Here is a 72,089-nt window from a genome sequence, read left to right as displayed (position 1 = left end):
ACTGCTGATGTCTGTTTGGAAGCTCCCAGTGTTCCAGACCCTATGCATATGGGTTAAGAGTCTTAGCAATGACAATTTACAGCTAAGTCTATACTGTAGCAATTCTTCATGGATTATGTGTCTTCAACCAGTTTTAATATTTTTAACTCAATTTTATTAGATAAATTATACTATATCATAAAGTTTTAGCTAAGAACATACTATTATTTATGTATACTATTATTTAAATATTATTAATGCATGCCAATAATTATCTCATCTGCATCACTTATGTCATTTCCATGTTCTAAAGCATTGTATTCTCAGTTATTTGGAAATGAAAGATGATTGATGCTTACTTTTTTAATCAATTAATCAATCATTTCAATACAAAAGTACAAAAAAGCCTTGTTAGATAACTTTTAAGCCCTTAGCCATGGGAAAATCAACCAAATCCGGTCAGTGCATGTTTATGCAGTGAAGTAACTATACATTTATAGCAGCTGGTAATGATATTGATAAATGAACTTGATTTGATCTTGAGAATGTGTATGTGGATTCTCTCAAAGCATACAGCATTAATTGCCAGATAGCAATTGAAGCCAGAGCCATTGAATAGAATCAAGTTGAACTGTACGTAGATATCCCTGATACATCAAAAATGTAAAATGTTCTCACCTCTACTGATCTCCCTTCACTGGGTAATAGCCAGTACCAGTACACAGGTGCTGGCCTGCTGGGCTGTGAAGAAAATGCCCCCCCCCCCACTTTAAGTCTTTCTGTATGGCACTTCAGGGGTGTAGTGCCAATTTAAACATGGACACTGATGTTTGACTTATGAAACACTTTATTTTTTCTATATGTCATTACTTATTACACTGTGCTAAGCATTCAGATTTCTATTTCTGTGTATTTAAAGGGATTTGGCTGGACTGAAAAGCTGGACATTGTAAACCTCCACGAGCAAGGTTCGGGAGGATGGCGGTACATAACAGGTGAATAAAATGCCAGTTACAGATATCTTAGTGATTCATAAACAAGCAATCCCAGAGAGATTGCTTTGTCCATCACGTTTTGACCATAAAACTGAGGAAAGTGACTGCTCTGTTAATGGTTAACTTGTAACATCCTGTAAGTCTTAAAAAGCCATGTTGTTCTGTTGATAAACCCAAAAAAGTGTGATGGAAAAATGTTGAAGTGGTTGTGGTAGGTCATGTGCTTTTCCACTCTTCCCAAACAGACATTTTACTGTTTTTTTATAAGAGCCTATTTGCATGCACCCAGCATTAAACAGAACTCAGTTATTTCTTTATTGAACATCTCATACTCTTTCTAAAACTCTTAATTAGTATCCCCTCAAGACTCATTCTGCCAAAAAAAAGTACTGGACCTCCGTGGGGTTTTTTTATGTACTTTGGTTTATCGTATGCTCTAGTCTCTCTTTAGATGTGTTGATTGATGAGAATCGTCTGGTGTATTCTGTCAGACCGGCCAATTACAGGAATGTGGCCGGTGCTTTCATTAGTGTTGTGTTTACTTTAGGTTATCCTGCCCTGATCCACACCACATGAATATCCTCACTTGCTTCGCTGTTGCCTGGATTATGTAAAGCAATGGACTGTCTTCCTGTGGGAAAATTCATACAAGCCAAGCTGAACTTTACTGAAAGGAAACACATTAATCGCTGTGGTTGATGAAAGCCACCTCTTGTGCTGTCTGATCAGTTGTTGATTGTAGAAAGCATTTTCACTACATGGAGACTTGGTATTCCATCAGTGTAATTTACATTTCACAGTTTAACCCTTTAAAATATTCTTAAGTGGGTTGCTGATAATGGCAGCTGAGCTATGCACCAAGCGACTGTTGCTTGTGTGTCCCTTTTCATTACTGAGGTGTTTGATGTTTAATGCCGTAAACTAAAACTGTGTGGCTGTGCTTTGTTTGTTCTTGATTTATACTTGATGAGAACACTGTTATAAATTCCAAAGGCTATCTTTGAAATTAAGTGTGTGGCTGTCATGTGTTTTGATAATAGCAGATTGAGCCTGGGATTGCATGGCAGTGAGGCTGAGCGGAATCAAAGGGCCAATTCACACACTGGGGCCCAAAGGGTCATTTATTTATGAGTGTGGAGTCTCACACTCCTCTGGAATTTTTGTCATAGTGAATGATAACATCACATGTGCTGCATATTGAGTGGGATACGTCTAAAGTATTCGTGCTTGCAGATGCCCCATTCTACATACTTAAATTTTGCTCGCTGTCCACTTGCATGCATTATGTAACACCATACTCTGAATGCATCTACATACATGACAAACAGAGAATGCCACACATTACTGAGCAACATGTCATGAAAGAAAAGTTCCACACCTCAAATCTAGAGCCATGTGTACCACAAAAGTGCAGCACTACAAAGAGGGCTAGACAACAGAAGCACTTGCTCTGGTGTAAATACATAACTGTTGGTGGCACTGTCCTGCTAAGAGGTTATATTCACTTTCCACGGGTGGGCTTGTGACCATGTTTTGGATATGTTGCGTGACCACATGATCTTTTGTACAGTACATTCATGGGGAAGTGCAACCATGTGAGCGTTATCGGACTCCGCGTACATCCCTTTTTTGTCGTCAATCAAAATGTACAGCAATCAGATGAATTCATAGGAGGGCAGGCTCTAGGCTGCAGTGATTTCCAGGAAGTGCACTGAGTACGGGGTTTGTCTCTAACTGCCTCTCAGTAAGATACCGCTGTGCTTATGCTTCGGTGTTGAAGCTGAGCACTTATGCTGTTATCGTGAAGGGCAACACACTCACTCCATTTAGGAGTGTCAGTTCAGGCAATAAAAGGAAAAAAATAAGGTGTGATAGGTTGATTCATGTCATGCTGCTTATGGAGAAATAAGAATTCCCCCCCCAGAATTTCCCCAAAACGTTTGCTCTCAGTTTCACTTTTAGTTAGTTTTGCTGATCAAGGGCAACTTTTTTATGGCACAAATCCCTAAAGGTTTAAAATGGGAGTGCCAAACCTCTTTGAATGTTTCCATGTCACACATGTTGCAACCTATTGTTTGCCTTTTGAAAAACAGGACAGGTGCTATTAATCAAAGGTCAAGATTGTGCAATTGTCATTAGTACCGTGATCATTGCGCAAGCCTGCTCTGTTTGGCTGCCTTCTCACCTAATTACACTGTGTGTGTATTACCATGGAATTAACGTTATAGTACATGGTTGCATCCACATTTTGCATTTGACGTTTCTTACTGGAGTTATTCCCTCATAACTCAGTTGAACAAGAATGTGCATAACCATCAGAAAACACATTTTAGTACCTCTAGCTCCTTCTGGTTGCTCTGCAATGGAGCCAACACTTCAGAAGCCTTTCAACTTAAAATCAACTACACAGAGATGATAATGAAGAATTGAAGAAAGTCTCTGAGGAGATTGCAATTCAAGGCTTTTATTGTCAGGAGGGATTACACAAAATTTGGCTAATTTTCACCTTTTTTTTGCTCACAGAAGGAGTGACTGAATGGATAGTTTGTAGTCATCCTGATATGCACTCAGTGCAACTAGAATGCTGTTCAAAACATAACAATTTAAAATCACATCCCAAACGAAAGATGAACACGACAGCAGCCACACTGGACAAGCTAAACTGAAACAGTAACCCCCATAAGCCACTGGGGAAAACAGGGCTTCATTTGCCCATGTGATAATGAATGATGCACCATGGCAGGTCTCGTGGGAAACATATGAGAATGGATGTAAGCTTATGATGCAGAATGAATATCTCTTTCATCAAAGGAATGTTTACCACTATGTCAGTGCCCAGAAGGAAGGTTTTGATGGTACTGGTGGTGTTTATGTCTGCCTATTATTCCTTTCATCTCTCTAGATAATGTTCAGGTTCTTTTAAAAAGACCATATTACCACCTTGAGGGGCATCATTTGGCAAGGTGTCCCCAGTCATGACAAATCATGCAAATGTACAATTTGGCCTTTTCTGACTAATGGAATGATGCTGTATGTTGAGTCCCTGGATGCTGGGTAGTGTAACAGTTGTCAGTGTGCTTGCTCATGCTGGATTGTGTACCTGATCACATAACAGGTCACAGAGGTGTTTTGATTGAGCAGGTGTCACAGTGCAGAAAGACACAGTCATTGTTTTGGAAACATCATCTGCACGTTTGGTATGCTCTTTAAAACGACAAGGCATTCAAATCTTCTAAGGGTGTGTAATGTTTTAAGGATAACTCATGAAAGGAAAATATGTTTTCTCAGGCACTTGGCTAAGGTCTTAAGAACCCACAATAATGGGTATAAACCTGGGTTGCTTTGTGCTGTCAGATGGGGAGTCATTCAGTCTGTTAGTTCATGGGTTAATTTTGAAATGGGAAGCTTCAGGGATGCTGGTGCGTATAAGGACACACTGCCTGTCCTCAGACAACCTTAAAAATAATGATAGACACTATAATGCAGCGTGAAGATTGTGTGTGTGTGTGTGCATGTGAAGACAACAGAACTTTCTATGGCAAAACAAAAACTCTATCTTGATAGTACACAGACTTGCGTTGAAGAACACAAATCCAGACTCAGTGAGTTGTGACGTTTCCTTCGTAAAATAAAGTTGCGCAATGTCCTAACTGAATAATCTGTGTCAGGGCAGTGCCTAGAACAACAAAATATGCATACATGTCCAAAAACAAAGACAGAAATGTGTGAAGTGTGCAGGTTTTCATGTGTTTTCGTTAACAGCCATAAACTTGGATTGAGCGTGTTTACCTTACATAACATGCCCGATCAAGGAAGATACAGGGCTATGACGCTATAAAGGATATTATCTGGAATCAAATCAACATTTTTGCAGGGATCGCTGCTGTTTCATAAAGCAGTTGAAACAGCGCTGTCGATCTCTCTGCCCATCTGTTCTTGGCAATTCACACGTCTGCACGTACTGCTTGCATGGGAGCTGGGCAAAGTTGGCCCGTTGCATACTGTGAATTTAAGTTCAACTCATAATGACCTTACCGCTTTGCTACCTGTGTTGAAAATGAATAAAATATTAGTACAGTACAAAAGTAGCAATTAGGGGTCAATGAAATTAGTTAGTGTTGCTTGTACTTGTGTAATTTTGAAAGAGCAGAGGCCACTATTTTGGGAGTTGCTATATAATTGTCACGTTAAAGAGAGTGTTGTAATATGAAATGACATGCACATTGCAAAAAGTTATTGTGAATGTTTCCACAGGGTCAGGATTACTTTGAATAACTGTGCCATTGCAATATATATTGCATTTTAAGAGAAAAAAAATGTTGCAGATATATTGGAGCTCAGTGAGAGAAGGATGAGAAAGTGAAGATATCATATTAGTGTCATTGCACCATATTCATTTTACTGTTGGTATTATGATTGAGGGCTTCAAACTCTTCTCATGTTTTATCTCAGGCCCACTTCAAATCACTCTCAGTAGTCTCTCAGTATTTACCTCCATCAAAGCAGGTTAATTGCCCTGGGTGTGCATAACATTTGCATATCCAGGCCCTACTATGGGGGCAATATGTGCTTCACTGAAAATTAATTCAGAGCCATCTTTTTCACATTGCGTTCTGATACAAAGTACTGCCATGCTGCATGTACTGAAAGCCTGGTAGTGAAGTCAGAAGATGATTTTAAGAATGATATTGAAAAACTGAAAAACACTGCATTTAAAAACATACTACATTTGATCATGTGAACCAAGGATGGGCATTGTTTCAGTTCTGTACAAATTGTGTGTACGCACACACACACACACACACACACACACACACACACACACACATGCATATGCATATGCATACAAACAGACATGCATAGAAATAATATTTCCCCACTGCAACAGCATATCTATAGGGGAAACTGCTTTATAATATGAATACACACTCTACTGTGTGATGCCCCTACTTCAAAGGATCACATGACTCTTCTACCCACACTAAATAAAAACACTTTTTGCTACAGTGTGTGCTGCTAAACCTCTGATATGGACTGATTTTCCATATAGATAGGCCCTCAAGTCGAGAGGATTGGACTGGGTTTTTCCACCTTTACAGATGTTGCAATTTGAACCATGTATGTCCATATTGGAATTTAAAACCCTTTGTAAAAAGATAAGGCGGTCATATATTACATAATCAATTTCAAGGCTGCAAGAATTTGGCCCTGATATTACAAGTCACCTGATCAGCAGGAATAACACAGATAATCATTGCTACTTTATCAGTCAGCTTTTTTGCTGTTTTTTTTTTTTTTTTGCTGTCAGAGTGCTGTTCGAGCTAGTCACAACCACACTGCTCTGTGTGGCGTTGCTTGTGTCTTTTAGACATGCCAGTTCTGCCGACTGATGTCATCACTGCGGTTTGTTTTGCCGCCGTTTTTTTCCCTCCTCAGAGCAAGAAGAACATTTTGTTTTTGTTCTTTTTTCTTAAACTGCTGCCAGCCTCTGATGTGGTCTAATAGAAAAGCACACCTCAGAAGCCATGTTCTCTCTAGCCTCATGCAGATCTTCATGATACTGTAAAGGGGAGGAGAGCTGCAGCCTGCCCCTCTGTCCGCGGCCAGCGCTTCGCCTCTGGCACCAGGTCAAACAGGTCTCTACACCCCCTCCTCCGAAATCCCTGCCACACCCTGCCCCGTGCCAGCTGAGAGGGAAAATGCCTCATCATCATGCACACGGCTGTCTGCCAGTGTCTGGGTCCTGATGGCACAGATGCAAATCACCGCAGTGGCACGCAAGCCGGTTTGGCCACACGCCAGGCTTCAGGTTTCAGAACACAGAGCTGCAGGGAGGAGGGGAGGTCTGACAAGTTCTCTCTCTCTCCCTTTCCCTGTCTCTCTCTGTGACTCAGAGAGCCTTGACTTCAAAATGCTGTCAGTTTTTCTTCCCTAGTCTTTCATTTGTAATTAGAAATGTAAACATGTGCTTCATGGGAGATTCTTCTGTCACTTGGCCAAAAAATATTTTGGAAACACATTCAAGGAAACATTTTTAAAAAAGCATTACATAAAGACGCATTCATAGACTCTTATGTCAGTTAAAATTAACTGTCATAAGAAGTGTAATGCCATCATCCATTTCCTAAATGACCTTAACATAATATTCTGGCTTGGTATGGCATAGCAAGGTCACTTTTAATATTCATAATCATACTGGTAAGGCTTTAAAACCACAGGTCCAGACTGAACGGGAGGTGACTTATGGTGCAAGACCTGATCTTTTCTTTTTTTTTTGTCCTGCTCGCTCTTCCCCTGCATCTCCGTTTCAGAGTAGGTGGGGTGAGGGTGAGAGTGGATTTGAATGCAGCCCCTTTTTTCTTGAATGTTTGATACCCTCACACCCAGACTACTGCATGTGACTCAATGTGGTATGATTCTACAGCATGTCTGTCCGTCTGTCTGTACGCATGTAGCAAATGTCACGTTCATGGTGTTCTACCACAAGAGGTCGAGGTAGAGTCAAAAGGACAAGGGACCGCGATCCATGACTGCACTTGTGACAACGGTATAGCAAATTATAATTTGAATGCATTGTGTTATGGTGGCATCGACAATGGACACAGCTCTGGGAAAATCTTATGTACTGTCAGTGTCTCTAAATGTAATTTGCATATGATTTGGTTTAAAGCATCTGGCAAGTTTTTATGAGTTAGTTGTATCTGTTTTATGTTGCATTCATTATAGAAACTGCTATTAGTGTTTGCTGTTATGTGTATCATACATGACATCATACGTGTATGATGTGTATGATGTCATTATAAGTGCACATTCAAAATGCAAATTGTTTGAAATAGCTTGACTAATTCTTTGAGTTTCAGAGCATCAAGCAAAAGATGCCCTCACAAGTTCCTTCATTCGAGAGAGAATGTATTCAATTTCACAGCAAATTGTATGAAAACAAGGACTGTGTTTAATGTGTTCACAAAAGACTGAAATTTAGGCAACATTGCTTGAATATGTACTTTCACATTGATCTGCAGATACTGTACACCTGAGCACAGCCTGTAGTATTCCATGACGGAAGGAAGCCATATGTATTCAATTAGTCACTACTGCAGTGTTAGTGGGGGACCTGGATAAAGGCCCAGCTACACACCATAACCTTGGCTAGCCATGATTCACACTGAAGTCTCACCCAGGAAAAACAACGGAAGTCAGAATTAATGAACTGCAAGCTTATCTGTGCCCCTAACCAAAATAAGCACATGGAACTCTGGCTTCCACATCAATGACATCTATAACTTGTTAAACTTTAAACCTTTCTCAACCCACCCACCCCCCACCCCAACCCCAACTCCATTCTCAGTTGGACTGCAATGGCAAAGCTGCAGCTCCTTCTGCCATTTTAGAGCCTAAGGGCCATTACCATCTGTCTTTCTATTAGGCAACTTTCATATATCATATTCAAATTCAAGCCTATTGCCTTTTGATGTAACTGTCACCAAGATGTGAAAAAGAGGAGCTCGTTTTCCAGTCTTGCTGGGATTCCAGTGTCTCTAAGATGCGTGGGTTTCACATTAGACCCATTTTCCACTTTCTATGCACAAATGGAGGCGCATTCTTATTCTCTTGGTACGGTACATGTATGTAGGTACTTACAGTGTGCCAACCCATGAAGTGAGTTCTGACAATATGAAAGGCCTCCTCAGCAAAACCATTGTAGGTTGGGTGGGTACGGATAACAGCACACCCTGGAGGACTGTGGGGGATGTTGAAGGCGTTAGTATTGTAGGTTTGCAGACCTGCTAATGACAGCACTCTTCAAACTACAGATGGCACTACAGAATAACCAGCAGGTCATCATACCACTGATCAACAGTCATCCCCCCCCCACCATCCTTTAAGTTATTTAGGAGTTTACAAGAAGTCTTCCCACCCTGCAGGTGCATGTTCTCTTCTGTTTCTTGAGGATGCATTATTATTGTAGGATAATGTAAGGCTAAAAAGCAAAGGACATGCGGTTAAAATGTGATAATGCTGATTTTCTTGAGGGCTTGCTTGGTAATTTCTCACTTTTTAATTAAGATAATGATGGTGATTTGAAGCCTGCCAGAAAGACCTGAGGCCATTACACTGTGAAAGGCCACATAGACTGGCTTTATGAAGGATCTTAAACCATCTACCTGGGGTCATCGAGACATTTACAATGGATTTAGACCATTGTTCAAAATGATTTTTGTCTTTTACAGAGAAACCATTAACACCTGCCAAAGAGGGGCATTGGGATTTGATTGTCTTTCTCTGGCCACCCCTGGTGAGGAATTAAACAGCCTCTTTCCAGTTCACAGAAAAAGTAAAAAGGCCAGAGATAGTTCTTGTTAAGTGCATATCTCTTTCTCCTTTCCATTCATTACATAAGTTGGTGAGGTGGGTGCCAAAAGAGATGGAAAAAAAACATCCACTGGGCTGTCTATGGCTTTACTTTGTTGGGGGACAGGTGTGGTTAAGTGAAGGAGGTTACACTTGTTCTTAACAGAATCTGACAACTGTAAAAAGGTAATGTAACCACTTTCATCATCAAATACTGTAAAAAAGTGCCTCTTCTCTTTTGGCGATTGGAGTTATACAAGGCCATATAGACTCAACCATTTAAACGTAGCATCCTGATTTCAGTATATGTAAGATTAACACGATGTCCTTTGCATAAGTGTACGTCATTCATCAATGCAGTCACATAGTGAAAACATGATTGTTTGTGCCTGCTGTGTTTTTTTGGCAAGTAAAAATGAGAAAAACATATTACACAGGAACTGAGCTTCACCCTTGTGTTGGGGTGAGACTCTTTCAACAGTTTACTTGGTTGCTATCAGAGATAGGGGAAGTTGTGGTTAGAAAAGGTTACCTCAAAGAACCAAAGTTGTTCAGCCTTGTGCTGGGCGGGGTGGGAAAGCCAAATTACAGAAACGGTCATGTGACGCAGTTCTTCATTTGCAGAGGTATAAAGACTGCTGAGCTAAAATTAAACAGAGCACTTGTCTTGCGACCTGACGAGCACCCCGCTCAGCTAAACTCAGCAAACAACATGCAACGCGGAAAAACATCAGAAGAACATTACTTCTTAACCTAACTAATATCTCCACAATTCTGTTTTCCAACGTGATTTTTATAGCCTTTCTAGGGTCTGTATTGTATATTTTTCTGACATTACATACTTTTGGCTTTCATTTATACTTTTTTTTTTTTTCGTTTTGCATTTCCTGTGGTGACGCATGTAAAAGTATCAGCTGATGGCTCAAAAGGGCTGCTGCCATTCTTGAAGCCTGTATCATATTTAATCTCAAATATTGATTTTTTTTTCAAAATGTTTAATCAGTCTCTGAACACTCATAATATTTCAGAGATAATTACTAGATTTGTAATTACATTAATTGCTATAAATACCAACAGCGCTGTATATCTGGATTATTCATTGTCTGGTTTTTGTTTTTTGTGTTGTTTGTCTGTTGGTTGGTTGGTTTCTATTTTGTATTTGGCAGTATGGCACACAAAAATTAAGGTATCATTCCTGCTCTTCTGATGTTTTGGATAGAAGCAGCATCCATGTGGTGTGACTAACTTAAGCAATTACATGTAAAACCTGATGAAGGTACATAAATATGCATAAATGAGCTTCATCAGCTGCCTTTTCCGCTTTTGCTCCAAAAGAACATATTCAGATAGAAATGCTGTAATTCTTTTCCCATGCATTAAACCGAGGAAACATAATTTACAATAGGAAATTGAATGTATAGTAATGACTACGGATCAGCACAAGATCTGATCAATATAGTTCTGGTGTTCAGAAGTCTTGTACCCTTTAAGCTGCTAATGTTCAAGTGCTGGATAGGGTACTACTCCTGTACTGTGAGCAAAATGCTTGACTTAAATTACACCAGTAAATATTTTTCTATATGTATGGGTAATTGTTTGGCTCTTTAAGTCACCCTGGTTAAGGGCTGGGAGCTGGACTTGTTCATCAAGGGTCGACACCCTGAGAGACACCCTGAGAAACACTGCTTCTGTAATGTTGAGCAACTGCTTCAGTAAAGCTCCAGCAATACTTTGCTTATTAAATCTATCGCAGAAGATATACAGTCATAGATGAACACTACTGGTAGGTGCACAGTAATGCTGAGCAATAAAATCATAGTTGTTTCCTGGAAGTCAATTTAAAGGTCGCCTCGTCCCTCTGCTTCTGGGAACCAGGTGTTATTCCCTGGGTTCAGCTAGGGACGGATGTTGATGTTGGCAGCTGGCGAGTTAAAGGAAACACACATGAATAAGCCCAATCAAAGGGGGTGTGAGCAGTACCCACTGAGAGAGAACCAGTGAGCCTCCACCCTAAAGTCCATGAGCAGCACTGCAGCACTGTGGCTTAAAACCTGGGCTTGTAAGATGATGGTCATAAGTTCAGTTTCTGGGAGGTGTCATTGCACCCTCCTGTGAAATACTTAGCCTGAATCTCTTTAGTAAATATTCAGATGTACAAACTGATATAAAGTATAAATACATGTATGTAAATAGCCATGGAAAATGACGCTAAATCAACATTGTACATTTGGCCGTATGAAGGCATTGGTGTTTTCTCACATTATTGCAAAACTTTGTACGGTGATGATCTGGACCTGATCTGAAAGATTAGGCCCTAGTTAAGAAAAAAGGTTCAATCTTTCATTTCCCAAAAAAAAATCCATTCACCATATTCCAACTTTTGGTTAGATGAGGCAAATTATGGAAAATTATTTACAACCTGAAGCTTGGAAAGACCAGTGATTTGTTTCTTGTTCCAGCTGTGTACTTTTCGGTAAATACATCTTGCAATACACTTGCAACATCAGCCAGCTTAGGAAATGAAAGCTTAGTCAAAACACGCCCCTTCCCTAAATTAAAATTAAGTACCTTGAGCAAAAGGTGAAGATTGTGTCATTTGTACTGCTTGGATTCAGGGCTGAGAACAAATGAGATTACAGGAAAAGAGAAGGCATGTAGTCGACAAACTAGGCATTTTCTGTCCTGGTCAGTTATTTTACGAGAAGGGAAGTGGGTGCCAAGAACAGCTGTCAGAGTGGTAATACACAGGTACAGCGCAGGGAGTTTTTTCACTTAGCCTAGACTTCAGTGCTGCTGGCAGACTGAGCCAATGAAAAGGGCAATGAATCACACTGCACAGAGTAACAGGAATAGGATGTCCCACTCGCACTCCCCTGCTGTGATAGTATAACAAGGAGCACGACTAGTTGTCATTTGTGTGTGTGTGTGTGTGTCTTGCTGAGATGGCCGTGTTTTTATTTAGTTAGCTAGTTAGTCATTTTAGGGCAACAAGGCTTTATTTGACTTGTACACATCAGCAAAATATTATCACTCGTTTACTTCTTGCACAATATTGCACTTCAAAGGAAATGCTTAAATTCAGATTGTCTATGATTCATTTGGGGCTGTTCTGTGTTATATTTAGTCTTGCTTAAATAAGGTATAAATAAGTTTTACCCTGAATGTTTTAGTTGATCTGTGTTTCTTTTATTTGGAGAGAAAACAAACATCCCTTGAGAGATGACCTCCAGCAATTCTACAGGGCACAAACAGGAAATGAAAATGATATGTCTTACATTATTTACATGTGAAGCTGGAACAGAATGTTCTTTTAGCTCATGTATCCAAGCAATCTTTATCTTTGAACTCAGCCTTGTGATCAAGTGTCAAAAGTGATAAAGCCATTAAAACTGCCTTATATAGGTAAAATACTTAGATGTGGAGAAGTTTCAAAAGCTCACTATTACCCAGGGTGACTTCAGACACAGGCACTTATTTTTTCTTTCATTTCATTGTTACGTACTATATATGTTTCCTTGTTTTACTTCAGACTCATATGAAACCCACTTTTTACCCAAAAGTAATTTTTAAACTTCATAAGCACTGGTTCAAAGGAGAAGAGGGATGCAATGTGGTCCATGGACAAGGTTTCCATTGAGAGAATATTTCTGTCTACACTGGGTGTCTGCTATGATGTGGAATTTCTACATTCTACAATGCGCAAACTAGAAAGCAGACAATGCACCAATACTGTACCAGTAAGGGAGACGTGTGTTTATGGAAATCACACTTCCTGGAATTCCATGACAAAAATCAATTTGCTTAAGCACTGTCATACTCTTGAAGGCATGATCAGTTTTTCAGTCAGTGACATAAAAGACTGTCTAGCAAAATAACCATGAGAAAACACTTCAATAGCTTAATGTGACTAACTGACTACTCACGCATAGGGTAAAGCGCCAGGTACTAATTTGATGCAAATTTAAGATCAGGAAGTAAAACCTAACATCTCATCTTAGTCTTCTTCAAGCAAAACAGCACAACACATTTGTTGAAAAAGAAAAAGTTTGGTGCTCGGTAATATTCTCAAGCACACACATGCTAACAGTTGAGGCCTGTATGTAAATGAAGTCACCACAACCAACTACTCGAGGAAACGTGGTTAACACCAACCTTTTCTCTGCCTCAAATACTAATGATGATTTATCAATTATGATTCATTTCAGAAAAAAAACTTCAAAAGGTAAGCTTGCCCCTAATTTTATTCATAAAGCCACATGCACTTAATTAAAGTACTATTTTTCCAGTTTCTGCTGTATACTGTACCTGGGTATGGAGAGAAAGGGAATGTAAAAAAAAAAAAGGTACATAACGTGGGGGGGTGCGGCATTCTCAGGTTTACAAAACACACATTTAAGTGGCCTGCACCCTCATTAAATTGTACTTGGCATTGATCTCTGAGTGAGTTCAGAGTGGAAGACTTTTGTAATTACAGTTTTCAAAGTAAAGGAAAGAAATTAGCTAAAGGATATGGTGTGTTTTTGCCCCCAAGTGTCGCTTCGCAAAGCAAGGGAATGGATGATTAATGGTGGGTTCCTGGGTTCGACTGCAGGTGTTCGATGTGTATTCCATGGTGCCAATGGCACTGAGGTAGCAGACATGTCGAGACAAACAGGTCGTTGCTGCGGTTTTACCTCTGCTTGACATGGGCGTCAACCTTCGGCTGGGTTTCCATATTATTCTGGCATGTGTGAAGCACTTTTGTTATTGTGGAAGGCATTTATTGCTCTTTTGTTTTTCACTAGTCTGTGGGATTGTGCAACACACTGCCAAACACATGCTATGATTAGTGTCAGACAAACACATTGACATATAAATTGGTCTTGTCGCTGACCTGGGTTCACCTCTCTGTTGACAGGTGTAGGTGAAATGTGAAGACACTTTTGTGACACATCTTGTTGTTGCTTTGGTATAGTCATTAAAAAGCGATTAAAAGTGTTGAGTATCCTCAACCGAGAAGAACGTGTTGTTAAAATTAATTAAAAGTTACTCCCATTGATTTGTTCAATAAATTGTATATACACCTGCATATGATAAAGCAATATGAGATTGTGTGGGGATGTTGCATGTTCTTTGTGTTCCAGTGGAAAATTATGCTCAAGTGTTCTGTGTGAAGATTTCCTCATCATTGCAAGCTTTACAAGACACATCAAAACACGTTGATTTTCATAGCACCACCACCGACATCTTATGTAACTACCCTAATTGCACAGTCAGGTTGTCTGTGCTGTGCACAATCTCACAGAGAGGTTTCCCTGCCGTGACCCATGTTCTGTATATGTGCACATCAAAATCTGACCTGTCTTGTCCTATTAACCATTTCTCCCTCAAGCTAATCACTTGTTTTGTAAACGCCGGCGCCAGGCAGGAATGCGGTCTCTGGACTGGACGCGGTCAGGAGTCATTGTGAACGGATGACCAGTTTGTTCCAGACACACAGGTAAAGCTGTTGGGCCGACAGGCTTAATCCTGTGGCCAGAGTCAATGTTAAAAGAGGCCAGGGCAGTCCTGCGTTTCAGGGTGGAACGCGCTAATACAGCAGGACAGCGTGCAACGTGGGACCCACACGTCAGCGAATGCGCACTGTACATTGCAGCGGGGCTGAGCGTCACGTAGGCGATCAACCCCTCCCAGTTGCACCTGCAGGGCCTCTGACGACATGCCTTTTCCCGTCGTGTGGCCCAGGTGTCGCTGACGACGAGGGCAGTAGGGGGGTCCCGCTCTCCTCACAGGGTGGCTGTCGTCAGCGGATACAGGCTTGGAGCGGTTCCTTCCTTTCCCCACTGTCCGCTCTGCTGAAGAGGTGCTATTAATCTTGTCAGCGCTCTGCCCTGCCCTCAGATTAAAGCGCACTCCTACTGTTTCCCACCCTAAGCAGCTCCTGGTGGGAGAAAGGCAAATCTGCCTAATGCAGAAACTCTTCCGTTTACCCCTCCTGAAAGCCCACAACTAAAACATTTCACCCTCTGTAAAATTTTCGTTTACTGTGCTTCATCATTTTATCTGCCAAAGCTACCTTAAAAGGCAATGTAAATGTCTAAGCACAAGGTTGTATCTACAAAGTATTGAAATCATCCTTGTGAGGGCAGTTTTTTTTGGTGCAGTATGCACCACCAAACATTTTCCTGGGGTTCATTTATTAGTACTTACTGATTAATGAATGAATAAACCTCAGGTTCAGGTTAGGTATATGCTATATGTGAGAAAGTAATAATTCTGTCAGAGAATTCCTTTTCTGGCCTTTAAAACATTTGAATGAACCTATGTTTCAGGATACTGGCATCTGACCCTATGTTACACAATAATGGCCTATATTCACTGAAATATGCATTCTATTTGGGTTCCTTTGAGATTAATGAGGCACCGGCATTATTTTGGAGCGAGCATTGTTGACTCTGGACCCTTGCTAAGAGTGCTTTTTCACTGTGAGTAAGGGCTGAATTATGGCACTATCTGACCATCTCTGAGCACTGCCTCGCCTTAGGAAGTGGAAGGGGTGGGTGACAGATTGCACTTCCTGTGAAAAAGAACACAGCCGTACCTAATGTGTTCAGGCATTACTCAAATAATCCTCAATTCTGTAGCACCGTTCATTGGTTCAGTGTTTCACCAGTCACACCACTTGATCATCAGCCTTTTACACTGCTGTGCAGCCAGCATCAGTGAGTGTATTTCAGTCACCATTTCAGGGTTCATTCATCTGGGCTTTGACTACAAATATGAATGACCACAGTCTTGACCAGGTTACCTGACACCTGCACATTATTGTATGTTGTACTCATAGTCATTGTATGACTACCTACAAAGACTTCAATGTGCTCACCCAAGTTCCCAGGCCAGTCAGCTCTTCTTCAGGCAGAGTTCATAGGTATATAAATGATGCCAGACCTTTTTAACATTCCCAGGAAGGAACACAGAGTTCCTCCATACTAACTGTAACTGGTCTTGGTCTGGATATTTGATGTTGACATTTTAGTATTGTTATGTTGTTATAATTTTCCCAAAGGAACTCACCATTGAAATATTATTGTTGCTTTAATTCTTGTTCTCATGTTCTCAGATGTAATTTGATTTCATCTGGAGTTGACCCAGTCTCCCTGCAATACCTATAAATGGTCAAGGGTGGCGCTGCTGTCCTCTATTTTTCTCTCTGACTGCAGGTGTTATCCAAGCAGAACTGAAACCTGTTCTAGAACAGCACAGCAGCTGGCAAGTCACGCAACTTTAGAAGCATGTGGGAAAAAGCAGATTTGAGGTGTCATACCAGCAAGTCATTTCTGACACAGGACTCTTCCAAGTATGCATTTTTATTATAGTGTACTCTATCAGAATATTGTTTATTTACCATAAAATTTTAAAACATTTTTATGAATCAGAAACTGAAGGAGCAAAGTCACACAGGGTAATCCATACTGTTATAAGTTAACTTTTTCCAGGTATTTGAAGAAACTGTTCTCTGGAGTCATGGAACCTGTCCAAGCTCAATAAACACAGTTTTCTCTTTTATAGCTGTGGTGGTGCAGAGGTGTGAAGTGGCAAAGTGCATTTGTTAATTTCATAGAAGGTTTCCCTATACTACCTAAAGGTACACCTCAACACTTTGTGTTGCATAACAATGAAAATCACCTAGAATAGGTGACAGGCAAGTTCTGAACCAGGAAGCATTTAGTTGACATTCCATATGGCAGGGAAAGCATTGGTGTATGTTGTGCATTTGCTGAGGTGAGTTTAACCATCTGTTTCCTGTTATGTTTTGTTACATTTGCTTGACATTACGTGCAAACATCATATTTACAACGGCTAAATTCTGGTTAGGCAGCATTTTAATCATTATTAAGTAATTTTATTCCATGTGAATATCGTCAGAGGGAAAAAAAAAACAGAAGTAGAATGCCGAAGTAGTTTTATCATTACACAGTAGTGGTCCAAATTAATGCGTCATGACTTCTTGTCCTCCACAGAAGGTATGAAGGGGCAATCTAAGCCACAGTCAGTTTTTAACTCATATAATTATCCCTTCTTTCTCTGTTGGTACATCTGTTTGTCGCAATGTATCACATTGTCACTCAATTGATCAAGCATCCATGAAGCAACATCTCCTGCAAGGAAGGGTTGCAGTACTTCTCACAGTCCTTTTGAAATTTCTCTGTGAAAAACTGTGTGTGTTTACTCAGGAAACGTTGCTTGGCACTCGCCTCCTAGAACTCTGAGGAAGTGCCACTCCAAATGTAATGAATCGTGCGCACTGAAAACAACACCAACAATGACGTTAGTTCAACATCTGTCATTTGGTTCACATAACCATAACCCCTGGAGGTCATTTGTGGTATTACTCTTGACTTGCAAGCGAGACACCACACCACAAACTGTCGCCATGACTCCTCGACAACTATCCCAAGGGTTAGAGTAATTATACAAAAAGTACATGTAATAGAGCAGTAAGGGGAAAGCATGTTCCAGCAAAGTGTGTGACCTTCAGTGGTAAATACATCATGTAAATAAGAGCTCCCTCAAAGTTGTCCTCAGGAGTATCTGGCTCATTAAAATGCACCCTGGTTTGCTCTCAGAAAAACAAGTGCCATGCTGTCACACACTAACCTGGCAGGATCAGTTCTCTTTAATGTGGAAGGGAAACGCAACAGATCTGTTTCTAATATTTATATACACTGACCCAGGACTAGTTAGGAGGGACTCACGTGCCTGTGTGCCTTGTGTCATATATGAGAACCTGTACTCTCATTTCACAAGTGGCCTGTGAGCTGATACTGTAGATCCTTTTTTTTAGATCATATGCAGTTAATTGTTTTAAGTGTTACCCAGCAAGGAAGCCTTTGAAAACTTAATTTTGGACAGTGGTGTTCAGCATGTGTGTGCGCATGTGTGTGATTTAAGGTACATATCTTAGGTTTACAGATTTCCCACATTTGTTGGTGAACACATATGTACACATGTTTACTAATGTGAACACACAATCCAGCCTTTGATTATAAAGCATGTCTAAAATGAATTTATTAAGGTATAATTCAAAATAAATGTAATAAAGTTTTCATATGTAAATGTGATTTCACAAATTCCCGTAAAGTTATCTGAACAAATAAGAATGTGATAAGAAAAACATTTTCTGATGTGTTCCCACATACATCCCGGTAGTTTGGTGTGTCTTCTGAAGAAACCACAACAGCACAATAGCAGTTGCAGCCTTTTCTATTCCTGGACTCCATGCAAAAAGTCCAACCTAACTCATCTCCACCCACCCACTCAGCTGGCCCAGGCAACCAGGAGCTGTTGCCTACCTGGCAGGCAGACAACAGTAATCTTTTTTTAACGTAAAGGCCTGAAAAACAGCTAGGCTTAAAGGTCATGGGTGTTGCACATGTAAACAAACAGCCACAGATGAAAATCAGGTTAACATATCCATGTCCCCACAGGGCCCTCTGGTCAGGGTCTCTCTCGTGCAAAGACCACTCCTGTGTCTGAGGTCAGCCATTAAAAATACAACAGAGTAACTTAAACTTCAGTACTATAAACATGTGCAACCGAATGTCATAATTACAAATCATACTGAAATGTGGCATATTATTCTTCAAAATGTATTCTAAATCAGAATTCAGGGTAACGTACATTTTGAATGAACAAAATGATTATTTTGCAATTTGCTGATTGCAAAATTTGCTGTTCTTTTAGTTATGAACCATGATCCGACTTGCAAGAAACATGGCCATAACATACAATCACTCAATGCAGTTTTGGGAGCCTAACAAATTGGGAAGTCTTGTTTTTCCCAAAGTCTCTCTTTTCTGTAAGCACATTTATTTTTATACAGTTTTCCTTGGACAGTGACAGCAGACAGAGACAAGAAAGATGGCACAAATACAGACAATGTCAATGACTATTGCCAGTTCTTTACGAAGACTAGTGCAGTGGTTGCAAGTATGACATAAAGTAGTAATGGAGAAGCCTGGGATTCTCAAGCAGACTTTGAAACTCTGCAGTTCTGTGCTAGGCTTACACCTGCTTGACTTCCCAGCAGTCAGATCAATAAAATGTTACAGAGAGGCTAGCTTTATGGAGCTCCATCAGATAAGAGCCTTTTTCTGGCAGGCAGCAGCACTGTTATCACAAGGGAGCACTCTGTGAGCTCAGTAATGAAGGGCTTCAGTCTTTCATTAACTCGAGTCAGGGCTGTCTGATTTTAGCCTGTGCTACCCAATCACTCCGACTGGCCAGAGCCCTATGTGTGGGGATGCTGCTCTGAGCCCAGTTTGAACCGGTTCCCCATGCATGATACAAATCAAATCTCGTGACCTTAGCTGATCCAAGTTCCCCTGCCCTGAGAAATCCCTGTGCTGAGTAACTGCAACTCACTTTACCTCAATGGTCTCAGTAGCCTGAATTGCTGCACATTTACAACCATCATTTCTCTGTTTCCATGGGATATTAATACATTACCCACACATATCACATACATACACGCTACAGAAAGTGTAAAGTTCTGCTTAGAGTTCTGCATTTTTAGAGACAATGCTGACTATGCAGCCTACTTGGTTTATATAGCTTCAACATTATGACTCAAAGTCATAATGCATTCTGATTTTGCTGTGAATATGAATCACTGGCCAGAATAAAATAGATCAATCAAGGGTGCTATAAATCAGCTGGCTTCAAATTTGTTTGACCTTATTAGCATGAAAGCAAACTAAGATGAGATTAATTGTAATGACAGGGCAGTTTATTGCCGTCTGGCATGCAGTGGCATTGAAAGTAATCTACGCGATAGTCTATTTCAAGGTTGAAATGCTTGTGTGAAGCTTGAGAAAAATGCAGACAGGGCATTCTTGGTGGTAGAATTCCAAGCAACTGACTAATAAGGTAATCAATTACCGCACCTTGCCAAGCCCCAGGTACTTGCCTCTTCCCTGGAACTTGGTTGTCTTTCATCCATCATATGAATAATCCTGCCGCCACCCACCTCTTAAGTCTTGTGCCAAAGCGAGTGCGCACAGGCCGACTGTGGGTCGCACAGTGCGGAACGCTGGTTAGTCAGTCATAGTGGTCATACTCCCTTAATGATTGCTGTTCCCTGTACTGTGGAGGTTGGACCGGAAAGGGCCTGGACTAGTGCACGCCCACCCACCCAGAAATAACAGAGGAATAACTCGCATAATAAACAGTAACAAGGGGTGGTGAAGTTGAACATATGGGGGCGTCTTACGAAAGTAGATGCGTAGGTGGATTCGGGTTCGTGTACAAACGTGTCAGCTACTCAAGCTTACTCAACAGTGAGGGAGCGTTCTCTGGTTCTTTGTAGTCAGATCTGGATAAATGTATTAATACGACTGGCCTGTATATCTGTCAACTTTCCCTTTTTGGGAAAAGCTGAGGTGTGCTGTATTAACTTGTACCGTTTACACACACGAGTACAGTTCAGAGCGATATCTGTGATAAAGCTGGTGCGTAAGACATATCATATCAGGTGTCATGGCAGCCTTACTTAGAAATCAAACTCACTTAATTTTGTTCTGAATATACAAGACTGGTGACAGCTTTATAATGCGTCACACTGTGGATGCTGTTTGGTGGCACATTAATGACAGACATCCAGAGTGGGTTGTCACACAATGTGTCCCACGAGAGAGGTAAAGGGTTGTTAACACATCTCTGGCAGTACTACTGTCAGCTTTTCATCAGGTGGGAAAGGCAGGTGACAGGTCCCTCACCAAAAAACAGCACAAAAGCCTGGTGCTCGATGCCAACAAAAAAGAAAGAGTAGAGACCCTAATCCAGAGTTCAGTCCAGCATGCAGGCACATGCTTAGTGCAGTGTGTGAGATAAACTGATGGTTTGTGCACCGCTAATCTCTGTTTTCATAACAGATAGGCCCCCATTAACCAGAGTTAATTTGTTGCCCGTGTGGGAGATGCAGTGATAACACGCATTGGTAGAGTGTCCACAGCGGCCACACACCTCTCCTGGCCTGCGATACACTGTACTACTGAGCAGAGTAGGAAATGCCCCTGCTTTAACAGACTTCCTGGGTGCCTTCAAGAGAAAGCTGAAAACTCATCTCTTCAAGCTTTATCTCTAGTCTACTTTCCTCTCTATCTATCCTATCTATCCCTATTTTGTATTAAAAAAGCACACTACACTAGTTTAGCACTTACCTCAGGATCTTACTGACCTCTTGTAGTATTTCTTGATAACTACTCTTAGCATTGTGATTCACTCATTTGGAAGTCATTCTGGGTAAAAGCGTTTGCGAAGTGACGTAATGTAATGTTATGTAATGCTTTCATCACTTCCTTTCAGCCCAGGGAGATGTATTTCATCTGTTCAAAATGAAATTGTAGAAGCTTCCTGAGCATATGTCTGACTACCTTGATCCTGAGGTGGATGCTGTGCCTTTAATAGTTAGTTTATTTCAGTGACATGCTGATATCCAGTTACAAGTGAAAATTGGCTAATCGCCAGGTTCAATCTATCTGAATTGCAATTACAGCAAGGATCTTATGCAAATATTTTTCATGCATATAAATGAAATGCCTGCTATTTGGGTGGTTGTTGTAACTAACTATAATTTGTTATGTATGTATCTGAATCTGACAAGCTGTATTGAGGTTTTGATTTACTCTGGGCCTAGTGTTTTTTTTTTTTTTTTAAACAATCCAAAATGTTGCCTTTTAAAGCATCAAATGCCGAAATGTGCCTGCTTTCGTTTCAGTATTCTATGAATGGATTTCATATCTGTGGTGCGCACATGCTGTGAGGAGCTTGCACACACCACAGACATAAAATCTGGATCTCGAGAGAGGGGGATGCGATACAGCTGCCTTGCATTTTATTTCCCATTTAAGGGCCACCCTCGAGAACGAGCAAGAGTCCCGCAGCTCATCAACCGCAATTATGACGCCCTCTTCTCCTGCGTTTTGAGGAACACGATGTTCCTCTCATCCGATCGACACAAAAAAAACCCACTTTGATCGTGGTGTGAGGAGCGTTCACGTGCTTTTGTTTATGTTTTCATTAAGGGAGCATCGTAAAAGCGGTCCAAAACAAGGTAGAAAAAAAGAAATAAAAAACAAGTTCACGTGTTACCGGAATTTGGTATCCTCACCCTGCTCTTTCTGTCCTGAGATGCCCTCACAGTAGGCACGCACAGCCACAGTCACATGTCCCGACGTGGCCATGTTTCAGCCTGGGAGACAGTCTGAGACAACTTCCATTGTCTTTACCAGGACAGGTTGTAAACACATTTCCAGGGTCCCCGTGTGCCAGTGAAAGTCTCTCAAAGATGTCAATGCGAGCGATTGTGTGGCAATGCGAGAATTCAGGACATTCAACTTCATTATCCACTTATCGGTCCCTGTGGAGCTTACCACGCTTCACTGTCTCCTCTTCAAACTCTGGAGAGCAAATTTCAGTTGTTACCAATAGCGTCTTTTTTTGCGTCAGTGTACAAAGGATTTTATATGACACTTGTTTATCATTCAGTCACAGTGGTAAGCCTGTATGGTGATTTACAATTTTGAAGCTATATGTGACATCCTTCAAGAGGTTTAAGAAATTTTCTTTTTGCTGAGGAATCAAAGAGAGGGTTTTACAATAAATATTGCTGAATATTTTAAAGCATTCATGTCTGTTTCTGCAACTAAAGCTATTGCATCTTGATGGCTCTTCTAATACTACACGGTATCGATATTGTATGATTAGTTGACATTCCTTGTAAGAAATTACATGTGTAGCCTGTGCTCAGGAATGTAATCCCTGGTTTTATGGGTAAGCAGTAAGTAAATCAAGTCCCAGTGTTCTGGTGTACAACAGGGATTCTAGAAAAACCTGTCTTAAAAGCAGCCTGTATTTGGAATTTTGTTTAAATTTATGGGTGTACTGACAATGTCTTATGTTATACTGAATGACTATATTAAATCATTTAATATAATCATTTGATATTAAGTAATTATTTGCGAGAAGTCCAGGTCTTGTTTGTGAAAGAATGGGGATGATCACATGTCCTTGTCCAGTTACTACAGGTCAGTAATGAGTCCAAAATGATCTCAGAGTGATCGCCATGTGTTTTGATGTCAACACAGAGGTTGCGAACTTTTTCCTGGTCGTGTCACTGTTTACAGCATACTGGAGCAGCACTTATAAAGCACATAACAAACAGGAAAACTTGCCATAGCCTGGTTAAAAACAGTGAGAAACAACTGCTGCAGTACGAGCCTGTGACCGCGCCTTTGAAAGGCAGCCCGTTTCCCCCTTGCGATGTGCACGCCGACAGCCCTCTCTGTTCTTTTCACAGCCTTGCAACTGGGTCGGCGCCAGTGACCGTACTTTGACCTGGCATCTGGAGCGTGAGCACAGCCAAAGATAGCTGGAGAGGGCTCTGTCCCTCTCCCAGACTCTGGCCCACTTTGAGAAAGGCAGCACCGCCCGTCCCGTGCCCGCTGCCAAGTGCTCCCACTGCGCCTCCCCTCTCCGTCCTGCCCGCTCGCTTTCCCAAGGTGTCTGCCGTCAGATTTAGGGGGCTTCCGCCGGCCGGCGTGAGTGGTCCTGTTTTCCTCAGCCCCTGAATCAAGCCCAGACCATCACGCCTCATCTCCTGACCTCGTTTGACCCCTGTCTGCTGTTGGCTTTATGCCCCTGGTTGATTAATTCACAGGCTATACCCCGCTGCTCATTCCTCTTACCTCCCGTAAGTCACCTGCAACATCTGTCCACAGGCACGTGTATTTACTTTGTGAAATCCAGCAGAAGGTTTTTTTGTCCGTCTTTGGTCTGCTCGCCACTGTAGCGCTACCTCTGATTACTCCAGCTGCGTCATAGCAGTGAGAATGTAAGCAGTCTCCACATATCATGACACTCTGTGTATGAAAGCAGTTCCAGGATCATCCATCAGTTTGATTAACTTTTCCCAGCAAGTTACAATGAAAGCCTACAATATAGTTGCAGTTTGCAGGGGAAAAGGGTGCACTGATGTATAGGTTTCCTTTTAATGCACTGCCATTTTCCCAGTAAACCCACAGTATTTGCCAACTCACTGCGTCATATTCCTACAACTAAGGTTAACACCACACCATTGTGAAGCAGTACAAAAAATGGATCATTGAACAAAACAAGCAAACATTCCAAGAGAAAACAAGAACAGTAGAAATAAAATATAAGAAACTGGAAATGTTTCCCTGATTTAGCCTTTCACTGCCATAGGCAGTAGGGCTTGTGATCAAGACCACAGTATATAAGATCATACTTTTTAGTGAGTGCTACTCTGTATATTCAGTATAATACACATGCAGTTGACTTTGTTATGCGCCCCAGAGGAAATCTCATTTGCCAGGTGTTTGGTAATTTACTTTCTATAAATCTCGATCTGTCTTATGTGTATGTATGCATTAGGGGAGTTGTGATCTCCAGCACACATTGTTTTCCAGCCCATTTGATCATTTGTGAACTCATCAAACAGTTCCTAATGGAGATGATCTGATTCAATTACTCTTATCTTTAGAAAGACATGCTGGCTGGCGTTCTTTTTTTAAAATTGGATTTCAATATTGTTTTGTTTCATGACCTATCTTCTCCATTAAGTGTACCTCTTAAAAGTTATTAATTGTAATAAAGGCTGTTTTCTGATTAGCTTTGGTTGTTAAAATTACTTTTGATTGATAGCACTTCATATGGACTACTTGCGAATGTCAGATAAGCATTTGGTGTTGAGCACCAAAAGTTTTTATACAGCATGAACAATACACCTTTGTACTGATTATCGTCATCTAGGAAAATGTGTGTTAGTAGTTTCAATTCAGCTGCTGTTGACATTTTAGTTGCTGTACAAGTCTTCTCACAAATCTTTGTAAGTCAGTGTCTAGCACTAGAGACTAAGCCACATTCACCAGAAGGCCCTCACTTTTTCTCCTTATTAATGGATTACAAAAATACCTCATCGGCAACTGAAATCATTAACCTTTTGATGTTAACACAAATTTACTTTGCGCAAAAAATTATTTTCAATAGGTAGATAGTGTTTACTGTTTTGGGAAAATCCATCCTAGCATTATTGAAAGTGGCGTCATACAGTATCCTGTTTGCAGGAATTTCATACAAAGGGGCCCCTGTTTGCATTGCACCTCCTAAGTAATGCAACACCCCCAGCCGTGCTGGGGTGCTGAATGACTCCATGTTTAATGGTTAATGAATGGGGATGACTATGACTGGGAAAAGTACGCCCACAGAATGATTCACATGAAAACGTCAGAGTGTGTCAAAGTTTATTCTTAAAAAAAGGTACAACGTGGAAATGTTACAAATTTAGTTAAGGCTCTAGAAGTTTGTTTAAGGATGAGAAAAATGGAAATGGAGATATGATTTCAGCAGCTGCTGCTTTTTTTGGGCGATGTTAGTTTGACCTACACATTCCACTTTTTTTGAAGGTGCTGTGCACTTTAAGGTATATAATATAGTAGTGGTGTTCTGTGATTTTATATGATTGAAGATTAATAAGGCAGTAGCATCCACTGTAGAGCCACAGATTCTGGTCTTTTTCCAACCTGAAATTTTTCTTCTTCAGGTTACAGTCAGCTCAGTACCTTTCATTTATAGAACAGAGCACTGCGTGTCCTGGTCCACCAGTGTCATAAAGAATGAACAGAGCAAGAGTGTTGTGTTTCAATTATTCTTTGGCACTGAAATGGCAAGGTAATGAATTAATTATCATGGGAAAGTCAGGAGAGGACAAGATAGCCCACTGCAACATTTACTGAGCAACCATGGCAGCAAAACTTACCTCAGATAGAATTTATTCTGAGGTCATTCGGCTTGATTTCTGAATTGGACTGAGAAATACACTGGTAGCGCCTCATATTGTTGTCTTCCACATAATCGCGGATTATTGCAGCTCATTTTTTTTTCCTGTTCAAGTAGTTAAAATTAGAATGCATCAAGAGCAGCACCAAAAAAAACTGCAAAAAAAGTGGTTAAAAACTTTTCCAAATGAAGAATTCCAAAGTCCAGGAATGCAACCAAAACAGTTTTATTTATAAGCAACTCCATCCTCTCTGAATGTGTTTGATTTTGTTGTTAAATCAGTGGGTGTTACTACTCCATATTTCTTTGAACTAAATATAGCCTTCTGTTTCCCATAAGTGAAATAGAGATAATAGACTCCAGACCAGTGTTTTTCACTGTGTGCTGGGCAGACGTTACTTGGTTTTAATGTCACAGTTTTGGAGAGCTTCACATTAGTGGTGAAACTGAGATTTTTGATAAAATTACCCTGGACAGCTAAATTGCAGGAAATAAAGAATTTTTTTTTTTTTCCTGCATTTGTTGACCTGGAAGTCATCAATACTTTAGCCCAAATAGTGGAAAAAAACTGCAGTTGACTGCTGCATTCCCACAGTTGAATTTCGTAATGAACTCAGTAAACTGGGCCTCTGCTCTGCATACTTTTTTTTGTCATGTCTCGTCAGACAAGAACACATGGAAGGCATTATCGTCTGGCTGCAGTGGGGAGTGCTCGCAGTGGCACAGTGTGTGCCGTTCATTTTCTGCAGGTGCTAGCACTGCGCCAATGGAGAGCCCTACTGAGCTCCTCCATTACCCACATTCCCATCTTGATCCCATGGATCTCACTGGGGCACTGGGTCTCCAGGTAAATACCGCAGAAGCCACCAGAAGGTCTTTGGAACCAATAGGAATACCATAAAAGCAGCTTCTTTAGCCTTTTTTACTTATATATATATATTATATTATATTATATAAAATATATAAATCTACATATGTATTGTTTTACCACCATTTCAACCTTAGTGCACTGCTGTTAAATTTCCTATTCTTTCCTTTTCTCTTCCTCATTTTTTTTTTTTTTTTAGTGGGGTGCATTGTCATAACCGCTTGAGTTTCAGCTTGTTCAAAAAATCAGCTAAGTGCAAGTCAGTAATAATAAACTTTAAAAAATGAATGCTGTTAACAGCAAGGAAAAACACAGTATCTGCTGTCATAGGGTGTGAACTGAATTGTTTCAGGACATAATAAATTTGTAACCCAGAAAAAAGGAAGGTCACAGACAATCCCAGAGGAAGAACAAATTTGGGGAAAAAAAAACAGGTGCCAGATTCAGCCGGTCTTCTCCTGTGGTGCCTAAATTCACGTCACTTGTTTGTGTTGTTTTTCAGATTACATAATGTAAAACGGCACACAGATGTGCCCAACGTCACCAGCAAGCACAGCACCAGATGCAGGAGCGCATTTTTGGAAGGTCTGACTCACATTCAGTGCAGGCACTACAGTCCCGCTAATAAAGCTCACCATTTGTGCCAAGCTTCTTGTTAATCCTTCTGATTTTCTTTCAAGGCACCAAATGGATTTTGGAGTATATTTAAGCTCACCTACCCGTGGCGTGTTCTCTTGGGTAATGCAGTCTCGACCGCAAAATACCTCAAAACCCAGGCTTTGTGCTCCAATGTCTCTAATTAACGGCCCTCAGCTTTGATGTGTTTTCCATATGATGCAGGCTGAAAGAAATCCAGCAGAGCACAGTTTCCGCAACACACTGCCCTGTGGGAACACTTTATCCCAGTAATTATGGGGATGCACACTCGCAGCGTTTCACTGGAAGTAAACAACGACATCCGAAATCATTAGCCTTTTTGTTAAATTGCAGGAGGGAACCTCCATATGTTATTGCAGGCATATTTATTTTTATTCATGCAGCAGACCTTTGGGAGATTTTCCCTAATTATAGGCAGGGGGCTGACCATAGCATCTCTTGTGCCAGACATACCTCTGGCTGGCTGCCATGCCCAGACCACACTCTTATCTTATTGCATCTCTGCAGTTTTACCATGTCTTACCACACCATCATGTCCCACTATGTTTCACAGTGAAATAATTGGTTATTTTCAAAAGCCAAAAATACATGTAAACAAAAGCAGTTAAGGTAAAAGGCACCTTAGTGTCTCTGTGTCACAAAATGAGATCAGCTCATATTCAGTTACAACCTCACAGTTATATTTGAACAGTTCCACATTTTAAGTTCTTCCTGGAATCTGACATATGCGCTGTAAATGAAAGCACTTTGAAACAAGAAACAACCAATCCGTACAGGTTTGAATGCTATCATACATATAAGGGCTGCTCTCTGAAGTGGGTGACAGGTACAGAAATGGCTTACACAAACTTAATCAAGCTAGATCCTATTTGTATGTACATGATGCATGACTTTTGTTTGAACACAACAGATATCAAATTGCAGGAACTCTGTGTGTCCCATAAACTCGATAATAAAAACCTATGATTGTAGTGTGATTTTTTTCCCCCACGTAAGAGGACTGGGGCTATGGAAGAGTTGATTGTGTTCTTAATTGGGGATTTTACCCTGGGGTTGTGATGGTCAAGGGTTTAATCCGTGCTCACAACACACTAGTAATACCACAGTACAGCACGAAATGTCAGTACATGGTGGATGTAAGACAGTTACTGAAGAGCTTAATGTGCTTGCTTAATTAACCCTACGCCCTGGTAGATCCTAATCTTATTTTAACCTAATATTCCTCTGACTGAAGAAATATAGCGGATATGAAGTTGAACAGGAATAATTTAACACTGATGGCCAGATGAGTTTTGTTTATACTGTTTGTACTTTATTATATTCCACCCAGATGTGAAATGCAAAATTTAAAATTTGGAAAATTGGCGTATTCCTCTTTGAAATGGAGGAGGAATTTTCATATTTGCTCGAGTCACGTAATGATGCTTGGGCTTCTGGGGCTCTCACGAACCCAAACAGTCGACTTGTGTTGGAACATTAAAACCACTTGGGGATTAAGCAGCAGATGAATGCTACTTGGCGGGCTGGGGACGATCCACGTCTCCTGGCAAGAGCAGCAGCCCTCTCAGTGTTTTCATCCAGCACAGCTATTTTTAAGAAGTGCAAAGCTGCATTTTTGTGAGTGGAGAGTGGAAAGAAAAAAACCCTCCACCATTGCGGGTGGGAATGGAAAAGATGTGCCCCTGAAATAAAACTCTTCCAAAGCAAAGCTATGCCTGGGAGTAGGAAGTGAATTTTATTGGAGGTAGAATCATGGCAGGTAGGGCCTGTTTCATGTGTGTGTGTGTGTGTGTGTGTGTACTTCAATTAATGTAATGCAGATGCTGTGGAGATTCAGTGGTTTTCACTGTCTGGCTGGCTTATCCTATTCAATGAGCCCACCATATTAGCTGATCCATATAGCAGATCCTGCAGAGCTGCACAGCCTCTACAAAACATATGCAAAAAAGTCCATATCCTTCCAAATTGGATTTTCTTTCCAGATTCAACTCAGAACCCTGATTGAGCAATTAAACTAAATTATCCAAGGTTTGTGCTGTGGATCAGTAATTGTTTGCTTTATCTGTGCACAATTGACAGCCAAGCAGTCTACTGCTGGGTCTGAAAGTTAAGTGTACAAAGTATTCTTGGAGGCATATGTTCAGTGTATAGGCTTTCTGTTGATGAGCTGGAGACAGTGTGGTTCTGGAAGCCTCAATGAAAATCTCAGATTAAGGAGGACGTCTGAGTCAGCACAGTTTAGTCTGCTTGCTTAGGCAGCCAGTGATCCTTGGTGCTAGTCAGTCATTGCTTTGTCTCCAAGGTGACAAATGTACTTCCAGCACAATGCCAACAACTGTGTCTGCAGGTGTCTGGTCATAGGTCTCCTCTGCCTGAAATCCTTAGACCCACTATGGTTATGTCCCATGCTGGTGTCAGGAAGAAAAGTGGAACGCATTAGGATAGATGATGTCAGAACAGGGGGCTAAAATCACACGCTACCACAATGTAGATTACATCTGCATCAACATGCCTTAGTAATGCCTTGGAAGGGCACCTGATAGGCTGCAAGCTGCAATTTGTAGCAAGAATGAATAAGCGTAAGTGTCTATCAAATAAGCAATTGCAAGAAACATGAAAGGGCACATAAAATATTGTTGCTGGAAGTATATTAATATGAACAACTGCACATTCACAAATAAGGGTGAAAATGTTATAGATATGCTCAATGTGTGTTTGTAGATAACTTTTCCTGATTTTTTTTTTTTTTTTTTTTATCCTTTATCATGTCAAGCTTTGAATATGGTGTCATGTCCTAAATAATTATTTTACCTAACCTATAATGACCTGATGTGCTTCAATAATTACAGACTTGTGATGAATCCTGTGGCCTGTCTTGAATTGGGGCCCTGCAGTGATTACTTAAATGGGTGATCAAGATACAACCTCTATACAGAACATCTGTTTACTACAACTAATCTCCCAGCCTAATGACATTATTCACTTGACCCGCTTTGCATGTTAAGGTTCAGAATGACTGACTGACGCAGATCACAGCATGCCTGGATCATGGCTGCATGCTGTGAAGAATTTTTTCAAAAGCCAGACGTTTACATAAATATATATAGCTATTCCACTGCATGTAGCAACAGATGAAAATCTGGTACATCACGAGTTCCATGTCTGAGCAAAACTGGACAAATTTAGCTGATTACACAACATGTACAAGCTGCAGTGTCTGTGGTCTTTGTGCACATTTTAGCAAAGGCCAAGGGCAACAAACAATGGAAAAACAGGGCAGAACTACACAGCAGTCAGGCTGAAATTATTACAATGGTGGATCAGAGGGTCTGAGGTTACATCAAACTATTGTTTACAGGATCTTTCAGTAATGGGATAAAAGAGTCTGATGTCCCCAATGGTTGGGAGCCATGAAAGCCTGTGTTATTCTTGCGTTTCCTTTTTCAATAATGCTACTATCAATGAAAACATCAGAAATATCAAAACATGGCCAATATGTTGTGTTGTTGTGGTTCTGATGGTACTCTGATCGTGATTTTTGTAGCAAATTTTTAGAAGTACACACCATACAATAATGAGGTATAATATATTCTTTCATTTTAACTGTCAAGTTACTGATTCCAGATTAAATGTGTTAGTATGTGTGCCTGTGTGTGTGTGAGACAGAGAGAAAGAGAGAGAAAGAGAGGGAGAGAAATACAGTGTGTCTGTGTGAATATGATGTAGGATTTATAAGGTTAAATTGTGTCATATATGACATAACAAACGTTTTGTTTCGTGTTCTGTGAATAAAGTAGATGACGAGACGAGAAACCATTTCATTTCCTTGTGTTGTGGTGATGCTCACATACAACCACTGACTCCACTGATGCAGTACTCCAGCAGATGATCAAATGGGATTACCCAGACCTTCTCAAGTTTTTCATCACTAGCGACACAAGGTCAGGTCATGGCTCAGACAGGCTCAGGTACAGTGTGTCTAAAGAGGTGGAGAGGGAAATAATCAGTTCTGGGTATAAGCCAACAGCTTCTTTTTGGGCTTTCTGGTGGTCTCATCATTATAATGTTAGGTCTGCAGCCTAATCACAATTTTTCTTTGTATTAGTAAGGGATTAAAGTTTTCTTTTTTTAAGTGATTACATGTCATGTTTCATTACTTTCACTAACCGCTGAACTTACAATTCAATGTAAGTATCGAACATAAGTAACAGCTTTACTTGTTCCTCTAAGGACACAGAGCATTGCTGCTGGATTTAACCTGGTTGTATAAGGTTGCTGGGTAATTTTTTTGCTTCACATTATGGGAAACATTACGTGGGCAGCAGTGTGGTAACCCAAACACTAACAATAACCTGAATATCCTCCTGTGGATGTGCAGTATGTCAGTGCTGAGAACGATTAGATATGCTGGGACTTATTTTCATATTAATGATGTATTGCACACTGTCAATGGCCAACAGATAATGATCTGCCATCATTCATTTTATTTTGCCTCTGTAATATCATTATGGGTTAATTATACCATCTATGGTATAATTGTCTTCTCTGCCTGATCATTTTATTTGTCCTGATTTTCCTTTTTTCTTTTTTTTTTTAATTGATCTGAATTATTTGATTCAAAACATTGAAACAAAACTTCATAGTGACATTTATCTCAAAGTGAAGAAATTCATTTGAAACACACTTCTGCTGTTTCTCAAATGAGTGTAAACAAACTAAATGCGTTTGACATCTGCCTCTTGATATTTTGCACATGTTGTTTTTGAACTGTTCTCCTGAAAGAATGCCAGTTTACTATGAACAAGGAAATACCATTGATAACATATCAAAAATTGACATATTGAGGAGAGCATAAACATGGGGGAGATAGAAAAGTGAGTTGTGGCCTTGTCTGTTTATATTTTATATTGTCAATAATAACAGTTACACAGTGACATTTAATAAACATGCTAACATACAGTATACATATACCTGACTTCCTCTAATAACAGATGCTAATCATCATGGTTTTGGGCTTGTATTCCATCCAGTAATCATATTCTCTGTGCTTATTATAAGTTAGTCAAGTTTTCTTTCTTGTTTCATGAAATTACATATATATATATATATATATATATATATATATATATATATATATATATATATATATATATATATATATATATATATGTGTGTGTATATAAATCAGATGTTAAGGGCAACCTGGGGTCATTTGGTATTTTTCGTAAGTTCACTTATTTGGGAATACATAGCCATTTAAAGACAGATCATAGGAAGGTCCAACATTATCACATGCAGTGCTCCCACAGTCGAAAAATGCTTCAGAATACATAAATACACTGAAGAGGTTATGGCCCCAGTTCTTGTGAGATTGTTTGATAAATTTCATCAGAACTACAGAGGAAATTTACTTATTTGAATTACGAAAGGACCCAAAACCATCAGCATAAGCTAGGGAGATTTAGTCATGTTGTGTAGCTTCTTAACTAAACAAGTGAGCCCCCAGACCAGTTCTTAGCCAGGCTCTTCACTTATTCAAATCCAAAATGTCCCCCTTTCCTTCAACAGCTTCATTGTTCCTTTGTTTTTTATCTCAGAAGGGTACGGGAGTATTTTGTGTCGGCAGGGTTAGAACAGAGTAACATTAACAATTAATGACTGAGAAGAGGTTTTGTGAGATACTCAATTAGGATTACGCAAGGAACACACAGTGATGTCTAAATAAAAGGCATTCATGGGTCTGGAAAGACAGCTGACACAATCTGGCCAACCACATTTTCCTTCTGAGGAATATCAGTGTACTGAAATTCTGAGCATTGTATGTCACATCGTGCCTTTTCAGGAGAGCATTAACTCCACTGTCTCCACTGGCCACTGTCTGTCCTGAAACATTGCATCTAATAGCAGATTAGTGGCTGAATCCACTGGTTGCATGCATGTGTTGTAAATTTCACTTCCTGTGTCAAAGTAGCATCTGTCTGGAACAACCCCAGGTGGTTCTGTAGTTAGATATATCTATCTGTTTATCTGTCTGTCTGCCTGCCTCTCTGCCTGCCTGCCTTCATCATCTACTGTATCTGTGCATTGACTTTGTTCTCCTTTTTATGTAATGATAAAAGTAAACATTTTTAGTGTATTTTGTGTATTTTGCACTGATGATGTCATGCAAAAGCTGTGTGCATGGCGTGGGAGATCCCCATGGATTCCTGGGAAACAAAGGGAAAGAGGCCCATCAAACCCAAGAGAGTTGTCACTGCTGCCAAGAGGCAAACGAATGTCGCGTTTTTTTTCCAGCGATGACGAAACAACCCCACTTTACTGGAAGACCTTTAAGAAGAAACAGGAGCTTTCTATCAGTGTGAGTGCGTTTTTTCTTTCCTCCCAGTGGAACAAAGTAGGCCTCACAGACTAACCTCTGACTAATCATCAGCTGGAAAGCTGATTCCAGTTTTTCCATGGTCCATGTTTAAAATAAGGCCTCTAAGCGAACACTTTAATGCTCTATTTTTACAGTTGGTTCACACAATGACCAGGCAATGCCTTAAAGAAAATAAATACAAATAGCACACATCTAAAATTGAACAAGACTCTAAATATGTATTACACATTACGCTGCTATTCTGAGGGGAAATGTCCTCGCAGATTAACTGAGAAACAGACAGAATGTTGTTTACTAACTGATAAACTGATAAAATTCCTTCTAGTAACTTCATCATCTCCTTACATGAAATCCAGGGGGTTAGCCTGGGACTTGCAAGGTCCTTTGAGGGGATTTTAGTGTTACAGCATTCTCAGCATGTCCTTTTCAAAGATCAAGGATATTACAACTGAAAAAATTTTGTAATATGATTTTAATGTTGTGCGTGTAGTCATCAATACCCATTCAAGCAATATCTATTGATTTGTCAATGCCGATAAAAATAATTTTGTTTTGTTCAAAGGCAATGGGTTTGTGCAGGAATAACTTTTCTTAAAATGTGCTACACAGGACAAATGCATGAAAAGTATACTTATTTGCTCCTGACGGCATTGTCATGTCAGATTTAATCTTGTATGTTTCCCTGAAAAATAACAAACAAAAAATATCAAAATGTATCCAGTTCCCCTTAGCCCTTGTAAAGATTTCTACTATACTTTTCATACTCAAAATGATTCATTACCTAACTCTACAACTGTTTTCTGTCTTATGACATTTCTGATTTTTGTCCATATTTATGTACCAAGGTTTATGAAGACAGTTCTCTCATTAGCATTATTTCAAATGTGTTACTGTTGGATGTAAAAGTAGCACCTTTAAGGCCTTGTAAGGTCTTTTAAAGATGTATAAGTATTGCTTGGATAGAAACTTGTTTGACAGGTCAAAATTTGGTCAGGTGTATATGTAACTGTTGATGTAAACATTGCAGCACTTCTTGGTACAAAGGTCATCAGATCAGCACAGCAGAGCCAATGGCACCTCATTTAGTCAGTGCTATTTCCTCTACGCATGCTGCTCCCATTGCTGCTACTCTGTCCCTTGCCCAGACTTCGCCCTCACGTGCACGCACAGCAGCGGCAGCCAGACCCTCTCAGACCATCTCAAATAGCACAAAATAGTTGCAATATTAACTTTCTTGTGGTTGCTCATGGAGATCCAAGAAGAAACGTCTTTCCTCTCATTTTATACTTTATATTAGTAACTAAATCTATTTTTGAATGTGATATTATATAACATAGAAAAAAAAGTTTCTTTTTTCACAGTCAGTGGAAAAAATGCAAAATTATTAGTAGTAATAGTAGTAGTAGTACTAGCAGTAGTAGTAGTAACAGTAGTAGTATTGTTGTTGTTGTTGTTGTTGTTTTATATATTTACAAATATCAGTTTACAGTGTCATCATTAATTCTGTACATGATGATGGTAAGCAGAGCCAGATGGTCAGGGATAGAAAAAAAAACCCACTCCATTAGTCTCATGGTGGGGGCATGCCACATTTGTAGTTCTGACCAGTCAAACGAACAGCAGATTAATGAGCCACTTCCAGAGCTGTTATTTTTTACTGTTTTGTTCTATTTTTAGTCTCACACTGACAACCTCGTTCACAAAGCGTGGTGGACAGAAGGATATCGTTCACCGTTTCAAGAGCCAGACAGAGGAAACGCCTGCGGGTGACTCATCAAGTCAACTCAACGGCACAGAGCGCTAACGCAAATAAAGACTAACTCCCGCTGTTTTGTTTTGGTTTGCGTTGCTATGGAGATTCTGCATCAGAATCAACTCAATATAATGGTATAGTATGGCAGTCCTTCTTTCAAAAGAAACATCAAAGTAGCTACATTTGCTAAAGTTAAGAGCTGCTATTTCAGGTCTACCAGTTTCGAGAACCTCAGTAAAACAGCTACACTTGATATATTGAGCTCACCTCTAGGCTGAAGTGAAATGTAAATGTTTTGTGTGGGTGAGTGGCCTGAGATCTTAGGCAGCCAATCTGTTTGCACGCTCACGCTTTGTCTGCTTGTATTGGATGATCAGAGAAGGGGTGGAGCATTGCATGACCTGAGCCTGCTACTGTGGTAAAAGTGGTCAGGGCATGGGTGGGGAGATGGGGGTGTTGGGGAACTACGCCAGAACATGCTGTGCACCATGTGGTTATGATGCGTGAGAAGCAAGAGGGAGGAAGTCTTCTATCTATTCGGCTGTACAAACCTGAACACATGGAAGTTCTTGTTCTCTAGTCCAAAAACGAATGAAAAAGTGGGTCAGCAGTCTGCTTCTTTACATAATATCAGCAAGCAGTCATACAGAAGAAGTAACCTCCTTATTGATTTTACCAGCAGGTAAATAAGTGATCACACAAATGATGCATTCTTCTGGTTCTTCCCAATGTTATAAGTAAATGATCATACAAATAATGCATTCGTCTGGTTCATCTCAATGTTAATTCTTATCAAAGTGCATACTGTAGTCCTCCATGTGAGAAAGAGAGGCATGCCTATGGGATTGTATGACATTGCATCAGTTGGAGCAATGACACTTCTTACAGAGTCATAAACATTGAACCCAACTCATACTGCCATTCAAAATGTCACTTGTATATATACCGGTGGAAAATAGCACATTTTGACAGCACAGTATGGGTGATGGGGTGACATGGTGACAGTAGACCACGCCCCTGTCAGGCCGGGTGCGTAAATCATTTCCTTGGCTGCATCATCGGGCCTGCAGTTTCACTTCCTCCTGCAGCAAGGCACTCACTGTTGACAGAATCACATAGCCCCGTTGTCATGGAGACACTGTCCAAGTTCAACAAAAAAAGGATGCTGGCGCCAACAAACGCACGTTACAGAGGGAAATTCAAACTCACAGACAGAAGCAGCAATTACCCTAATCATACATAGAGCCGAGATAACTGCTTAACAACTGTCTTTATTCAGATTCTCTTATCTGGCTTTTGCATATACTATAGTCTGTGTGTACAGCTGAATATTTACTGAAGCTGTTCAATAGCAAGTACAAATCTCCAGGCTGACACTCATGTGCATTGGGTTATGAAAAAGTGGGGTGTGGCAGTAATCCCTAAAATATTAGAAGGTTCACATTGAAATTTTTTATGGCATGACAGGAGCAACAATATAGGTTTCTGTTTTCCTTTCCTGGTGTGTCCTGTGATTTCAGGGCTGTTTCAGTGCTGTCAAAGAACAACCCCTCCCCTTCACTCCCCAGGCCTATCGGTGGGGGGACCAGGGCGGCATGCTGTCATCTGAGCTGAGGGTGAACCCTGGGATGCCGAGTGTTCAGCTTTCAGCCCTCCTTCCTGGAAAACTACCAAGTGGTGGCTTCCCAACGGAGGGAGGGTGGGGCTGGGAAAGGGGAGGTGTGTCCATGGAGGTGACTATTTTCCTTTCATTTTGCTTCAGCTTACGTCAATGAAATATTCCACTTGGAATGAATTTGGGAAAGAGGAAGTCACGGGATATATAAACCTAGATACAGAAAATATAAACAGAATAGTGAACACATTGGAAACCGTTTTTGAGTAAAATTTAGATTGCTATGGCCACAAACACTGAAAGGATTATATTAAAAATGGTAGTATATATATAGAGACCTGCATTCGTCAGGTTGGTAGCTATTTGTTGTAAGGTATTTGCATTTGAGAACAAAGTTATCAGCAGTTGTTGGTCTGCAATTTGTTCTGGGCTTTTTGCTGAATAAGATTATTTCATTGATATTCCTTTTCATGTCAATCCACATTTCAGAGCAGTACTCTACAAAACCTTTCATGCACTTTAGTTTTTCAATATACATGCTTTAGGGTTGCATAGAACTGTTCTACTTGTTGGACTCCTCAGTATGTAACATTAGATAAATGGTTTATTTTATCAGCTATGCATATTCTTTATGCATCATATGCATATTGAGAAATAATTAGCCACATTGTCTATTCTCCCAGTGAAATTAAGAATAGATTAAGACCAAAGAGAACGTTTTTAAATATTTCAAAGAATTTTGTATTGTATTTTATATAAATGATCTATAATGGAGGGAGGGGATGCTTCAGATCCTGCTGTCTTAGCCCTGGAACAGTACTATTTCCAGCAAGCTAAATTGTAGCAATTCCAAAATATCTAGCGGGTAGTGTAATATTATATACTGAAAAATCAATTTTCATCATGTGGATATGGTCCCCAATAAAGATAAAAAAAAACAGATAAAATAAAGATCATTCATTCTTCATCATAAAGTTGAAGATCATTCAGATAAAATTGTGGAAAAGTATGCGGTGGAAGTCAAAAGTCATCTGAGGTAATATTTTAGAATCAAAACAGCTTTTACTCATACATGATGGGTGATTATGACAAGTTTAGAACATCACAGTATTTGAAAGATTAAAGTACTGAGTTCAATAAGATTATTGAGAAGTAACTACATTTTACAATTGTCCACAGATGGTCTACATTAATAATGTCTTGTGTAGCAGATTTTTTTTTTTTTTTTTTTTGCTGCAATAAGGCCCGTGCGGCACAAGATGTATCTAAATTTTTATTATATTTTTGTCTATTGTTGTTTGTCTATCTAGTCACAAGTTTCATATTTCTGTAATATGCACATCTGCTGTCCCTGGTATTGTGTTGGACATTTATTTGTCACATGTATAAGCGCTCATGTGGTTTTAGGCAGCAATAGATTCCTGTTGTCATTCAATCTGGAGAAAATGGGATGCTACCATATCATTCACAGACGTCACATTAATTTATTTGACGGCAGTGCCAAGAGCAATAACTTCCATGTCATTATGTTCTTTTCTATCCCTAGCCTGTGTATACTTTATGTATACTTGTATTTTCAGTAATGTAGCTGTGATTTATGCATCATTAGATACAGCATGTAGCCTATTTCATACCCACTCCAGGAATTTCATCAAAGTTCCTTGAATGGTTCATCATTTTCTTCTACTTTAGCAGTGTTTTGCCTGCCTTACTCAGTTTGCTTGGAGCCCACACTCACAAGTTATTAAAATAATAAGAAGAATGAAAAATAAAACCATTTTATGAGAATCCTGTCTTTCTGGATTAATGTCCATTCTGATCATTGTTGTCTTATCACTTTATTTCACTACAATCCCAATTAGATACAGAGAACAATAAAGAGTTGCCATAAATCTGCTGAGGCTGCCCATAACTCAGGCGGCATACACACAATCATACATACACACACACATACATACACTCACAGACTCCAGGTGCAGGTAAAGAAAGGGAATCCAGGGGAGAAATTACACAAGTTAAAAGAATAGATTGTGCTAAATTGCACCAAAAAAGGTTAAGACTGCTGATTTGGATGGGAGCCAGTGCAGGGTTACAAGAATTCAACCAAACCCTCAGCCACCTAATTGCCCTTGTCTGCGATATCAAAACCAGGAAGCTTCATAGAATACAATAGAATTTGAGTTGCAGCAGATGTTGGTGGAGAGAGGGCTCAATGGCCTCATCACAAATCTGTATGTTTCAAACTTCTAACAGCATGCCTTTATTTCAGATAAAGTATTTCACAATCATTATTTTCCCTTTCTTTTATTGAAACTCAGTACTGTTCAAGTAATTTGCTGCAACCCACTCTATGTTAGCACGTTGTGCACAAACAAGACAAATAAATTAACTATGTGGTAATGTGATGAATGAACCTAAGGCTTTTCCTCATTGATATTCCTCAGTGTTCAGGGCTCATAGAGATCCCCCTCTAGTGTCTCTGCCTATCCAGACAGAATGCTGTCTTTGAGAGCAGACAAGTGGAGTAATCTAGGACAGAAAACTCCTGTCTTATAATGAATCTGTGTTAGACACCCAAGAGTTTAAGCATGTCATTTCTATGTGTGGACATACACAGGGTGAGCAATAAACAAATATGCAAAATGAAGGTTTGACCTTCTCAGATGTTAGAGCTTGACCCCCGTAAAATGGACACCTTGCAAATAGGGGAACAGCTGATCAAGCTGACCTTCAGGCTAAACCAACTTGAGCTCAGGTGAGGGGAGTGAGTCGGCTTGTAAAACACAATCAGTTCACTGGCAGCTACTTGAGATTTGAGATGCTTACTTGCTGATTGAACAGCATTGAAAGTTGAATAGTTTATAGTCTATGCCACTGAAAAACAGCTATGTAATGGAGTGTGCCACTTTGAGGGGAAAAAAAAACAGTGAGCACTGCAAAATTTTTATTTCAGTTTTTGATTTAACATGACCATGTCAACGTGTCTGATACGTGTCCTGTGTCTGGGTTCGATCTTAAAGCGTGTTTCACTGATGTGTTGATGTCAACAGAATCCCAGGCCCCACGTGTCAAGGGCTGTGGCTCACATTAAGTCTCCCACAATGTCATCCAGCATTCCTCAGCAGTCAAAGCTGTTGTTATGTAGCATCAGTGAGTCACCTTGTACTGACAGTAGTGTGAGATGTGCTCTGTTCTTAATTCCTTGTGCTGCTGGATTATTTCAGGATTCTGATGTGCACCTGCCACTGGGGCAAAACAAATATCATAGAGAACTAGGAGCATCGGAAAAAAACAGAACTAGAATGATTACTCATGATTACGTTTTACACTTTTTTTGTCATTTTAGTCTTGTCTAGTCATGGAAAAAAGTGCCTCGTTCTATCTGGCGGGCGTTGCCTGCTTTAACATGACCTCATCCTCCGTTGGGAGGAGATTAAAGTGGAGGGGTTATTTTTAGAGGGGAACAGTGCAGTGCACCACCTCCATCCCAACTGAAAGCTCTTAAACAAACACACACCTAAAATCATGGTGCAATCTGCAGAAACCTGCTTTTTAGAGCGATACCTGAGGAGAACAGAGTCTGCATTGTCCCCCCTGTACCCCCATCAGATGGGAAAAAGGCGTTTGCCAGATAGACTCGGGGTCGGATGCTGTGAGGAAATGAAAGGCCCAATTCACCATCTGCCCCACCAGTGTCAACAAAACCCACTAGCCCTTTAAATAGACTTGCTGTAACCTCTTTTTTTGTGTTTCCGCAACGTCAGGCAGAATGAATGAGCAATTTGAAGAGCTAAAGGTATACCATTACATCATCTGAATGATCAAATCGCCTAATATGTCTGTGTTTGTACATTGCTGTTAAAAAAACACACCTGGATCATCAGCATAGGCTCATGTATTAAGGCTAAGTGGTAAAATGAGAATAACCTCATAACAAATACAAATACAAACATATCCTCACATATCCTCACTTTGCTTATGTTAAATTACCGTTATTTTTTTTTCGTGAACAGGAGGCTGCTGCCTATGGACAATGTGCCGGTCGTACTGGGGACAATGCATGCATTCAAAACAAGACGGAAAGCCTTTTCCTTGTGCCTCCTTTGCTGCACAGCTAGGGAACAGCCATATAAGGTGGCAGTTATAATGCAGGTTTTTAGGGAGCACAACCTGTTCAAGGATCCTGGCAGAGTGAAAGTAAACATACAGGGTGTTGGTGTGTAGGCTTGTGTACACTGTCCACTGGAAACGTGTATGCTTTCTCATGTGGAAAGTGATGGCATCTCTCACGTTTTTAAAGGAAATTAGTAAGTAGTAAGAAGTAAACAAGAAGAATGCTGTAACTCTTGCTCGCATCTACTTTAGTGTTACATTCTATATATGTGTTTGTCTGTGGGAAAACATACTGCATAGGTATGTTGTAAATCTTGTTATGAATTCAAAACCTAAACATTCAGTGGTTAAACTGCATGTGAACAGTGTATGAGTACAGTGTATTTAGAGAAACCAAAAACAGGAGTTGTTGGCTCTGGCATATTGCCATGGCTAGGCAGTTTACCCAGTGATTGCTTAGCATACTTAATAAATATGGCAATTAAAATGAGAATCACCCATCAGTAGCTAATTTTTACTTAATCATGTCTAATGTAATGGCAATACCTTTATATAGCATCTCGCATGAAAATTATAATAGAATAAATTAATAGTGTAAAATCAAAACCAATCCTCATTTAATGTCACCCAATCTCTTTATTGTGTGCACAGGAAGTTACACAACACAAGGGTACTTGTCCCACACCTGCAAGTGGGTCAGCCTTATTTAAATTAGCACACTCGTTAATCATGCAAAACAATCAAAAACAGGTAAAAGTAACCCTTTAGCCCACCCAATTTGAGTCTGACAAGCCTCCAGTATTTCAATTGCAGGTGCAAGAAGTGCACAACCACGCCAGTCCCTTTGTTGACAGGACTTTTAGCAGCGACACCCTTTAGCGTCCTATTATGTCTGCAGGGCAGTGACTCACACAGGGGACTTTGGACGCTTTCAGACATGTGTGGGTTTCCGTACTCAAACTCAGCCAACAGTCAGTGATGACCTAATCGTCCTTTCCTATCCATGTAGGGTCATTAAGCCTTCCAATACAAATATCCAGCAGCGCTCTACATTTTCATGTCTGTACTTTATTCAGGACACAGTAGCCATGTCTAGGATGTGGTACACTTGGCTGTTCTCATTCATACTTTTTTCATTTAAAATACTTTCTTAATGTTTATTAGAGAGGTTTAGGATTTCCATTTAATTTGTTTGTGCCATATTTCACTGTGCTTATTAATGTAAGAAATATAAGGAAATAATTTGTTTCTAAATATCTGTAGCAAGGTTATGGTTATCAATTGGAAAGGATTTGTTATGGGGAAGGCATAGGAGATTATCATTCAGATCCTCCTGATTGTTATCATTCAGTGTAGATTTTGTTTCACAGTATGGAAGTCTAAGCCTCAGTTTTGGGTTATATATCACTCGCAATATAATCACATATGACAAGAGTACAAATTAAAAGAAAAAATATTAAAAATGAAGCATGGATATTTTCATGTCACTTTAGAGGTGTGTATACAACCGATACAATGCCTTCCTTTCTTCAGGAAGTGAATGGCATCAGCCTGTTTTAGTTCACATGCAACTGGTTTTCGAATTATGTTTATCACATTATGCCATTACAGCCTCTAAACTCAAAGGGTTCAGGCTAGTCTTTATTGGCTCAGTACCCTCATCTTTTATTCTATTTTGTAAACACTAACATCCCAAGGTATTAAAAAGAAACCAAAGGCAAGGTAATGTGTAAAAGCAACAGTTTTTTTATACCTTCACCCCTTGACAGTAACACACATCTGTCACAGAGATCTTTGGTGCATTATCCAAGCTGCTGTCAGTCAAGTACAAACAATAAGGCCGTTCTGTTCTTTGCCGGCAGTTACAGCCAGTGGCCAGGGACAGTTAACTACGTTATTGATGTGACGGAGAGAGAGTAGGTCACACAGTCTACACACTCAACGATTCTCAGCGGTCAGGCAACCACGTGCTCAACTTTTCTTGTTTTCTGTTCTCTTTTTAATCAAATGTTGTCACGACACAGACATAAAGTGCTTATACATCAGGGAACATAAAAATGATTTCCTAAAACTATTCTCAAGGATGGCTCACCAAGACCCTTGATGATATTTTTAATTTTTTTTTTTTAATTTACCATAATGCTTACTACACTGATATCACCACACAGCCTCCATAGTACAACATTTTGTGTTTGTATTTTAGTCAGGGGGGGTAGCTAACTAATTATACAGGGACAGTTTACTATATCCTGCTGAGTTAACTAATACAGGCAAAAGACATCATGCAAACTACCTTTACACTCCACAATGTACAAGTATCCATACTGTACACTTTGAGATATATATAATGTTACTAAATTAATCTGTTAATTTAAAATGTAAATAAATAGTTACAATTTGCTTTTATTATTTATTATTTGCTTTTCAAGTATTCACATCAGGATTTCCCGTCATCAGCCAAATAATGGGGACATGCCTGTATTTGCCTGTGAGGTTATGGAGGGCTGTGTTTTGATCCAGTGTTGAAAAGGAGGAGGTGGAGAAGGGTTAGGAGAGACCACAACAGCACATTCCCCAATGTCAGTGGCAATAGGGGAACTACACACTGCACGGCAGAGCTCGCACACTGACAGCACTGAGTGATTGCCTTGATTTCCTCTAAGTCACGCATTTACAAGAACCAGGAAGTGCAGTCGGGGATTCCCTGCCTTTGAGCAACAGCATAACAACAGACTGCTCTCGTTCTGGGTGGATTACTCTTGTCTTGCTTGCCTGCATCGCCAGCTTTTATCTTTATCTTTTTTTTTCTATCCAAGGCAGAATACTATTGAACAGACCAGGATTCACACTTTGATAGTGTGTTTCCACAGCAATAGCAGTTTCATTCACTGTTGATTTACAGTGAAAGGCTCTTCAGTTGGATCATCTTAATTTTTCATATAAACCATATTAAATTAACAATATGTTAATTTGCTCAGCAGATGCCCTAATAAAGGACATCTTACATAGTGTATACTTTTTCATGTAAACTGTATATGTTTACTGGAGTAATCACATCGATTTGTCCCGCTATTGCAAATTTAACTGCCAAGACTTTGGTAACACATTCAGCCCCTTGACCCCTATGTCACACCGCCGCCAAATGATACTTTTTCGTTGCCATAGCAGACTTCTTGTGGAGACCTCTTGATAAATTTCATTTCCTTTCAGAAGATTAAGAACCTGGTACAGTCAAGGAAGATAACAAGGTTGAATAATGCAATTTGGAGAGCTACTGGATTCCTCCATGACTCAATTACATGTTCTTACGTAACGTTACACAAGCCAAATTAATCTCTGAACAAACTCTGAGGTAAACTTGTACACACTCATTGCTGATAGGATAACCATGGGTCCATGCTCCTTCTCTCATGCAGACCCTAGCACCACTCCTGAGAATGTCTCAAACCATGGATCTGAGAAATGCTATTGTCATTGATCAAGGTTTTCCAGGATTGGATTGTAAATATGCTGGTTCTGTTGAGCATAGCAAAAAACATAACTGCTTTTGAGAAAATGTTTCATTCTCAGCAGTGAAAATTAGTCATGCCCTGGGCTCCTAGACTAAGTCCTCAATCATCAAACACACCAGACGCTGAGTTAGTGCAAATGGAGCCAGATGTGGCCACTTATTTATTGAGCCAAACTGCTCAATTTGTAGAGCATGGCAGGCTCTCCAAGGGCTGCTCCAGCGATGAGCCAGACGGGTATATTTCAGTGGCCCCATTAAAAGGTAGCTTAACATTTCACACTCTGTTTGCGTTACATGATCAACACACATTTGCATTTCCATGTGTGAGAACATAATGTTTTTCAGTGTGCCCCCAGAGGATTAGTCACACCCACACAGTCACAGCAAGCAGTTTGCTCTAGTTTAGCCCTTCAATGGGAAATCAAGGCCAGCATTTGACTTGATGGGCTTCTCTTTGATACTGACACAATCATGTGCTTTCAAGTAGTATACATGTTACACAGACATTGAGTGTACACATGATGGCTGATTTTTTAGATATTGTCAAAAAAACAGCTTAATCAGTATCCTTATACTGTATGTGAGGAATGAAAGTAAAACAGTGTTGACAAATCTTCTCTGAAAGCAAACTACCTCTCATCAATGCAACAAAAGGACATATGCTTGATAGGGCTGGTCTGTTTGCACAGTGTGAGGATATGCATTCAGGATAATATGACACCAGAAGCTACAGTGTGTCACATTATGCTAAAAATGTGATTCTGAGTTTGTGCAAGGACATCAAAAACTAAATGACCTTTGTAAATGCACATTTAGACCAACTGCAATGTCCTTCAAAAATAGCATGTTTGTGTTACTCCAATATGAAAATGTGATTGTTACTCAGTCATTGATAGCTGATCATGAGATCACCCTTAAGTTGAACTTTATCTTAGTGTTCTTGCCCTTCATTTGGTGAGCAAACAAAGATGGATTACACTGGATCTTGTATGTATAGAATAAACTTCTTCTGACTAGTATTAACCACACTCGTGTCATGCTTATGTGGTGTGATGACTTTATCAGCCATAACAAAACCTGAGGGTCATACCCCCGCCAAAACCCACTCATAACAATCTCATCAGAAAAAAATTCTTCACATTGAAAAATCAGTGGAGTGGTTTTCCCTAATGTTGGGAGAGTGAGACTTCTGAAACCAATAATGGGTGGTGCGACACCACAGTATGTGATAGCTCCACCTAATCTGGGGTTCATGAAACCTCAGTCTCCCATTTCTAGAGGTCCCCTTTCTGACTGGATACTAAGGAGGAGATATCTTTGCATTTCTCTGAGGCCTCATTATGTTGATCAGGCTGTGTTTTTGTAAATATGGAGAGTGCAGGGCAGGTGGACTTGTAATCCCTTCTCTCAGTCTACAGAGTTATTCATCATTCTCTCATGCACAGAGTAATGCTGTCTGTGATAGTGTCTGAATCTGGGCTGGAATCCTGCTGGATGGGTTTGAGAACACAAGCCGTGTCATGACTCTCAGTGCGACCGTGTTAAGACCAGCTCTTGTTAGCTGGCTCATGCGAATCCCCAGAAACTCTGTCGCCTTAGGCTGTCAATGCATGCACTCTGAATGCAATTTTCTGTAACCTCACCTGTGTGATTGCTTTTGAATAGGTGAGGTTAATGTGGCTCTGGAAACCCCTGCTCTCCCTTTCATGTCACAGGCTGTTATGTATTCATGTTTCAATGTAGTAATTGTACTGTCTGAGGTTGTTATACCTGGTGTTCATATCAGATGTGTTTTGAAACAGCTCAGAGTGTAAATACACATTTCACCAGCCAGTTAAACCCTGTTCATGCAGATGTATCAACACCTTGGAAATCAGACATTCATGTTTACCAGCCTTTAGTTAATAGAATATTTTTTTGTTAATAAATTCTTGTACTAGATTTCTAATACTAGTATTCTTTCTGATTGATTCCTGACCATGCAATGCAAATCCACATTAGTGTTGCACACTATCATCTGAATTAATTATGTTCGAACTAGAATGAACCAGATATTTGCAGCACATTCAGATTGCTTGTAAGCAGTCTTTTGCTTGCTCAGACTAGGTATAGATACACATAATGTATGTTTCAAAGACCAAGTTAGCTGTAAAAGTCTGGTTCACACTTGTTTGATCTTATGTATTCACTGTATTCGTACTTGGAGTTTCAAAATGACATCACTTCACACCACGTCCATCTTAGGAGTCTGATGTCGTTCAGCCCATCGATTAAGCCTGTTGTTTTGGCTTCAGTGGTGTTATGCCTCCTGATCCAAAAACTACAGCACTACTGACTGTTGGGCTGAATAAAGATAATCACTAAAATGACTTCAGGTATGGAACCTTTTAATCAACATTTGAGTTTTACAGCTTTTCTACCTTGCATGAGACAATCACACACAAACAAAACTTCACAGAGACCTTCCTGCCAGCTTTTTGTTTACCTCTTCTTTGACAAACATTTGAAGGAACACTTGCATATGCATACACATACTGTAATGTGTTCTTCACCATTCATAAGCCATTGCTTTTGTGCTGGCATTCTGTGTTGGATTTGGACAGAGGACATATATATAAAAAGAACGAAGATGAAAAGAATTATATTGTCTGATTGAAGGTTTATATATGAGGAATGTCTGTGCTTTACATTTATCATAAAAAGGAGCCTTTCTCAGTATGTAAGCATTCTTTTTTTAGACTCAGCAAGCACACTGACCCAAAAAAAAGAAATATAATTGAAAAAAATCAGGAGTATGAATAAAAAAAATTCTATACTCCTAGCATCTTAAAATAGCTGCTCAGGCAATCCTTAAGTCACCCTGTTATTATAGGTCCACAGAAGTGCTTCCAGTTCCTTTCCGACTCTGTGGGGAATATTATGTTTACGCCCCAGGGAACCGGCTATGAGCATCGCTGATCCCCACGCATTCCTGCAGCGCTCAGTGTATCCGGAGAGCGGTCCAGCACACTACCTGCCAAGAGTCCTCCACATGTCCTGACCCATCCATCTGATGAACGCAGCACTGCTTTTAGCCTCTGAATCAGCTATAACGCCCAAACCGAAAGGCCAGACTTTGAGTGTCTATCGCATGATGACTGTCCTGGCCCTTGAGAGGGAATCAAGCCAGACAGCTTGGAGAGTGAACTCAGTGCTTCGGCTGCACGTTATCTGGCTTCAAATTAGAACAGCATGTACCGCGTAGACTGAAAGGCCTTTTTTGATTTCAAACTGCTTATTACTTGCTAACGTTTGAGACAGAAAAGCTAGGTCAACACAGTCTCATAATATGGCTATTATGCAAGCTTGAGGCCTAAATACCTCAGCCAAGCGTGTGCCTGTGAAACATAGCTGTACTTATACAACCCTGCAGATTTTATTGTGATAGTGCAAGGGTTTAGCTCTATCAGAGGAGTTCTGCTGCATCAAAACTAAGCAGAAAGAATGAAAGAATCCATTCTTTAGATAAAAATGTTTGTCAGAAAGGCTCCTAACTTGCTGCTTTTAATTGTTAATTACCTCACTCTCATGTTCATCATGAAGTACTGTCCTGTTTCAATGCACTGGTCACCAGACTGAAGTTATCCAGTTAGTTTCAGAACTGCACATCTCCTCCTCAGTCTGAAGATGACAACTATCTGAGCCTCCAGTAGGAATGGCCACCATGTGCAAAGACACTTGAGCTAATCAAAACTTGATATAAAGCTTTGGGTGAAAACATCTCACAGCCATGATGAGCGGGTGAAATTTGACAGCAGAGAACATGCACAATGTTTTCATGAGTGTTGTCAGAGTTAGCGTACCCTTCAATGCTTGTGATCATTTATTCATGCTTAATCTGTACAAACATTAAATCTGTCTGTTCCTCCTTGTTTCCCCTTATGGATATTTGCAATGGCAAATGTTTTGCATAAGGAAAAGGAGGTATGTACTTAATATACTGACAGAAGTAATCTTAAATGAATAAATCAAAAGTTCTCACTCACAATGGGCTCTTGGCAAGTATAAGCATAGCACATAAGCACAGCACAGTATAAACACCATCCCATGATGAAACTCATGAAAGAAAAACAGACAGGCACACAAGTAATTTTCCCATAATGCTCATAAGCTTTACCAAAGAGTTTCAATAAAACACACAACAAACTATGAAAGTGCCATTAAATTAATACCTTGACAGTGGCACGTCTGCCCATCAATGACTGGCTAAATGGATTTACTGACACCTGTCTCTGTCTTTGAATATGATAGTTAGTGCTGCTTGTGGGTTTTACAGCACCAGAAGGTATGCATGTAGCCCTTAAATGCAAATCAAGATGTCATCTTTTATTGGTGGTAGTGTACAAACCAGAAACCAGAGGTTGACTAATAAACTGGCTGGTCAATATTATGGATTTTCCACCTTATCAGGATTTGCCCGGAAGCTATGATAATGGGCAGGTAATGCTTCTTGTCCCCCTATGCAATGATACCTGTTCCCCTGAGCATAAACATGGTCAGAAACCTAAAAAAAATATTGATTTGCTCATAATGTGTCATAAAATTTCATAGCAATTACACACTAATTAATTCAATCACAAAAAAAGTGATGCGCCTGCAAAGTCTTAGCCTGCAAAATCTTTTAATAGTCAGATATGTAAAATATATCATCAATAATTCATATTGTAATTTGATGAGGCAGCTAGCTAGCATGTTAGCAATAAAATCACAATACTGATATTTGTGTCATTGACTGGAGCTGTTGAAGCACTCGGGACATGTAGGAATTCCAAGCACTTGGAATTTTTGGCCAATGACTCACCCGAAACGCTGTCATAATATCTGTACATCACAAGAAAGCTCAAAGAAAAATGAATGAAAGCACAGAGATGCTGTAAAGTATGACATGAACTACAGTTGTCTTTTTGTTTTGTTATGGTAACCAATCTGTCCCTCTCAACCCTGAAAATACCTAATATTTGTTTACCTTAGATACACACCCTTATCAGCCAGATGATTTATGTGCATCTGAGAATTCAATGACTGATATGAATGTGTACGCAATGGGGAAATTTAGGGTCAATTCCAAGTGGGCAGAACTAAAGAGTCTATGTGTCTCTTTCCCAGCTGTGAATAGACCGTGCTCTTCTCTGTCTTTCTATGAGTTCTCCTCTTCCATCCTGCCTCGCATTACACAAATGTTACCATACCACAAGCCTCGCAAGATGATATAAAGGCTGTAGATTGTTCAGATAAAAATTAAAATGAGCAGTGCTGCTACACTTAGAAATACATTACAGATACTATACACAATGAACATGTCTTGACGTGTTTAGGAGCAGATCATTTATCTAAGCCTGTATTTTTAAATAGCTTAATTAATATTAATGCCTCTTGTGACAAAGTGTGTGTGTATTTTGTATTTATATTGTTGACAGAGAGACAACTGCTCATCAGTTGTGTCACTGAAGTTTGTTTCTTCAAAGAAATTCTACACAGTTTCTAATGTTAATTTATGGGTAGTCACAAACACATTAAAAAGAGTACTTTGTAAAGTTCTTTGAAGTGATGATGATTCTGTGAGAGAAGAATTTTAGTTTCCTGTCATTTTTTTTTTTTCATTTTTCATTATGCTGCCTCACTGTGTATTTGCATAATCTTTTCCAACATCTCTGTCTCTATGGAGACTGTGGTCAAAGGCAAAATAAACAAAGATGAGTGACGACTGAAAACCCTTGGCGGGAGGAAACTGAAACTGGAGAAAACGACTAATGTACAGAATGGATGGAGTGACTACTGGAAGATCTACCACACACTTCAAATTTTTGCTTCACAATTCCCAATGAGGAACATGCTGGATTTTGTTTTTTGACTGTCCTTTTGAACTGGTTCCAGAGGACTGTAAATGGAGTCAGCCTCCTTGCAGTAGTGTGTGAGGCCATATGCTGTCCAGCGCCTAAGAGGAACTAGGTCAGGTCACAGATGTGTGTCACACGGGGAATTAGATATAGTCCACAGATTAACATACTGATCCCTCACTTTGACTTTGGCTCGAATGGGGGAATCTTGTTGCCAGTGGTTGAAAACATACTGCCGGGATTCTGGTGCTGTTTGCAACCAGTAATGTACTGGATTACCCTTTCAGTCCGAACTCTTAAATCCCTTCTGTATCACATGAAATTGGAGAGATTTTCACCAGATGTGACTTATGCAATGTGAATGAATTAATATGCAATAAAGTTAATTTGGCTAATATTATCCCAAATGCTCTGTAAGGTTGCTGAGTAGATTCCCTGAGGGAGTCCAACAGCTGAGAAAATAGACTAGAGGCCTTGAAGCAGTCAGGGACTAATGCCTCCTTCTGCGTGCTGCTTAGGGGTAAATTCGGCTAACTCCATTGTTCCTGGGCTACAGATGTAATGTAGCCTTAGTCAATCCCCTTTGGGTCAACATCTTGGAAGGCCTCCAGGCCTCCTGCTGGAATGTCTTGAGGGGATTTGAGGTACCAAGGCACCGGTGAGGACTGGACTGTTACATCAGCAGCACACGGTCCCTTGGTACAATCAGGCAGGCTTGACCCAAAGTGATGCAATCCTAAGGGACATGGGTAACAATCGCCCATATGCTGGACGCAGCTTGTTGTGATGATCTTGTCTCCTGTTAAGAGCACTGTAACTTTAGCAGCAATGAGCCCCATCTGTGAACTGAGATGAACAAAAAACAAGTTGATTAAAACCACAGAGAGCTGACTTTCTCTGAACTTGCAAAATTTCTGGGAAGAACAGTTTGTTTTTTTCCTCCCTTAATCTGACAACAGTTATCCCAACACCATAAACACAGCATCCACATAATGGTGGAATTAATGATGTGAAGAAGGAGGCATTTCTATTGCATACATGGGTGACTACTCCTTATATATACACCCTTGGTGGGACTTGGTGGGAACCTATGAAGACAGATGAATACAACCTGTGCAGACCAATAACATTTATATAGCTTTACAACTGCCACATTTTGTCTTACATTTACGTTTAGCAGTATAGAATTGTATGTTATTCCATTGACAAACATATGTTATCCTGTGTAGCCCAGTAATCTAGTGTGTCAAACCACACCCTTCTGAAAAGACATTTGTTTTTTAACTTTACAATAGATGAATATACTGTAAATCAGTCCCCACACATTGCAGTGTACTCTCCACCTCATGCCATTGTAGTCTTATTAGCAAAACAACAGGCGCCCATCAGAGCTCTTCCACTGAGTGGAAAGTTTACCCCATTGTCTTAATCCATGTAATCTTCAGAGGTCAGCAATCCTTCTGAACTAGGTTCTGCTTGTTTGAACAGTATATTGAAAAAAAGAGTCCAGGTTTAAGCACAGAGGCCAGTTAGAGTACTGTCACAGCAGAAAGATTAAGCTAGCCAGCACGGCCTCTGACGTAGGCTTGCCACCCCTGGCCAAGGGTTACTCGTACCTCACACCAACAGCTCCTAGTTACCACACCGATGGTGTCTAAATCTTTTTAATCTTTTTAATCATCAAGCTTGGTCCCAATGTCTCAAATTCAGTTTGTGTTCATTCTTAAACAGTGCACTCCTCTCACAGAGACAGGCGTTTATTTTTTTGGCAGCACATTTGCAAGATGTAATTAAATTCTAGCGACAGTCTGAATCATGCATGAGGCATCAATCAAACTGAACATTTCTATAAAAATTTTAAAACAAATCAACAGCGAACTAAGTCTTCAGTTTCAACTGCTATACAATTGGATTGGGTGCACAGCTCTCACTTTCCTCAGTTCTTAGTTCTTGAAAAATGCCCACCATGGCCTCAGTCACATTTAAGTGTTGAGACGCTAATGCATGACCTTATCGTGGTGCTGTCAGCACCCCATTCTCTGGCAGTAGCAGGGGCATGCCAAAGCGGGCAGGGCCTTGGTGACCAACATGAGTGCCCAGTCTAGGACACTGGCTGGAGACTTTAAGGAACAGGCCCAGCTGTGGGATTATGTGTGCCTCTGGGTAAGGCATATGTTGCATCCCTATGACTCATCTCTTCCATCTCTGCCCTCTGTTCTGGCAGAGGCCATCACAGTACTCCTTCCTTTCACATACTCATGGCAGACCCACAGAGAGCATCTGGGGAAATGTGTTCAGTAATACTGATGGTATGCCACCCAATTTTATGACATTATGTTATTTGATTTTCCGAGGGAGCCCAGGCAGTTGAGACTCAGCTGTTTGTGTAAATGAGGTTCTATCTGATACTAGCGCCCGTGGTGTCTTTTTTGTGCCCTCCAGCAGTCTCTCTGAAACCAGTTTAAGAGTGTTTAACAAGATATGTGATGACTGAAATGTTTTTGTCAACTATTTATAGACAGTATTCAAGGGCTCTCCTTTCATGGCAACTCATTTCGTTAACCAGTTTCTGCAACAATGACTCATCGATGGGGGTGCATCCAGAAACAAAACTGCATGTTGCCACGCCTTCATGTGGTAGATGCTATCACAGTGTAACTGAGGGGATGTGTGGAGAGGCTGGCTGGCACTTCTCACAAAAAATGAAACAAAATGAGGCAAACAAATAATTTAGTTTAATATCCATAAACAAGGCAACCAGCCATGGGTGCACACATAGCCAATGTTCTGGCTGGCTCACCCAGACAAAAACAATTGAACAATTAACCTATTGAGATCATATTCAATGACAAGAGCTCAAACATTGAAAAGGTGTAAATAAAGACCTAGGTCCAATAAACAAACAATTTAAGAATTGATGAACAATTAGTGGTTTTTGAGGAAAGGTGAAGGCTCTCCTTCAAAGGTTGAAAGTCATGGTTGCATGTTTAAAAAGTAGTGTTAAAAAACATATAAGTGTGTTTAGTTTGAATTCTCTTCAATCACCTTTTCTCTGTATTCCATATATATACAGCGCATAACATTTTTGCATTATGTTGTCACTCCTGCTCAGAGTAGTATGTCTAATAATATTTATGCATCTAACATATGGTCACGTCAGTTACATATTCCTTTTTCGTAAACAGGCAAACAATACAAAGTTTTTTTTTTTCATTATTGTAATAGATTCTCAAACTAAATAATTTGTGGAAATTGCTAGAAAAGAAAATGTCTCAAATAACTTATGTTCACTTGGCATTTTGATAGGTTTGTGTTAGAGCACAGACTAATTCCTAGCTTAAAAACATAATTTTGGAACCACAAAAGGTCTTTGGAAATAAGGCCTCAGAGGAATCTGGCTGAATTATGTAAAAAGAAAAAGAAGATTTTCAGTGTAAATACAGGAGTATTGGCACAAAGTTCTTGAAAACAAACTGAATAGCTTTCAAGACTGTTTCCCATAACCTCAAAAGCTCCACCACGCCACAGAGGCAAAACAAAGATCCATGCAATCCATTTCAGTCCTCAGATCGAAACTGATGAAACAACATATAGACATTGATGATTCAAATCAATTACTATATGTGTATATACACATATATACACAGATGCTTGTGTGTGTATGTGTATTTGTATAAACTTGTTATCACAGCAACATTTAAAACAAACATTTACTTTTATTTTTCAAGAATTCCTACATTTGCCATGAATAATCTCCTTTATCCCCTCTTGGGATGAAGTTGTGCATAACAGAGGAAAATGAAAAGAGCTGGCAATAGCTAGAGATCATATCTTAATCTCCTAACCATACTAAGAACATGCTCATGTATTACCATGCAAATAAACTGCAGCAGATAGCTGACATGAGCGTGCTGACAAAATTTACTACTAGAGTTAGGATTTATAAGAATGTGATATGCCCCAAATTTACCCCCCCCCCCTCCCCAATCAAAAACCTTTCTCTGATTTAATTTGTCACTTCTGTTATGACACGACATTTTGATCACTCAACCCCCCCCCCCCCCACCCCCATTAAGAGCTTGCCTCCATTTTCTGCACAGCCATCCACTGTACAGAGTCACATCCCTTACAAAAGCTGAGCCGTTATTTCTGCTGGTTTTCCCTGACAGCAAAGACATAATTCATTACAGCCACAGCACTCCCAGAGGCCTCTATCCCCTATAGTAACTGACACCTTGAACAAGTGGCTTAACAGGATAGTGAGAAAGAGAGCCTGGGGGGGCATTACATAATGTTAGATTTTTTGCAGGAGACAGTCTTTCCTACAAAACATGCTGCAAATGAAACAATCCAACTCTGTGAATATGTGTTTTGGGCATTCCTGCTCATTTTTTGTCTTATGGTAGTGAGTGAAACTCTTGGGATTAGTTCATGACCAACAGCATAACTTTTTGGTCCTCGGAACATTAAATGGGTGACACAGATTAAAGAAAATCCTTGACGAAGAATTTCAGCAATTTATAAATCTGCTTATATTCAGACGTAAGAAAGTGGAGAACTGACACCATTCCTTGTCATTAGTGACCATTTGAACGTTCAAATGGTCACTTGGACTTTGGTGGTCTCCCAACATATATTTTTTTTTTTGTTTTGCACTCTGTGAATGTGCCTGGGGGAACGTATTCACATGGTCTTAAAACATAGAGCCACATAGCTCATGTATTTGCCAAACCCCAATGAAAGGACCACATTTTCCACATCAATGTGTTTGTATATTAAACTCATACATTATTCCTCCATATTGTGAGGGTGGTTATTCCTTGATGTATCTGTTTTAATTGCTTGTCATGACCGTTGCAAGCTGCACGTGTGCCTTCAGATAGCACAAGGGCTCCTCAGGCTTCTGCATGTGGAGACTGGGCAAGACAGGTCGTGTCATCTCTCACCATCTCCAATTCACATGCTCCCACCCTTGCATATTGGCCAATCAGGTCAGAGAGGGTCCCATCAGGAGTCGTTGGTTCTCTGTTCAGAGGCCTGTAAAGAGGTCACAGGGCTCTCAGTTTGCCTGCCGAGTATCTGTGTGAGAGGTGAAGACTTGCCTTTTGCCACAGACTCGTCTTATTACCTCCTCACTTGACTTCTACCCGAAAGACAGGCACCCAGCATGTCACCCTGTCCCCTGCTTTCTCGGCCCTCCCTCAATACACACAGCTGTGTTTGTGAAACAGCGGGCACGCAGAGTGAGGGCCCTTGCAACCTCGATGCGCGGCGGTTCACACGGTCCCCACAAATCAGTTACCCTCACAGGGCAGCACACCTCTTTCAGGGCAGTGGTTCTTTAGGTCAGCAGTGCTCACAGCTTTACTCAGTGCTGTGCTCCTCAAAGCCCAGCAGTTTTTTTTTTTTTTTTTTTTTTTTTTTTTTTTTCAGTGCACCGGTCCTCAGGATGCAGCAGTTCTTTTGTGCAGCACAGTGAATCTGTACAGTGAATACAGTACAGGGGCCCTCACCACTCATCAGTCCATGGCATACCTGTCAATGTTTGTCGCTGGTGTGGTCCTAACAGGACTGTGGTCCTCAGTGCAGAACAGTCCGTACAGAGCAGTGGTGCTCATAGTGTCCAGTGGTGCAGATCCCCAGCAATCCTTACTTAATCGGGTTAAATAGATCCCATTATTCTCCAGCTAATTCCCCATCTGTACCATCATGCATTGATCTAATCTAAGCCACCCTGGCACCGCTTTGTGTGAAAATTACAAGCAGGCTGCTGTTGTAACTGGCAGTGGTGCCAGGCATGTGGTGCAAGTCTACAGCAGATAAGCCAAAGTCAATCTGGCGATTTACTGTTCCCTCGAGTGCTCAGTTTAATACACTACTGTATTTTTGCCCTGCAATTCCAAAATGACCCCATCTCATGAAAACTAAATACTAAATAGAACAGAAAAGCCTTTTCACTCTGTCTCACTATCTCTCTCTCTCTCACTCACACATACAGATTACTGAAAACACGATGCAAAAACAGTATTAGGAATGTTTTTCATAACAAAAGTGTCTGAGCTAAAATTTAATTCAATATTGCAAATTGAAGTTTCTGGAAACTTGATTCAAGTGATGGAAGCATAGGAATCCTGCAGCTGTAGTGGTGTATTCTTTTTAGATCTCTCTGATGGCAAAACCAGATGGCCTTGTGGGTGTGAGAGGGAAGGAATGGAGTTATGAAACATGACCCTGATATTTGTAAGAATTTAAAATAATTTGGAGTACCATAAATAGATAACTTTAATGTGTCTGTCTCAATGGCCCAATTACAATAATATTTCACAGGATTTTGCTGCTTTATGGTGTGACACGTTAAGGTTTTCCTGAAAGAGGTCAACGCATACTTTAAACTAGGACATTCTGTTTTCTGTAATGGACTGTGACATTATGTAAACAAGATTTATGGTCGATACTAACCAGGCGAGGCACACGGTATTGCTCCCAACTATTCCTTCTCTGCATATGGACAGATGTGGTATGCTGGCTGTGCTTGGGCTCCCTGTGGACACCATGGTTCAAAGACTCTTAAAAAAACGGAGCAGTGTGCTGACAGATGACAGGAAATGATGTGGAAGTGGTCTGGAGGAGTCTTTCCTGCTAGATCGACTATTTCAACCACTGGTGATCCAGACAGCATGCACTGAAGTAACCTGTGCCACCTTCAAAAAGAGGCCATTTTCCCTTTATTGTGAAATTCCCTCAGTAATACTTCTCACCTGAGAGAGCATATGGCCTATTCAATTTCCAAGTCTCAGAACGCAAACTAGAGTCTCCATTCAATCTAACTGCAAAGCACACGTTTGTTTCACTGATTTTTAAAGAACATTTCACTCAGAGTTAATGGGCAAGCTTATTGCAATTCGGCTGAAGAGAGGCCTGAGAGTATTCCTTCAGAACAGAACTGTAAACCTTGCAACAGCCTTGTGAGGGTAAAAAGGTGCAAATGCACCCAACAACTGCCCAAGAACTGAATGTCAAAACCCAGTAGAGAAAGGAGCAGTGTGGAGTATTCTAGAACATAAGCTTCCAGTGAGGATGGTGTCCACAAAGAGTGGACAGGAAGCTTCTCACGCACCTGAGAATGATCTCTCTCATCTGGTGCTGACTCATGTTCCACAGGATGCAGGATGTCTACTCTGTCAGAAAGGGAATGTGCCGAGGTGCCACCCTTGTGTGTGGGTACGGGACAAAGTTCAGACTTCAGAGCATGATTACAGGATCGAGGAATAAACAGAGAAAAGATGTATATTATCTGCTTTGCTTGTGCATGCTATATGTCTACGTGTATTTACCAGTCTGGTGTAAAACAGTCATAGATTTTAAGTGGATACAACTATAAATGTAGCTGTTCTCTAGATCTGAGGGTACTATTGCAAGTGATTACTGTGTCTTTAGAAAGCTTTCATAAGTATACATGACAATTTAAGGTTGTTCTCCCTGTCTATTTTGATTAAGCAATGACCACTTTGTGCAGCTTCCCTACTTTGTTATTTGTTAAAAAATCCATTCAAGTCCTCCTCTTGTCCCAAATGATCATGTTCCATACCTGCTGAAGGATGGAAAGAAATCTTCATCAATAGGGTTCCATTCTGGCCACAGAGTTTACAGGAAACAAGGGTATATGACGACAGATAAATGTTTATTTCTCTCATAGATGAAAATCCATTGAACAACAGCTGACCTTGATGATCAAAGTAGCAAACAAAATACCTAATGTAGAGAAATGAGAAATAGTGTTGAAATAGAAAAACTAATGACTTCCTGCAGAGATGGAAACCCTGATCCTCATATTCACCAACTGCCTCTATTTCTGTAGGGTCCCAGTACATGGAGAAGAAATTATGCAAATTCATATTATACTCCACCAAAGACAAAATCAATTAAGACAGAAACTGTACTATATATAGAATGCTGTGGTTTATTTTATACTGATACATAATAGCTTTCCTCTTACTCTTGTTTTTCTGGGTGGCATTGTATCCCACTACAGTCTCCATGAGCTAGGAAGAAAAAATATGGGGAGGCAACTGTTGCTATGATTGCTACCATGCTTTTCTTTTTCTTTCAACACAAAGCCATCCCTCTTGTTGTTATTATTATACACCCTTGAGTAGTATCTCCCAGTCTCCCTCCCCCCCTGAAATAGACGGAAACCTGAGAGTGAACATGCCACAGCAGCAGCAGCAGCAGTGGCCACAGCAGCAGAGGAGGCAGGCCTAGCCGTCTGCAGTCTGAGATCGCCTCTGTTGCCATAACCACTTGAACTGTTATGTAAGCGCAGCAGCCCGTCTGCTCAGAGCTGATTGGCTGGAGGCGGAGTCAGATTTGCATGTCCTGTAAAGAGAGAAGTCTGGTGGAAGGCAGCATGCTTTTGTTACGCTGACTGGCCAAGTTTTCAGCGCGGTGCTCTCTCAGGCTGTAAACTTGGCCCGTTCCCCACAGCATACCTCCCATTAGAGAGGACTGCTTGTTGCTGCAACCCATGTTAATTGTGGCTAATGTGATAGAAAAATCAAGTGATGTGTCTGGGCAATGAGAAGTGTACATCTTTTCAGCCAGCCACAGAGCTGTCTACTGGGAAACCATAAAACCCTGTTGAGCTGTATGACTATGCTTCTGGAAAGAATGAACATCGACAGAAAAATAATCAGGGAAGGAAGAGGGTCCTTATACATTTTTCGTTTTGTTTTTTTAAAGAATTATGTTACATTTTGGGGGTTTCATGCATATGGTTTTTCCAAATGAGTTTCTTACATAAGGCACTGATTTCCAGATGTGTCAAATAGAAACCAGAGCATGGGATTTGTCTTTTGCCATAGAGTCCAGATTCAAAAGTTCAATAGGCTCTGGCTTGGAGCAAAGTTGTGTTATTAAAGCAAAGGCTTTCAACCTTGCTTTAATAACACAGTAAAAGTCTGTAAATGAATGTAGAACATTGTAGCTATAGTTTCACTATTTGGGGCAGGGAAATAAGTATCCCACCCATAGCAGAAAACACTTTTAGCTGATATGTTGGTATCATGGTTAAAATTAGGCACTTAAATGTTCCATTTAATGTCATCAGTTGAGTAAAGTATTTAGAGCTTTTAAAAATATGCTTTGAAGCAGTGAATGTCTCTTGTGAATATCTCGCTCAAATGTTTTGAAAGCATTCTTCAAAGGAAACTATTTAAACTAAAGGCAACCCCTTTAAATATTAAATTTATATCAGTACACAATGGGTGAGACCATATTGTTTCAATCACTATAAAGATCCTGAAGCTATAATTTCTCTCCTTCCACAAGAATTTAATTTGTTGGGAAATAGAAAACCTGGAAAAGAGAGTATTTTGAAATACATAACATGAAAGTCTGCAATAAAAGAAATAATTAAAATTGATTGGTTGGTCATGGCTGTCAGTTGTATTGTTTTCATCTTCTTTAAAGTTATGAGTGCTTGTTTTTTATTGTTGAAATAACTTTTTTTGTATTTTTATAAAACTTTCTAGGGGGGTCTTAGATTTTCAGTTGAAAAGATTTTATATATATATTCAAGGAAACACATTATAAGGGAGGGGCCTTTTCTTTTTCATTTTCAGAAATGTAGATGCACTGTTAGAATGGGATACAAAATAATGCTCACTTAATTCCTCCTTTCAAAATTCTGTTTTCACTGGGCCATGGAAACATTTATGGAATCTCTATGAATCTCTGTGGTAATATCACACATGCAGCTGTGCTTTCAATCTTCATGTTTTCTGAAAGCAGTAAATATTTTGGCCAGATTAAAATGTAATGCACTTGTGTCATGGTGTTCCTTTGAGAAACGCATGGCAATGCATTTAATCTCATATTAATAGTGTAATCCAATGTAAAGCAGTGTAATCCAATGTTCCCTCCAGCTGCATTTCCAATCATTGTACATTCATGAGTATGAGAACCAAGGGGAGATGTTGCAGAATTCAGCTATAGTGAAGGACATTTTATGCAATTCACCCCTTATTCACACATCAGTTTGCTGGCCACAATCTGATTTTGGAGAGATGAGACAAAACCATCACTGTTTGTGTAATCAGTTTTAATGGACGGGAATGTCATTTTCATAAAAGCGTGGGAGCTGCAGTACATCTTTGAAATATTATTCAACATCAATGTCAAGCTTGGTTAACACTGAAATTGCTGGCTAATCCTAGAACTTAGACTGCTTACTATGTTATGGCAACTGCTAGTCACACAAGGGAACAGACCACTGTCAGTGTATACAGTACATCTGATCTGGTTCTAAAGTTGGATCCTGTGCATCAGAACACATTGTGCCAATTCACTCCAAATCACATAAACTGGAAGCTACTGAAGTACAGTATATTCCCTCTAGACTGTGCCTCTCATAAACAAATGCCATCTCCTCTATGTTGTGCAAGGCAAAAATAGCATGTTCACATCGAGTACATTAGAACATGCGTTGTCTTGTTAAGCCCTATAGAGAAAAGGACAGAGCTTTGTATGGTGAATGCACCTCCAATGACAAAATAATAAACATCTTTCATGAGAAATACAGTAGAGTATTGTGTAAGGATGAGTCTTTGAATTAACTTTGTGTTGCATTGCGACTTTATACTTTGGGGTCATACTTAAATTTTACTCTCTGTCCACTATACATTATAGTATACAGATCCTGCTGGAACCATCAATGTACATCTGGATGGGAGGAGTCTGTGTACTCAGTGCTTATGTAAGTGAACCTTATTTTCACAGCACTAAACTGAGCTGGAACGTTCAACACTCTGGACTGTTATAAACCACCTGAGGGTTGCACTCCTTTAAAAACCTGTTTCCAGCCTTGCTGTGACCATGGCCACAGAGCTTTGTATGTTTTAGTGCCCCTTCCACAGTCACAGCCTAGACACTTGGCTCTGTCACAACCTGGTTGTCAGAAATATGGAGTGTGTGTCCATTGTTTGTTGTGGCCATGAATGGAGGAGCCATAAAATTTGTCCAAATCTTTGCAGTTACAACCTCACTGTGTTACTATAAATTCAAGATCCTGCTTGCTTGTGATCATATGAGTTTTGCTAAGTCCCAGCTAAACCAAAGTGCCTGGAAATATTGGCAATGCTGCTTGAAACTCACACAATACACTGATGTAAAGATTTGTATTTATTTAAAATTTTGTATTTATCAGATATTTACTTGCCCATTGGTGATACTTTCTTCTTTGTGTTTGTAATTTTAAGAAACCTACATAAAGGTGCCCTGTTGGCTGTCCTCCAGTTCATATTATTAGCTTACCTCTCCTTTGAAAGTAACAATTTTACTTGTGTTTTTGAAACATTTGCTTCTTTCTTTCCATGCGTTGTGTTTGCCTTTCACTTGTGCCCTGTATTTCTCCCTCCTTCATGTTGTGCAGCTTGACTCCTGGAGTTCCTTTCCGCTCCATTACCCCAAAGCTGGGGGTTACGCAAGCTCTTTGTATCAAACTCATTAATGTCAGCGCCGTGCCAGATCAACGGCAGGCCTTCCTGACACAGAATCATGTGCCCTTTCTTGTTTCGCAGTAATTCTGCTGTTCTCATGGACTGAAAATCGGAAGGAACCCTTTGACGGCTGAAAAGAGGCAGGAAAATACATGACCCCAAAAAACAAAACTAGGGCGAGTTTGTCATTCCCACTCTATATTAGCTGCACACAGGCAAATCCCTGTATGGCCACCATGGGTTCACACAGTAACATGCACTGGCTGGCCTATATTCTGCAAAACCCAGAGACCCCTGCTCTCTTCCCAATGCTTATGGTTATCCAAATACCTGTCAGCAAACACCTCCAACTCTGACAGAAAAACAAGCACTCCAAACCTCCAGCCAATGCCTAGGAAGGGCAAAACTTGAGACGCTGCTGTCAGAGCCACTTTGTGTGGTTATGCTTTTGCTGAGGTGATGATAATGAAGAGAATAGGTTTTTCTTGGCTGAGACTGCATAGTGGAGCAGAAGGCGCAGGATATTTGTCCTGCTACCGCGCAGAGGGGAGACTGGTCCTCTCTCCATGTGCTGCCTGGGTGAGCAAATACCAGCTGTGCCAGCAACAGTCATTCCTTCATGCTGTCAGAGGATTATAAACTGACTGTCACTGTATGTCAGGAGCTGTGTGTACATCTGTCAACCAATACAATTTGCCCATATTAAATATGGTTAAGTGTTTTGGAGGCAGACAGTCACATGTGTTTGGACAAAGGAGGCTCATGGCTTAATACAGTCAGATAAAATTACAGCAAAGAGTCTCACTGTAAAGATCAAAAGAATCAATTTCAGAAAAAAACACTGCCAACGTGGCTAGGTAGGTGTTTGCCACTACTGATTTGTTCGCAACAATGACGCTGTACAGAATGATAGAATACGTCTGAACACATTATAGTGTTAACGAATGACGGCAAAGTAAGAGTTGCAATTGCTCAATTACGTTGATTGCCTGGAAATATTGACGTACTGGCCAATTTGTTGCTTATCACTGTAATACGTAAGCAGCCACACTGCTGGGTTTGAACGAGGAGTTATGACACAAAGACACAAAGTATACCCTCTGAGATAAAGAGAGGCTAAGTAGAGTGTCTCAGCCAGTACCTTAACATATTAAAATAGCAGTTAGAAACAAAAACATGGCATTGAACAAATTGAAAAAAAAATGCTGTTTTACTAAAAAAAACAGACAAAACTACTTATTTGTTATTTAAAATAAAGATAAGAAATTGTAAATGAATGTAAGAGTTTTAGGGCAAAATAAATTGTTACTTCGCAAAGCAGATAGGAAATTAATATTCTTGTGGTCACGCGTTAACATTCTTTGACTGGTTAACTGGTTAAACTGTTACCCCTCTCTGTTTTGCACGTCTGTATGAATTCGACCCAGACCCCACAGTCCTCTCCTCTTACAAACGGAGATACTTAACCTACTCCTCCCCTCGACTCCTGTTCCTCACCACAGCTGTCTGCACTTTTCCCATACAGGCATCGTTGCCATCTTTGATATTCAGCTCTCACAGAGGTCAGTTATTTACACAATGGCAATGGTGCACAGGCGATAAAGGACTGGAGAGGAGGAACAAGAATATGACCGTTTCAAAGGCCGTATTTACATGAGGAAGCAGGGAACCAAAATGATGACTCTATCTCAGTCAAAGACATTGCCTTTTTCTCCCGTATTCATTAATAAGGGAGGTATTTATTTAAATACTGAATATTTGGGAATTACTTTTTCTTGTCTATAAGGAAAATACTGTTGAACAAATGCAAATCAATGTGAATGTCATGCAAAAGTATATTTTCTATGTATATTTCAGTCCAAAGGGCCAAGTCAAGAAGAGATGTGCCGAATTAGTTATGGCACCTCTGGTTTAGAGTCCCTTGCTCTGGGAACAAATTAAGTGCAAAGCAAAATTAGATAAAACGGCCTCAAGTACAGCCCAAATGTCCTAGGAACCAAATGGGGCTTGTGTTTAGGGATATGAAACTACATATTAGTTGTTAAAGAGCTCAACAGCCAGAAGGAAAAGGAAGTGGGAGGAATGTGGACGTGCACAGAGGAGACATCTGTCCAACGAGGACAGAATGTACCGCATGAACAGACAGCCTTCGCACGCTCGTAACAGATGGCACCGTCAGCCCAATATAGAGCTCCAGTGCCGGATCCACATTGCCATCTGTATGTGTGTGTGCTTTTGTGTGTGTTAGTATGTGCGTGCGAGTACATGAGTGTGGGCGTGTGTGTCATGTGCTTATGCAAGTGTGTATGTGCTTGCGTGTGTCATGCGCGCCGATTGACCCATTTCTCTGCCCCAGCACGGACCCTGACTTAAATCCAGACAATGGAACACATAGAACAGTATTGGAATAAGGTGGAACAGTCAGACCATAACGTTTACGGGAGATTATCATTTGGTGGTATTTAGTGCATTTATTATAGAATATATTTTAATTCATATATTGGAAATTACATTGCATAAAATATGCATTCTCCTGCATATATGAAGTGGGAAAATTGATTTATGTTGAAATACATACCGTATCTAACATGTATGTAGCAATATATCTAATGTATATATTAGATGTCATATTTTATAAAATACCAAAATGTTTGGCTTTCTCCTGCAACTCGTACAGAAAAAATCATTATGATGCTCAAATTTCAGAGGTCCTTGCAACATTCCTATTACATGTTTCATAACTATAATAACATAAAAAGTACTTGAGAAGGTGTCAAACTGAAGCTGTTTTGATGTGGCAACTCAAAAGATTATGAATTCCTGTCGCCAAAGGGGCTTCACAAATGAGACAGTTTGTTACCGTTCAGCGAATAATCCACTAGCATAGCGCTCGAGAGAATTTTTCCCATAGCTTCTTTCATTCCGCACGATACACAGTTACGTAAGTTAGTTCCAGAGATATCCAGAAGGCATTTCTCTGACAGAGGCTTGACTTATTGCAGTAAAAGCACCTTGTATCTAAATGCTTATGAAATACCCTGCAAGTTCCACGTCTGTCCAAGTCACCTACATTGTAGTGCAGCGTTTGTAATTAAAATTGAAATACTGACAGGTCCCCTCTTCCCCCTAGCTCTGTCAGGTCTCTCAGATGAAGGATCTCCTATTCATCATTCTTCAGTATTGCTGCGGTAATTTACCACCAGTTAAAACTTCACATTGCTGTTCAAACAGGCTGTCCTTTTACACCTGAGAGTGGCCCCTACCTCTTGACAGTGATGTAATATCCTACTCTTATTCCAGCTGTCTTGCCCTCACTGTCTCCACACTTAATGCCCTCTTATGTGAATATATGAACATTCTCCTCACTTGGCATGGGCTTTCAGTGGAGAATGTATTAGCCAATAAAGTCTCCTGGCTCTGTAAAATAGACTTGCTTTAATTAGATCTCTGTGTAGTAATGAAAACATTGAGCTGCAGCTTAAGAACACTATCTATTCATTCCCATTTTCAATTCACTGAAGCATCAACCATATATGGTGCAGCAGGAGATTTTACAGTGCCATAATTTTATATGCCAATCTTATCTGCCTGTGTGAATGCAGACAGTCAGCCAATAGGCAGTACAGAGTAGAAGTAATTGTTTCGTATGGGGAATGCGAGAAACTCCGGCTCCAAGCCAGAAGCTGTGAAAGTAAATGATGACTATTCAAACACATGAACAGACTTCACAAACGAGACACATTATTACTCCACCTATGCTAATCATAACATTCTTTAGATAAGAACATCCAAAAGTTGTGAAATTGGAATCTCATCATTCTGGTCTATCCCCATGTCACCTGTTTTTTGGTGTTGGTGCCATGACAGGATTGTACTTGTCAGTTCATCGAGTAAATCCACGTATATCATTAATAGGGATTAATAGGTATCTTTCCAGTATTTTGTTGACCAGTTTCGTCATATTTAGATCATCACATTAAGGATACACAGATTGTGCTAAAGCATTACTTGTAATGTCCTTCCTGTTGGTTTGGTTATGAAACGTTGATGCTGTTCAATGATTGTATTTTTTTCTCAGGTCCATCAAAGAGTTGTTATGATATCCAAGTTTTTTTTATTTAAAAAAATTATAACTGTATATAAATAAAGTTCTTGCATATGCTGTTAGAAAATGGACTGATTTGTTACAGATTGGAAATAGTTCAAAGATTTGTTTTTGGAATAATTAAAAACAAGCACCATTGGTAGAATAACTGTCTGGACATAGCTCGATTTAGAGCGCTCAGAGTTTACGGAATGTCCCCAGACCTCTGCACAGGGCACTGCTGACGTCCTGCCATGACAATCTCACTGGGTGTCTGTGCAAGACTCCTGTGCTTACGTGACAGCTGGAAGCGTCACTCTGTGCGCAGGACACTAAGAGCTGGAAACAGTCACGGCTCAGCAAGCAGGGGCAGAGCTCTCAGCTGTGTTTGCGCTAGCTTCTGAGCCACTTGTCTACAGCAATACTTTTGTATATGCACCACCTATTGGGCTGCCAGCCACCACAACACTGACCATTCTGGACAGCTGTAATGACTGTAGCCAGTGCTGAACGTCCCCTGAATTCTACTGTGATTCACTGCTTATGAGATTTTAATGAGGTTCTGTCAGAGGCTGTAACGCCACTACAGCGGAATGGTTTATTTGGTTGGTTAGTTAAGTTGAGGCTTCCCCTGATCTAGCTGCAAAGCTGGCAATTAACAACAGTGAGGGAGACGGATTGTGATGCCATGTGGTATTTTACCAGCCGCTGCACTGTGTCTTCCATAGGCTTTCAGTCTTGGTCGACTGTATGTCCTGCTCAGGGAGGAGTTAACCACAATGGCACCTAGATCCATGCTGTAGTTTGGCATTAATTTTTATTGTTTGTTGTAGTGTTGTTTAACAAAAAAGTGGAATTGATAACCAATAACTGACAACAGATGAGCTTGCCTGCATTCTCTGAACATGGGTTGCATGTTTTTGACGCGTTGTGTAACACAAACCCCTCCATCTCTGCAACAAAAACCCTTGGCATGGCACTAGGCCATAGAAATAGATTAAATAACAGAATAGGTCACCAAGTGCACTCAGTACAGACCATAGCCTCCTTGCATAATCCCTTTCACTACCTTCTGCCATCAATTACTGAAATGTGAGCACTTACCGTCTAATTCTATTACGGTCTGAGCACAGCAAAGTATGTAGCTGCATGGCAAAAGATACAGCAAGGCAGTCGCCAAAGAGCAGAGCGTGAATATCAATATGAGCTCCACTCAGCTGAATCCATACTATGTTTATGGATCAACACTTGAATTAATGCTGCCGTCATTCCTGAAGCATGCTTAATAAATGCGGGTATGTGGAATATACTCTTTGGAATGCACATTTCTGTGCTGTCTTGGACTGTGGCAGCAGGGGAAATGGGGAAACAAGCTGAATCGCTCTAGAGTGTTTCACATATGAGCACTGAATCAACTTAAAAAAGGTTAACATGTTCATTGCACAGACTTTCAATCCATGGATGTATAGTGATATTAAATATAGATCTGAATGTCTGAAGGGGGACAGCTTTAATAGGTGCAAGCTAACCCTCCATCAATGACAAAGGCACCAGCTACCCAGGGAGAGATGTGGCGCTGCAGTCTGAGGTGAATGCTAGCCTGGGAGAACTTCCAAAGCTGACAGCTGGGGCTGCTCTTCATTGCCTTCTGCCATGCAAACTGCCATGCCCAGAACTCTCTACACGTAACAGCAGCGCATTCAACGACTTTATCCCCGCTGCTTACAGTGGTAACTGATCAAGTTGTTATCTGTTTACTTTCTCTCTGAGGAGTGCAGCTGTGTAACATTAGCTAAGGCGATAATCAAGAATTTTGGCAGACGGCTAATATGCACAGCTCAGCTGATTTCAGCTCTGCTTTTTATGTCCCGCCCTTTGTCTGGTGCCAACGTGAACGAGCCGTGAATGTGGCGGCTGCCGAGCGGTGACAGGCCGAAGCCTTTCCTCCTTGTTGGCGAATCAAAACATGCCATTTATAGAAGCTGCCCAGTCAAAACATCTTTTTTTTCTAAACATCGTATTACTTCTTGTTTGGAAAATGCCCTTATCCAAGGCGACCTACAAAGCTTGCATTTAAAATATGATCTATTTATACAGCTGGATACTTACCCATGCAATTCAGGTAACATTCCATCTGGGAATCAAACCTGGATACAAGTTCTGTTCTTTAGCTGCTATGTCACACACTGCTAGAAGGGCTCTTGTGTTAAATGGAAACAGGTTTGTGACCTCACAACAACTGAAAGCTGGCCATCAGCATCTATAAAAATAGGGGAAGGGTTATTTAAAGTGTTTAACCTGACTTTAGTTGTGTCTGTTTCCTATTTACATTGAATCAGCCCAGATCAGCAGTCATACAGTTAAAATCAATTTGACACTAGCATGCTTTAAAAATCCCATGCCTGTTCTGTATGCAATATTCAGTGTGGGCATGTTTACTTAAAACTCAGCTTAGCCCCAGTCTTTTCCAAGTTTCTCCAGCTCTGTTTTTTTATGCAAGTTCCCATATTCTTCTTTCAGACTCTAGAGCTCCTTTTCCTTCTTAGAGCTGGTACCAGCCTGGCTAACTTAGAGCAGATTCTGGATGGTTTTCAATGACATTTGAGTTGAGTTTCAATGACCAGTTGAGCTGTGAGTGGAGGCCACAAGTTTTGTAACTATGTTGTCTGCCTCAGTGCCGGAGCTAAAACCTGAAGAGACAAACACAAAGGGATTGTTATTGCCGGTCAGAGCAAACAACCTGAGGTAGAACAATGTTTTTTTTTTTCCTACAGCCTTGGGCAACAGACAAACAGTCTCCGCTAACTAGGCAGGGAGCAGCATTCAGTGTGACAGCATGCACTACAGCTCCAGTTGTGGTTAAAACATTGGCAAAGTCATAGCTATAACTGGGTCAAAACGCTTGCACTCCATGTCTGCCTGGTCCCTGCTGTAGAGTGGAATAAGTGGGAATACCCACTTTTTTTGTAACCATCTGCCAGTAACTAATCCGATGATTGACTATCAAAACTGATTAATGTTTCTGTCTTGTTGTCAGGGAGGAATGTTCCTGAACACTTTGTTTGTTGTTGAATATTATGTTGTTCTTAGACACACACCATAAATCAGACATGCTTTGTAGATTTACTTTAAGCCATGTAATGTTGACTGTGATTATGAGGTGGAAACATACTAGTTATCATTACTAGTCTATCTAGACACTGGCCAACACTAAAGGGAAACATTTCACCATAAAAATAAAATCTGCCTTTTACTAGCTGTATTTCTTAATATGTCATTCTTGGCAAGAGGAGGTGTTTTGCTATAAACTGGAGTGTGAATTACTCCCATGAAAAATTACATGTCCAATGCTCTCCAACATCAAAACAGTGACACAGTTTGGCAAATTAACAGTACTCCTGGCAGTTCAGATGGCCCATGTCAAAATGTGACAGCCTGACCTGGTGGTTCTGGAAACATTACAAAGTGAACTCCAAAGCTGGCTCAGGGAATGGCGTCCTTGGCTGCCCAGTGACTTCACCATATGTTTATATTTTGACAGTTTTCTGCACAAAACAAGCTACCACACAGACATTCTTGAGCACTGCTTTTTGGAACATCTGGTGCCTGGCTTTGCCGTGATTGACAGGTTTGGCACTACCTACATCCTGTTGACATTCTACAAGCAGAGTCAACTCTGCACAGTCTTTATCATGGTTAATATTGGATATGTATTGATGTTTATTACTTGTACAAGTGTCACGCATTCTGCACCAGTTCTCTGAATGGGACATGTACTAATTTCACCTGACATACAGCAGAAATGCAACAAGAATCAAAGTCCTGGTACAGAGACATTCAAAAATCACTAGATAAATTAATATTCTAGTAGGTACATCAAATAAGACTGGCATAATTGGCACAAATGCTATAATTCAAAATGCCAGCCTCATTCAAAAAAAAAAAACAAAAAAGTAAAAAAAACAACAACACTGTCATATTCTCATATTATGGGGCACTTGATACTGGAAAATATGATTAAGCATTAAGCATACTTTTTTTATCCATGGAAAATGACATTGGCGAAACCAGCTGAGCCTGATATGTAAATCAGGTCTATATGATGTACAGGTTTGTAATTACTGTTGAGCAGAAGGCTTTCTTCCAAGTACAGTCAGCCAATTAATGCATGCAATGGGCAATATGCTGGTATATAGCATAGCGAAATTCCAAAACAGGGCTGGAGTAGGGCTCTGATTATGCTGGAGGGGTGAGGTCCTCTGTGGTGTGACACCATGGGCATGGTACCCCCTGACCCCCTGACACTGCAACCCAGCCAAAATTAAAGTCAACACAGCACTGCCGCAGCTGCACCGACTCCTCCAAATTATCAAGCATACATGCTTATGACCACAGCCCACCACGCGTCTCCAATAAAGCCACTAAAGGTCATCTCATCTCCAAAGATCTTTCTAGAGCCCCTCTTGCAAACTTATAGTTTGAGAATCAAGACCAGGAGCCCTGGATGGGCGTGGAATAATTACCATGGCTAAAACCATGTATACAGCAATTCTTACCATACATCTAATTATAAGCATAGATGTGACATCAGGACCTGCATTTTGAAATCAGTTCTAAAGCTCATGTTTGGTGGTTCTGTGATAACAGAAAACCCCAGGAAAGTGTTTGAGTCATAAGCTGGCATTGTAAAGGCTAGTAACTCAGTGCTCAGTACCTCTAGCTAAACACTTTGCCTTAGGTTCATTTTAACAATAAGCAATAAACATTAATTAAATAAATTATTACAAAAGAAAATTGTGCTGATTTCAGTCTCCAAGTTAATAGATGGATAAATAATGATTGCATATTAAACTTTTGATATTTTCAAGACAGCGCTTTTTTCAGTCTGCAGTCTAATGACTATTGAATGCATAAACACAACCGTTACACAACCATGTGTCCCCCAGAGGTAGGAACATACACATTCTCACGACACAACTTCATCTGCCAACATGCAATGCAAGCAGATGCCTTTGCTTACATGCATGTTCTAAAAAGGGTCTTTCTCCATATTGAAAACAATGTTGATAACCCAGGAAGACAGACTGGTGACATACTATATTAATCCCCTTCTGGGAAAATATACAAACCAACTTAACAAAAAAAAATCATTTTACACTGGACAAAACTAGACAAATAAACTCAGATACAAGATAACAGAAATGTGTAGAAAAATGATCCAACATCAATTTTAAAAATATTTACATACACATGCAGATGTATGCCGAATAAACTATTTTCCTTATGGGGCCTTATTTGATAGCATGAGGGGACAAACTGTTGATGGCCAGATGTTAGCTACACCGATAGTGTGTGTCAAACAAGGACACCTTATCAGCAGAACTATTTTTAATATGAAGTGTTGATTGGAATTGGAATACTTATTTTAACACCAGAACCCGCAAGGGAGAAAATGCTGGCAATCAGTAGAAGTAAACAACAACCCCACCCAGAGTGTGGGTCTACACTGTATCACACTCTTAAAAAGCTATCACACTTCACATCCAAGCCTCAGGGGTCTGAATATTGCACACTGT

Source organism: Megalops cyprinoides, chromosome 16 (assembly GCF_013368585.1).
Source record: "Megalops cyprinoides isolate fMegCyp1 chromosome 16, fMegCyp1.pri, whole genome shotgun sequence".
Taxonomy (NCBI): domain Eukaryota; kingdom Metazoa; phylum Chordata; class Actinopteri; order Elopiformes; family Megalopidae; genus Megalops; species Megalops cyprinoides.
Note: the sequence above shows the minus strand (reverse complement) of the source record.